Source organism: Siniperca chuatsi, linkage group LG21 (assembly GCF_020085105.1).
Source record: "Siniperca chuatsi isolate FFG_IHB_CAS linkage group LG21, ASM2008510v1, whole genome shotgun sequence".
NCBI lineage: Eukaryota > Metazoa > Chordata > Actinopteri > Centrarchiformes > Sinipercidae > Siniperca > Siniperca chuatsi.
The window spans coordinates 6,848,647-6,920,735 of NC_058062.1; the positions used below are offsets into that span (position 1 = coordinate 6,848,647).

The 72,089-nt window shown below is 40.6% G+C and overlaps 3 protein-coding genes across 5 annotated transcripts in view; 2 read left to right on the top strand and 1 right to left on the bottom strand.

The window, feature by feature from the left end:
• cdk12 (cyclin-dependent kinase 12) overlaps positions 1-12,041 on the bottom strand; it is a 16,178-nt gene extending 4,137 nt beyond the window's left edge. Inside the window, exons 1-13 of one of the 2 annotated variants that reach the window (XM_044180336.1) lie at positions 10,930-11,580; positions 9,598-10,813; positions 7,576-8,262; positions 6,647-6,826; positions 6,414-6,553; positions 6,127-6,297; positions 5,022-5,211; positions 2,725-2,781; positions 2,310-2,411; positions 918-995; positions 678-794; positions 466-597; positions 24-247 (exon numbers count right to left, since the gene is read on the bottom strand). In XM_044180336.1, the coding sequence (XP_044036271.1) occupies positions 24-247; positions 466-597; positions 678-794; positions 918-995; positions 2,310-2,411; positions 2,725-2,781; positions 5,022-5,211; positions 6,127-6,297; positions 6,414-6,553; positions 6,647-6,826; positions 7,576-8,262; positions 9,598-10,775 (3,256 nt within the window). In that variant the 5' untranslated portion in view covers positions 10,776-10,813; positions 10,930-11,580. Of the gene's footprint in view, positions 1-23; positions 248-465; positions 598-677; positions 795-917; positions 996-2,309; positions 2,412-2,724; positions 2,782-5,021; positions 5,212-6,126; positions 6,298-6,413; positions 6,554-6,646; positions 6,827-7,575; positions 8,263-9,597 lie in introns of both variants that reach the window. The other variant, XM_044180337.1, reaches the window with a different exon arrangement.
• A 1,810-nt stretch (positions 12,042-13,851) lies between these two features.
• Positions 13,852-27,930, top strand: fbxl20 (F-box and leucine-rich repeat protein 20). The gene is made up of 15 exons (XM_044180338.1): positions 13,852-14,136; positions 17,391-17,452; positions 18,309-18,363; positions 18,514-18,588; positions 18,737-18,831; positions 18,953-19,021; positions 19,102-19,197; positions 19,518-19,644; positions 20,311-20,385; positions 21,154-21,284; positions 21,903-21,963; positions 22,155-22,199; positions 22,289-22,345; positions 22,472-22,684; positions 24,497-27,930. The coding sequence occupies exons 1-15, from the start codon at positions 14,095-14,097 to the stop codon at positions 24,602-24,604; spliced, it is 1,311 nt and encodes a 436-aa protein (XP_044036273.1). The 5' UTR covers positions 13,852-14,094; the 3' UTR covers positions 24,605-27,930.
• Positions 27,931-30,854: 2,924 nt separating this feature from the next.
• Positions 30,855-57,070, top strand: LOC122869343 (SH3 and cysteine-rich domain-containing protein 2-like). 2 transcript variants are annotated; one of them, XM_044182257.1, is made up of 11 exons: positions 30,855-31,509; positions 40,282-40,630; positions 42,237-42,331; positions 44,787-44,871; positions 47,032-47,147; positions 48,172-48,241; positions 48,461-48,549; positions 48,660-48,748; positions 52,061-52,112; positions 53,696-53,833; positions 54,716-57,070. In XM_044182257.1, the coding sequence occupies exons 1-11, from the start codon at positions 31,423-31,425 to the stop codon at positions 54,812-54,814; spliced, it is 1,269 nt and encodes a 422-aa protein (XP_044038192.1). In that variant the 5' UTR covers positions 30,855-31,422; the 3' UTR covers positions 54,815-57,070. The 2 variants fall into 2 exon arrangements, with proteins under 2 accessions (XP_044038192.1, XP_044038193.1); XM_044182258.1 differs by lacking the exons at positions 47,032-47,147; positions 48,172-48,241 and having other exon boundaries at positions 30,856-31,509.
• Positions 57,071-72,089: the final 15,019 nt, after the last annotated feature.

Consider the following 72,089-nt stretch of genomic DNA (forward strand, 5'->3'; position numbering starts at 1 on the left):
TGCTTGTGAGAGGTAGCTGTTACCTGACAACTCACGCTCTAAGTTGGCTGTGGAGGGCGGTTTTCCTGGTGGAGGTGGTGGGGCTCCGGCCGGGCTGGTTTGGGGCCGGCTGTTCTCTCCGCTGGAGGTCCCTGTCGCATCCTTACGGGGCACTTTGGGCACAGGCACATCCTCGGGCAGCCCGCTCTGACGTGCACGCCGTCTCTTCTTACTCCACAGCTCGTGGCAGTCCTGATGGTGAGGAAGACTGGAGACATGCAAAAAAAAAAAATTTAATTATAGCACAACCAGTAATTACAAATCTGTAATCAAATCAAATAGAACTTGTCAAAAATTAGATATATAAGCAATAAAAAAGTATTCAGTGTGCATTTAAAATATCTCTCACAATGAGCAAAAAAAATCTAATACATATCTAATAATATATAGATGAAAGGTGAAAGTGAAGGGCATGGGGCTACTGACTCTGGCGGCGGCATTTTGCTGGGCTCAATGTCACACAGGAAGTCACTGTTGAGAGCTTGCTCCGATGTGCAGCGCCGCGCAGGGTCGAGGGTCAGCATTCGGTCCAGCAAGTCCAGGGCAGTAGAAGGTAAACTGCACAGAAGGGGAGAGATTTGTACTGTAGAAACAGATAAAAGTGATCACAGCTACTTTGGGCTAGCATGGCTACATACAAGGCAAACTCCTCCCGCAGTCGCCGTCTGTACTGCTTCTTGGGTTTCATGGTGTTGAAGAGGGGAAGTTTAATGACATCAGGCCAGACTGCAGGACAGGGACTCCCGCACAGACGACTGAAGGAAATGACAGAGGGAGGCAAAGATGGGGTCAGTGATGAAGAAATGGACAAATGGGGGTGTAAAGGTTGCAGCAGAGGTTATTACTTGAGGTGTTGTGTTCAGGAAAGGGCAGCCTACCTGATGAGCTCCAGCTGTAGAAGCTCCTGGTTAGCCTGGAAGATGGGCTTCTTGGTAAAGAGCTCTCCCAGAATACACCTGAACCATGACAGAGAATGGGTGGAAGTAGTAAGAAAATATACACTCCCACTTACCAAGCTTAAAGGAAGTTTAAAATCGTGTCAGACAGGATTGTGACTGTGACCAATAAATCCTACTATTTTTTAATAGGATAGGATTTCCAATACCACACATCCTACAAGAAAGATTTTCCCCTCTGATTCTGACATGAATAACCATAGATAAAGAAGTGCATATGAATACAAAAGGAGCCTCTTGGTGTCCAGGATTAAAAAGTAATGAACTCAGTGTGCTGCAAACATCCATTCTGCTCATAATGTTGGAAACACATTTGCTTACATGACAGAAAAAAGATACTTTTAATACATCTGTTATACATTTCTTCTGTAAAGTTTTCCTCCCATTCCATAAAAAATATCACAAAGCATATAAACTATGGTTAGGCCTGTCACAATAACTACTTTTGTTGGACGATATATTGACCCAGTAATAATTGGGTCAAATGATATTATTGTGATTTTAAGGGCATTTGCATGGCATTCATTTGCATAAAGCATAGGGGTTGAGTTGGTTGCAGCAAAGGAGAGATAAAGAAATCTTAAGCCAAATAATCACAAACTCACAACATGGACAAGTATTTAAATATTTTCAAGCTATAGGAACGAAAAGTCGCTAAATCTAGCAAGAAAGTCTGCAAGTTGGTAACACTGTGTGTGTGTGTGTGTGTGTGTGTGTGTGTGTGTGTGTGTGTGTGTGTGTGGAGAGGAGAGCTGCCTGAGCCCCACCAATGGTGTCACTCCACGCAGAGGGCAGACAACAAGAGGACAGAAGCAGCGTGACCATAAATGATAGCAAAACAGGTATCAACATAGTTTTTTGTTCATTCGGCTTAGGCGCTGTGAATAAAACGCTTAAGTGCTCCGCCCTAAGTCTTATAATGGTAGGGAAAACACTGCTGTTCATTCTGGCATCATGTTGGCAACATTCTTATGTAAACAGACACGTGTAAACACAACAGGCAATATCAAGGTCAGCAAAAATTAGCGAGGTCATGTCTATATATCATACAATATGTTGAATTTTTTCATTGCAATTTGTGAATCTTTTTTTTTTTTTAAATAGACAATGCAGCTTTGATGTTTTCTCATTTAACGTTTATGGATTTATTGAGACATATGGATCATATTTAATGCTTAGTTTCCAAAAATGTGATAGTGTTATAGCAACTAGACCCATCTGAATGAAAGATTGCTTTACCCAACAAAACATTAGTCCAAATCTACATGAGTTCATTAAGCTTACCATGTGCTACCATAACAATGTCATACTCACCCACAGCTCCATACGTCAATGGCTGGAGAGTATCTCTCCTCTCCCAGCAGGAGTTCAGGAGGGCGGTACCATAGTGTGATTACTTTATTAGTGTACGGTCGACTGGGGGAAAGGAAAGACAAACAACGGTGAGACTCAGTACACATTCAGAGCATGTATGCCCCCGAGTGCCCAAACACAAACATTTCAGCTTTCACCAACTGGGATCTCTCTGAAGGACAACAATGTGACAGACACCACCATCTAGTGGAGAGTCATTGTAAATGAAAAGGAAAATCCATGCTCATGGTGAGGTTTAATTACTGCTTCAATCATCATAAACACATTTAATCATACATTTAGATTACAGAAGCAAGCAGATGAGGTCCCCATATATTGCATACATTAAGAAGAAAATATGTAACACTCGTCTTACCTTTCCTCTGAATTGTAAAGCCGGGCCAAACCAAAGTCAGCCAGTTTGATCTGACCTCTGTATGAAGAAAAACAGATAACAAAAATCCAAGATCAGCAACACTACCAAGCATGAGAAAACATGCTCTGTCAACAACTACAAATAACTGAGAACTTCAGTATCTAACAGCAAGACACAAAATACAGCTCAACTCATCTGCCTGAGCCAGGCAGGCATTTTGAATAACTAGTTTACATTTACAGACAGAATTATGAAACGTGCTATTACTGGGGATATCCAAATCTAGTTTCTTTTTTGTCTAATTCAGGTTACTAAATACTGACACAAGTTCACTAACACTGTAACCGAATGAAAAATGTACTGCACTTTGAAAAGGTAAAAGCCAAATCAATCAAGTGATTAGTCAAACTCAGCAAATGTCAGGACAGATGGGGTAACAAATGTCCAAACTCCAAGTATCTATTTAGTCAGTTGTACAGTAGCAGAGCAGTGAGTGAGCGCAAACTACAGTATGGCTCTAAATGCTCTGTTCCACTTACAAAACCCACATTTTCAGCTATTTTTATTAGCGTCTTAGCTATTGCAGCTCATCTTTCCCTTGTATCATGTAGTATTTGTAGATTGGATGCAGAATTGTACTGAGAAACGATCTGTGACAAATTGCTGTACTCCTTTATCAGTTATTTGAAGCGCCCGATTAAATTTGTAGCAAAGTAATTAGCTTTGCTGCTGACGCACCTCAAAGCACTTGCATTCCGATCATTAAAGTTAGTTTTGGTCTTGAGTTTACAGTATTTACAGACAACAGCTGCATTTAAACCATCTGCAGTAATGTTGTTCCAAGTTGTTGATGTGGATAATGCTGCATTATAGCTCATGTTGTTAATGTCAATTTGTGTAAGGGGATCAGAGGTACTAAAGTAAACAAACAAACACATGAATAAAAAGTAGATCAAACCTGAAACAGCTCCTACTGCTAAACAACTGTGATTGGTAAAGGCCTAGCTGCTACTGCAAATGAACCGCATCGGTCTACATAAAGGACACTACAATATTTTACTCCTGGGACCTATACTACAAAGCAGGACTGGGGTTAGCGAGGTAACTTCAGGGTTAACCCTGGGTTTTCAGTCCCACAACGGTGGTTATGCTGCACACCTAACCTGCTCCGGAGCATAACAGAACAACGTGCATAATAGCACAGCCTATATAGGCTATTGACTAATCAATTCTCGTGGAAAATGGTATGACCATTCATAGAAGATCCTGTGGAGCTTGGTCCGTGGAATAAAAAAATCATTAAAAAATGAAAGCTTGGTGTGCAGATCGCAAGAGGGTCTCTTAGGAGGGCAAGTGTGTTCAGAGACTGACAAAACCCTTGTACTTTTGTATCCCGATATCATCCTACAGCAGAGGCTGATTGAAGCACTAAAGCCTTGTACTTGTTGTACTTATAAGATATGAAAGTAAGCCTACTTACAGCTTTGAATTGTTTCACACCACTCAGGTTGCAGCTCAAAGAATAGGGCTAAAATGATCATACATGCCATAAGAATTCATCTAAGCAACACATTAATTTAATGAATACACAAATCTTCCTACCTTCCTATATTTTTAGGTTTGTTTTAATTCTTAACTGAGTTACATTATTCTTGACACTGCACTTGCTCTATTTTAAGTTTTAATTCACACATTGTCGTTACATTTTATCCTTGGTGTTTTATTTATGGTTTTTAAATCATCCATTTTTTTAAATTTTATTCCTCTTTTATTCCGTGTATTATATTGTTGTGTTTTATGTGTAAAGCACTTTGTAACGCTGGTTTTGATAAGTGCTATACAAATAAACTTTATTATTATTATAAATGTAATTATAGTCAGATCTCGTGCCCTAATGACAGGGCAGTTATATTATAAGCCTATTAATTAATTTACGCATTCACACAGTCTGATTTTTTGCCAGCTGTCCTTCCTGCATTTGGCAGCTGCTGTTGCCTGCAGCCGGGATTATGTGTTAAACTTCTTCATATTTGTCTAATATTACAGTTTGCTCTTCATTTGTAAAATATGCCACTCTACTGCCAGTAGACTTGTCCATGTTTGCGATTGGTCATATGCTGCAAACACTGCGCTCATGGCTGGATTGGGAAAACCTGGGTTGACAGCCAGCGTTGTGGGACCACGTATCCTGATTGCAGTTGTTAGGGTTAGTGAAGCCAAATAACGAAGAGATCTGGGGTATGTTGAACTTGCTTTGTAGTATAGGCCCCCAGGTGCCCATGTTTTCTGTTCCTCACCTGTTGTTGAGAAGTATGTTGGAGCATTTGATGTCTCTGTGAAGGAAGTTGTTCTTATGGCAGTAGTCCAGACCCTCCATCAGCTGGCGCATGAAGCTGCGGACGTGCTCATGGGAGAACTGGACCAGGCCTGACTCCAGCAGGCCCATCAGGTCATGGTCCATGTACTCAAACACCAGGTAAAAAGCACCTAAAACAGAGGGAAGATGTATTCAGAAATCAGAACACACAATTACACACACATGAACAACATGTCTGGAGGTTCGAGAAGTGAGCATGTGACAAGAGGGTTGTTGTGTACTTAAAATGAGCTCAGAATATTTAACCTTGCTTCTCAGTAAGTTAAAATACTCTACAGTAAGTACTCTACTGAAACTGTGCAACTATTGTGCTTTATCACAACTGCACAGCCAGTACATGCACATATGTACGTGTGTACATATGTGATGTAAATATTTCAAACTTAACGCAACAAGTGTAAATCATCACTTAGTCAGATAAGGCAGAAAACTCCTGCTACACTGATCTCTGTTGAAAATTTAAAGAAGGGCTGCTAAAGTGAATCATCACTGTGACCACAGCGATTTCGTCTGCTGCCAAATAACCAAACCAACTGTAGTAATTAGTAATAGTCCTAGTTTTGGGGGGGTGGGTTTCTTGTCTTATATCATTAGACGTGTATTAACAGTGAGTTAAATAAGTGTAGTTATTAGCATTTTATGAAGGTGCCAAACATTTCTTTACATTTGTAATGGTTGTAAAAATTGGAGTACAACTATTATTTTCCATACATACATCTTCAGTTATACAAAGGGGTGTGTATTTATCACTCTCAGATAATTAAACACATATTTTGAAACAAGGTCTACAACCTGATACACAGTGATTTAAGTTTGATCTGATAGGATTCAATTTACCTCAAATTCCCTTCCATTCAGCTTAGATTGACTATGATTTGATATTTTTAACTGTAAATGAATTTAAATGTTTGAGTTTTCACTGTATATAAATTAAACAAAAAAAATATCTATGAATCCTTAGTACAAGCTAAGAACCAATTTTTCCATATTACCCAGCCCTGGCAGATCATTTCTAACCCTCTTACCTTTGTCCTTTTTAAAGTCAAGTGCATCCTGCTTGTCAGTGACAATCTCCTTCATGTTGACAACACTGCGGTGTTTGAGCTGCCGCAAGATCTTGATCTCTCTAATGGCTGTGATGGGAAAACCCTCCTTTTCATTGTCCAAACGCACTTTCTTCAGAGCCACCAGTTCACCTGGCATGATAGAAAGAGTATTTAGAGAACCAGTCATAATGAGAATTCAGTCTCTCATTGTTTTAACATAAAACACATGTGAGTACTACAGTGAAGTCCAAGTAATATTCCCTTACCAGTGTCTTTGTCCTTGGCCTTGTACACTTGGCCGTAGGTGCCTTCCCCTATGATGCCAATTATATCGAATTTGTCTACACAGCGTTTACCCCAGTCACTCTGGGTATGTTTGCGCTCACCATATCGCGGGCAGCAAATCCTGTAAAGCAGCAAAGAAAGAAAAACACATTAATTTTAATGTGAGATTTTAAAAAGAAAGATTGGAAGTGGGTAATTAATAAAAGAAACTGACTTTGGTCTCTTCTTAAGGGCTGGCTGGGGTAGCGGTGGAGCCTGGCGGATGGGGGACTGTGGGGGTGAGGAGCCACCTCCAGGCAGGGTGGGCGGTAAAGGGAGGTCAATGAGTGATGGCCGGCTGCGAACTTCCTTCTCCTTCCTAGATTGCCTTTGAGGAGGGGTGGACTTCTTTGGACTGACAGTGCAAAATACAAAGAGTTTTAGAGAAAAGTGCAATTGAATGAAGAGACAAAGGAGAAGCAGGTATCATATATACTTAGAAGACCAGAGAAGAGCGTGTGCCTTCTATCTTAAATTAAGAGAAGCTTTGCACATGTGACAAGCTATAATCAAAGCTATCAGGTGCCTCTTTTTAGTAATGTTGACCATAGGGACATACCATTCATGAGTTGATGTACAAAGGAGAATTTGTGCCAATTACAGAATACAAGTAAGCAGAACTGTAGCTACAGAGTGTGTAGTTGCAGGAAAGTGAATGTGACCTTGTGTACCAGGGTAATAAAGAGAAGCAGGTGGAGTGCCCCCAAAATTATGAGTTTATCCTGCAGGTTTTAATCACAGAGGGAAATGGAGTATGTCACTTTGATCCAGATGTGTGCTGTTGACTTTTTTGTAGTATGACAATGATCATAATTAACTAAGAGTTAAAGAAGGAAGAAATATAACATTTACTCATCACAAGTTACCATATTTAAAATGATGTCTTGAAATGTCTTACTCTTACTTGACATGAATGATGATGAATTGATAACAAAAGAAAAAGGTGATGACTTGAGTTGTGTATCAGGATGCATGTATATATTTTAAGAGCACAGATGAAAGTTTAATGTGACTTTCACTTCGTACAGGAGATGAGCATGCATTAAGACTAGCGTGCAGTGAGACATATACTGTATGTCTATATCCCTGTTGAGGGGTCCTCACCTGCCCTGAGTGTTTCCCAGCAGTGCAGGTGGTAAAGGTAGCGGAGGCAGAGTCGATGTCTTGTGGAGCGGGGTCTGGCGGACGGGGCTGCATGTAGGAACCGGAGCTGGCGATTTGGCCTGGGATGTGGCTGAAGGTATAGGAGGTTGAATACTTGTTTCTGCCTGAGGTGGCCGTGGTGGATCTTGGGTGGCTGGACCGGGTGGCACAGGAGGAGAGGGCTGAGGAGGCGGAGGTGCAGGAGAGGATGTGGAAGAGGAAGGCAGAGGTGCAGTAACCTGATCTTCACCACTGGGAGCATCCTGGGGTAACGGCGCAGGTGGTGGGGGCAGAGGTTCTGCTACTCCTGCAGAGTCTCTTTCTGGCTGTGGATCCTCGGCTTTAGGGGGCCGTAAGGAGGAGGAACCTGCAGATTTACGTGCTGTAGGAAGAGGGGAAGCACCACCACTGGCACGAGCTGCCGCTTCAGCAGCCTGGCGTTCCTTCTTCCTGCGGCTCAGCTCTGCTCCCAGGCTGGAGTTAAGCGGCAGGCGAGAGGAGGGAGGGGAACGGCTAGTTGGCCGGGTGCTGTGGGAGCTGCCACCTACACCACCAGAGGAAGTATGCCTCTTGCTACGGGAACGAGAGGATGAGCGACGAGAAGAAGAGTAGTGCAGAGGGGAGCGACTCCTAGAGCGGCCAGAGCGTCTAAATAAAAAACAAATACACAATAAAAATGTCGTAAACGATGCAATAAACATTTTAGATTTTACTGCATCTTCCTGAAGTCAGAGAGTAAAATAAAGCATGTTACATGCTTTTTGAAAATGTTTAAAAAGGGAACAGAGTGGGTACTAAGCTGAAACAACCTCTTCCATCACAAAATAAAATGGCCGTTGAGCACATCATAATGAAAACAAAACCATGTGGGCCTTTTCATTTGGAAAGTAACAGAAAGTAATACTGACATAAATAAGACAACTGTGAAACAACTGTTGCTTTTAAAACTGAAGGACAGATTAGATCTAAAACTTTGACAGACTTTGAAGTGATAGCTTGTTTCTTGTCTGTATTTCCTAGTTTACAATTGCTTTGACTCCATTCCAGCCACAGATGTACTCCACTATTTTCCTCAAAATAAATACAAGGAAAACTCTGAATAACCAGACATATGAATTAAGAACATTTCTGCAAGTTTTAAGACATTTCTCAACTTCTCAAGGATCTATTATTCTGCTGGTACAAATAATAATCTAAAATTTAAACTCACAAGGTGCAGCTCTATTCCTTCAACCAAACGTGGCAACTGGAAATGATGACTGGATTTGTATGATGTGGGGAAAATACGAACATGGTATTATACATGAAAATATAACTTATTTTTTTATTACCTATCAAACAATGTTAAGAGTTCTCACCACCAGGTGCGTGTTTTTTTAAAGTTGCCGTTAAATTTGTCTTTGAAGAGAACAGTGGCTTATATCTACTCAAATGTAATCATCACTGCAAAAGGCTCTGATGACTACATGAAAGGCATAAACCAGGATTGCTGTGCCCTAACCTCCTCTTGGTAGCCAAAGCTCATGGTTTACTGACATTTTGTACTGCAAAATAAGATGGCTGAAGGTAAACCATGCTGTCACCTGCCTGTCTTGACGCTACCTCCATCCTTTAATTTTCTCACCCTTCAACATGGAGAACATCTACATCATGACTCTTACAGCCAGCTTCCTTTTAACCTGAAATTTTTTGCTGGCGTGAGAAGTGCTCTGCAAGATCAATAGGTCTGCCCGCTTTACAATGCAGGTTGCTCATGTTTGTTTAAACGCTCAATATGTAGTAAATCAAGATGTGTGTCAGGACAATCCAAAAATTACTACCAAAGAGTCTTCTGTTCCATGAAACACTCATCATGGCCTCTTATATTTTACGCTTACCCTACCAACATGTGTGTCTGAGAGTGGGTGTAAGCGATTTGACTTCTCAGAACATATTCCCCAAAAGGGTTTATAAAATTTTAAGGGTGCAGGACAGTATACTCACCGAGACATGGGGCTGGTGCTGGAGGACCTGCGGTTACCATAGGGACTGATGGAGCGTCTCCTTGAGTAAGGGCTGCTGTCCCTCTCATAGCTGGAGGACCTGTGTCTGCTGCCATAGGGGCTGTCTGATCTTTGTCTGCTGCGGCGAGACATATCCCCATAGGGACTGGGGCTCTGCTGGGTTACCCTACGTCTGGAGTAGCTGTCATCCCCCTGCTGGCCATACCCACTGCCCTGTGGACTCTCGCTGCCAGCCCCTCTTCTAGGACTGGGCGAAAAAGCAGAGCTTGTGCCCTTCCTGCGAGGGCTCCCCCTACTTGAAGACTTGCCCTTAGGGCTTGACTTGTGGCTCTTGGTGGACTTGCGGTGGCTCCTGTCTGTTCGGCTCCTCTGGGAGGAGCTGTGGCTGCCCTCCCCTCGGCCTTCTCTCCGCTGTTGCTTGTCTTTGCGAGACTTCCCTGAGCGGCTGCTCTCCTTGCTGCGAGATGAGGATGTGGAGGAAGTAGTGCTACCTACACTGGCTGCGGGCTGTACCTGGGTGGAGAGCATCAGCTCCCCACGTTTAGAGTCAGCCTCTGGCTGGACCTGGCGTTTGGATGAGGGGCCTGATGAGGCAGCCTTCTCCTTGCCCTTTCCAGAACTCCCTTTCTCACCTTCTTTGCCGCTCTTTTTCTTGTACCCACGTTCCCCATTCCCAGGGTCTCTAACTTTGTTAGGGTCCTTGGACTTTTTTCGGGAGTGTCTGTGCCCCCTGTTCTCTCTACCGCCAGCTTCTCTGTCGATATCGTCCCTATCGTAGTCTGGTGAGGGCTCCAGTCGGCCCCCGCCCCCCCTCTCAGAAGGCCTGGAGGACGGTGGGTCCGAGAAAGTGTCCGAGTCGGAGCTGATATCATCGTACTCCACCAGAGGCTTCACCGTGTTGACACCAGGTGGCGCCGTATCGCCCAGGGTAAAATGTTCGGCTCCGGGTGCCGAGGATTCCCGATTATGTTTGGTTGATTTATGCCGTTTGCGTTTTGAAGAGGAAGAGGACATTGGAGATTTTAACTGCACCTTGCCGTCTTTGCTCGTCTTGTCTCCCGCAGAGGTATGAGTCGGGGCCTGGGTCTGGTGTGGCACACCGCTGACGTTAGATTCCGGCTTCCTCTTGGTCCCATGGTGTCGGTCCGACCCAGGCATCCCTCACGCCGGCGTCGGTACCTCTCCTGCGACTAGGCCTCGGTGGTCCAGGCAATTCATTCACAGGAGAACAGTAGCTAACGTTACTCCAAATGCCAAAACAGAAGTGTTACTAAGCAGAAACAGGGCAAGAAAATACACAAAATAAACACACCAGGCCGCTCACGTCCAGTCCTCCTTAACGCCAATTCATTCCACTGACATCGCCAACATAGTTCGTCAAAGCAGAAAAATGCCAAGGTGGTTTTCCAGTGCTGTAAAGTATGTACTTTGAATTAGTCAATGAATGAAAAAGATCCCAACCAAACATCGGAGCATTGTGGTGTCGTCTCCGTCTCAATTTAGCTAGCACCGCTAGCTAATGCTCGGCGGCTAGCGAGCAGACTCGTAAAAAAGAAAAAAGTCCCTTTGTGAAAGGTGTCCTTGTCCGGTGCCAAGTTAAGTAAAGGTGTTTTTATTCCACAGAATTACGGTCTTAGCATTCAGAAACAAGCAAATGCCTTCATTAAAAGACGCTCGTTTCTCGAACAAAATGAAAACTTGACCCGGTTGGTACTGTTTACATGTTCCCTTTAATGTAAGTTTTATCCCCTATAAATTCAATATTGATTAGAAATCATAGTATTTTCGTGTGCAGTAGATGTTCCAGTTTATTATCAATGGCTCTGGGAATCAACCAGGCCTATATTTAGGGCGATGCTAGTGGATTTCATATCATCCACAGCCCTATCAGAAGGAGACTACAAACGCCATTGTGGCTCCTGTGACTAGCAACTTCTGCGTACAACGGAATGAACCGGAAACCGGAACGCTGTCAATCTTGGGCGTATCTAAGCAACGACCTATCACAACACATAGCCCGCCTACTGTACTCGTGGTAGCGCGCCAGCGACGCAAAATATTCAGAGAGATGCATCCATCTGCCCCGGGAAAACATTGTTTTAACCAGTCAAGTATTACAGGATTTTCAGATGACACATTTGAAATGAATGAAGAACATACAGCATTGGGCTTACGGGTTCAGGGAGGGTTTTACATTTTAAACATGCAGGAAGCAATAAAGGCAAGGCTGGATTACCAAACGGGAAAAGTGGGCAACTGTCTCAGGGCCCTGAAAGCTCCAAGCTTTCTGTGTGTCATCTGGTTTGTGTTAATGTAATTGAAAATGTGTTTAGGAATATGCACTATTAAAGCACAACACTTCTTCTTCTTGGCAGTTGGCAAACACACAACATCAACCTAATGTTGAGGCTCTGTCTTGAGGAGGGCCCCTGTGTCAAAATCTAGTTTTAAGACCTGCTTTATCTCATTGCATATTCCTAAATTAATGTGTTTATTCAAAATACTCCACAGCAAATCTCAGGCCAGGTAATATTCTAGCAAATACAGCACAGAAAAACTGTATACATTGCACAGAGAGTGGGAGGAGTGTGGGGTTAATAGGGGCCTACCAATGCATTTGTACCCTGGGAACCCACGGCAGGTTAATCCAGGCATGTACTGTATGGAGGCTTTTTGATATTGCACAAAGGACTGCGTATTATGTGACAAAAACATCTCTCAAAGACTCAAAGACACAAGTTAGGTGTTAGGTCTAGTAGAAAACAGTTAAGTCAGATTTAGCATCAGTATTAGAAACACTAGTGAAGTTTTTAGTAAGTACTTCCATGTGTCAAGTTGATAACACTGGTAACTGGAGTCAAATTTGAGTCCTATGTGACTTGAGTTTCCACATGTCCCTCTGGTACTGGATTTTTGCTGTTCCAATCAGGCCTTATATTACAAGGACAAAGCCCAAGTATGACATCTCATTGTATGTACTGAACTTAACAACTAACTGCTCATGGGAAACTCATCTTATTGACTCTGAAAAAAGCACATTAATTTATTAATAGGGTGACAACATTTAAATTAGCTGTTGAATGGATTACAAAGTGTCTGCTATGGCAGCTGGACCTCATAAATACATGAAAATAAAATCTCAGTGTGATGAAACTTTAAGATTGCACCGAAAGTATACATTGTTATTCTCACATGTAGGCTACTTTCTAAAGACAGCATAGTAGTTTTACCTGCAGCAGCAATTATACAGTTACTGTAGGTGGTGTTTCCATCAAAAAGCATTTAAAAAAAAAACTCGAGTGCAGGAGGGGAAAGAAACATGGGGAACAAATAAAAAAGTCCCTCAGTTACATTATATTATGGCACTGCAGGCGACATTGAACTGTTGTCAAGCATGTGTTCCCCAGAATGATTACGCAGTATGACGAGCAGTCGCCCTGGAATTGCCAACCGCCGTTAAAAAAGAAGAAGAAGAAGAAGAAGAGTCGCCCTGGATGCTGATTGGATCCGTGTCTAACTGGGGCGTGGCCAGCGAGAAACGAGGAAGTGGCGTTTCCTACAGTACTAACAAAGTGATGTATAATGGAGAATAATAATTGCGATAGAATAGAGTTAATATGCATTTAAATGGTTAATGTGTAATAAGAGGCCAAACCCTCCGCTTTTGTGGTCGTTATAGTACACGAATCTTATTGTGACAAAAAAAAAAACGCTTTGGCCCACACCTCAATGGCCTTCAAGTGGAAATGATTAGAAATGCACTTAAGATAGGCTATTTCTTATTTTAGATATGCATCAACTATATCTACACTCACATACCCTAATTGGTCGCTCTTTGCCTTTAGTGGCGTCAATAAATTTTATAGGCCATCTAGCCCTGAATCCTGTTGCCTTTGTCCAGGTATTCGCGCTATGTGTGCTGTCAAAAGGTTGGCACCCCACTTTAATATTTATCTTTGCTCCTGAGCTTGTACTGGACCCGCACTGCGAGCTTTGGTTAAAGAACCAGCCAACAAGTAAGTAAGGCAGTCGTTTTTTTTTTTTTTTTTTTTTTTTTTTTGTTTGGGCAACATGCCTCAGCGCAATTTCATTATATTTATTATTTCTAAGTGCTGTAGGAGTGGTAGCCTATCAGCTCCATTTTAGGCTGCCAGATCCTATTCCTGTCGGGCTATTGTGTGGATGGATGGATGGAAAGCTGTGCAGGGGGAGGAGGAGGGAGGAGGAGGTGAGGGCCAACCGAGCAGATAAGAGAACTGGCTTGGCTGGCTGCTGCCTGTAACACATATTTTATCAGAAACAAGAGGTCTTGGGTTTGTGTTACAGGCCGAAAAACAACGACGTCGCACCCCAGGAGCTACCGAGAGGACGGTAGCATGATAGTTGTGGAGGGGAAACGGCAGGAAGAGGGCCCGTATCTGCATTTTACTTCGCCTAAACCGAATTCATTGAGTCGGTAGGCTAACCAGCGTCCGACATGGGGAAGGAGGTAAATGGTGTTTCACGGAGCCGGTTTGAGGTGAGTTGACCATCAATATTGACTGACAGTCATTGACACACATTCAACGTAGCTGTTAAAAACGTTTGGATAAAGGCCTACATTGTGACTGTCGTTGTGTTTATTGTAAAACTGCGGTTATGTTGAGGCTGTTGATGCAGCTTCCGCAGTCAATGTTTGGGATTAGGTCAAACGCTGTTGTTTTGTTCAAACAACATAGGCTACAGACTAGGCCTGGCATGCCATTCGTTGAGGACACAAAGTCGGCCGTACTGTTAATCAATAAATTGATGTTTTTTAAAGGTCCTAAAACGTCGTCCTCGTTTCCTTTTGCGCCGTCAAAACAAAGACACTGAGGCTACACGGAGCACGCCGAGGACAGCCCCGGCACACATTAACATATTTATAAGGAAAGGAATTTGTTGACTTCACTTTACTAAGAAGCTGTAACATTAGCTGTCTTATATTTGTCCTCATATCTGCTGGGGTGTGGTTTTTATACGACTTTTGTTTGGTTGTCTGACGAGCCGGATTGTTGTGCATATCCATGGCCGCTGCGGTGGTGGGGGGCCTCGGGTTGTGACTGCTACATGTACTCCGCATTAGCACATAACTATCAACAAATGGGCCCAAGCTGCCACAATGTAACACGCACCATAACCTATACTGATAGCAGAAGGGCCACATGTACACACTCATAAGCTACAGTGTCGTTGTTCTGCAGCATTTACCATAAAGTTTGTGTCGCAGCCGCAAGCGTAGCTGAATATTTTGGTGAAAACTTGTTCTCAAATGCTATGTATACGGCCCGTGACATTGGGTTGTGTAGCCTGAGCAATTGGTGTTGTTTAATCCCTAGCTAGTGTGGGATTTGTGTGTGGTTTTATTTATTTTTAACGGTGCAACAGCTGACGACTCAAAAGATTCAGGCCGTTACCTTCTGCCCAGACAGCTGCGGTAGAGCTGCTGTGTCAAGTTAACCGGATTTTGGACAGGAGAAAACCGGAAGTGGTGCGACATTGCCTTCAAAATAAAATGAAAATTGTTGTTATTGGTGCTCCTGTGGAGGGGATACTTACGCTATAGTTGTTAGTTTAAACGGGAATAATTACCAGTCATGTTAAGCCCCATTGTCTATTATGGTTTTTACGGTCATTGTGTGTATTTTTTACATTGTATATAAATTTACAAAGCCACCGCCCTCCTTTCTTTAAGACACGGAGACACTTGTACATTGTCTGCCAGTGAGAGTTTTACTTTGACAGGCATTGCAAGAAAATTTGACATTCTGTCTGACTTTACTGCTCTGCGGTAAATACGGATCTGTTGTATACCAGCCTTTAACAAAAGACTACAGCACCCTGAAAAGTAGACAGGCATTAATGAACCCTAATTCTGTTTCCCAATTAAAAGGAATATGTAAATAATAACCATACTGTGGTTAATTTTACCACTATGTCGTTTATAATTGGATGTAGTGATGTAAGAGTTGTTGAAGCAGTTTAAACTGTAGGTAGCAAAACAATTTGTTGATTTGCTGGCTTGTCTCTTGGGTATTTCATATATCAGTTGTCCATAACTACTTCCATGGATGTAGGGAAGGATAAACTAAATATCTGAACCCAATTTAGTTACTGATTTAACATCATAGTGTACATCACAGTTACAAGTGTCAGTGTCAGACTGATCTAAATTTAATATGAGGAACAACATAAGAAAAGTTTTTTCTAAAAATATTATCACTTTTTGTTTTGTTTTGCTTTACAATGATCTCTAGCTGGAGGATACAGCTCACCCAGCTTTTTACTTCCTGCCCAGCCTGCTTCACTGACTATAGCTGACCAGTGGAGAAAACATAATGCTCACATTCATGCAGCATCAGGTTCATTTTATGCTAAGTACAAAAGGGGACAGTGTATGTCCATTGACCATGCGCATCTGGTTCTTTGGAAATGGCCCTGGATTATTTGGCCAGAAAGTAGCGCTGTAGATGGCGAGCTGTCAGAGTCAATTTGCCCCAAATACAAATACGAAATGTCTGTCCCTTCTTACCCCCTCAAAATTTTACACGTCTGTGCTGGCAGGCAGCCCTTGCATAGACAGCTGTGTGTGTGTGTGGAGTTTGTATGTTTTTCGGAGAGACATAGAGAGGCTTTGACCCAGAGCTGACTGGATTTTTAAACAGGCAGACCTGACAGTTTGTTTTTGCGAGCTGATGAATAGGTTTGCTTAAGTGTGTAAGTCCCTCAAAATCTGAAGCTATTGTGAATGTGGTTTTAGGATGGGCACCCATAATCAAAATAGCACACAGCATACTCTGTTAGGACCCCTAAATTATTTATTTTGTAAACATTTAATTTATGTTTGGATCATAAATTTTTCAAATTTGTACCTGTAAGAAAGTGCAAGTAAGGACTTGTTGACCTTGTCACAGATGTTTGCGTCTTGTAAATATCATGTGCCTTCCTGCACTTTTTATTTATACACTAAAGCCCCCACTCCTCAATTACCCTGTCCCTGGTTTAGATTTATCTTTCTAAATCAACGGCGGAAAATGGATTGGACCAGATGTTACTTCATTCGCCTTGTTGTGACTGAGTGGATGCTCCCAAACGTCATCGTCTCAACATCTTGCATTTTACAGTCTAGCAGAGTATGATTTCCCTTAAATTATGGGAGCCCCGGAGTCCTCAATGTGTGTGTGTGTGTGTGTGTGTGTGTGTGTGTGTATCTATGTAGCTGGGTCTTATTAAATGCTAATTTATTATCTCTTTGTTTACTGAGGCCCTTTTTGTGGATTATAGGCTAGTAGTTGCGCTCACACAGGATGCAATTATTTGTGTGGAAATCCATTAGCTGTTTGCAGAAGCTGCAGCAATCCATCTGAGAGTCACAAAAGATATAGTTAAAGATATAACTAATTTCAGTGTATATTCTCAGTACATGCTGATGTGGATGCTGGTGTCAATTCAACAGTGTAAACATCACAGGAAGTAAAGAGAAAATATGCACGCAGAAAAGATAACATGAAAGCAGAGGCCATCACAGCTCTGTAGTTGACAGTACAAAATCCAGTCTCCTGTGCTGCTTTATCTTCTGTCACCTTCAGTGTTTTCCAGGACTTGACATTGAATCTATCTCAGCTGATGAGATTACGATAATCTATCCTTGTTTATATGCTGGAGCCGTCCTTGAGTGAAGTGAGTGGATCGAGGGGTCCCCAGTAATGTTAAAACAGGCTGCCAGGACTAATATTATCCTCTGCACCCTTTCAGATGTTCACAAACAGTGACGAGGCGGTCATCAATAAGAAGCTGCCTAAGGAGCTGTTGCTACGGTGAGTGACATTTCAAAACACTTCAGTCAGACTGTCTGCAGGGTTTTTTGCTAGCAGAAATGGCATGCTGCACACTCCACACTTACCTCCCTGCCTTCGCTCCTGAGCACATCCAATCATACACATAAGCGCAATTGGCCTTGCCCCACCCTCCTCCCTCTACAACCCTCAAACACACATACATTGTGCATCTCACGATCATATACTGTATGCTCACTTGCCCTTTAGCAAATATTTCAATTAAACTAACAACCAGGATGCAAATTTCCTGAGTTCCCCACCCTATTCTGCTCCCCCAATCCTAAAACTGTAATTAAAAACAGATGCTTGAGACTACAAAGCATTCAAATTGATTTCAGGAAAAAACAAAAACAAACAAAAAAAACCTCAAGAGCCCCTGAGCAAACAGAAAATGAAGGCCATAACTCAAGCCTCGGCATTGCCCGCCAAGCTGCCTGTGCTGCGGCTGCTGACTCTGTGCTGCTTGGCCAGGTTCAGCGCCCTGATTTGTGAGGCTGGCAGACTGTGCAAGGACTCACTGCATCCCTGCTTCAACCATAGTACAGTTTTTGCTGCACTGAGGGATCTTATAGTAAGTTTCCAGCTCTGTTTCTTAGAAGCAGATTGCGTGTCTTCCTCGCCAGGACCCCACTTTGAATAAACACATCTATCCTGCAAACAGGGTAAACAAAACTCTCCTGCTGACAGTCAAAGACAATATTAGCTGATTTACTTAGACCCCTGTGCTGTGAGTGGAAGCAGACGCAGGGCTGAGTTGAGGGCAGAGTCTAGTGTGAAGAGGAAGCTTCTGGCAGTGGGGATCAGGGTCTCTAAACCGTCCATGTCTGTCTTCCAGAATCTTCTCCTTTCTGGATGTGGTGACACTCTGTCGCTGTGCCCAGGTCTCTCGGGTGAGTCTGTGTTCATAAGGTGTGTGTACGCGTGACTGTGCGCGTTTGTCTGTGTATTTTAGTATGCATTCTGTGTGTGTATGTGGTATGTTTGAGAAACATCCTGACCTAAACATCCTGAAACGGCTGTTTCTCCCTCCCTGCTCTCAGTCCTGGAATGTTCTGGCCTTGGATGGCAGCAACTGGCAACGAATTGACCTCTTTGACTTTCAGAGGGACATTGAGGTGAGTGAATCCGATCTCCATCTACTTTACTCTGACCTGTAACTTCAAGCTTTGCTGTGCGCTTTTCCCTTCACCCTTAATCTGTCATTACTTTAAATCAAGGTATAGAAGCAAGTACAGCAGGCTGAGTGGATTGTTTTTGTTGCAGGGCCGGGTGGTGGAGAACATCTCAAAGCGATGTGGGGGGTTCCTTAGGAAGCTGAGTCTGCGAGGTTGCTTGGGTGTGGGTGACAGCGCCCTGAAGTGAGTTTGCCAAGGACTTGGCCTGACAGAAATTCTAATTCTAGTTAAGATCCTGGGGAGGGAAAGACGGGCATGTTCAGTTTGATTGCCATCACATAAATGTTTTGGTTTTTTTCTGAAGGACATTCTCGCAGAACTGCAGGAACATCGAGCTGCTTAGTCTGAATGGCTGCACCAAGATCACTGACAGGTGTGTGCATTGTTCTGGGATGCCAGTGTATCAGAATGTCACTTCTCCTTCAAAACGCTCATCGCCTTTCTCTTCTGCAGCACGTGTAATAGCCTCAGTAAGTTCTGTCCAAAGCTGAAGCACCTGGACCTCGCCTCCTGTACCTCAATCACCAACCTGTCACTCAAAGCTCTCAGGTGTGTAGGGTCAACGTTGGGGTGTATACTTCCACTGAATTTACAACATATTAAGGATCATTATTCAACACCATCAGATACCAGCTGTTTTCCCTCATTGATTTCCTCTATTAAACATTAAAAACATTTTTATACATTTGATAATGTATGTGGATTTTACAAGGTACTTTATCAGGAAGATTTCTCCAATACTGTGTACTTTCAGTGTATATTTTCTATATTCTCCCTCTCTCTCATTGCTGTGTTCTTCTTTTGCAATCTTTTGTGCTTTCTTTTTTTTTTCCACCTCTCACCTGTCTTTTCTAATTTCCTCTTGCCAGTGAGGGTTGTCCCCTGCTGGAGCAGCTCAACATCTCCTGGTGTGACCAGGTCACCAAGGATGGCATCCAGGCCCTGGTGCGGTCCTGCCCTGGACTCAAAGGCCTTTTCCTCAAGGGTTGCACACAGGTATGGTAAAAGGCTTAGTATGAGCTGGAGATGCAGACCAGACAGATGATGGTGTAGGTGCTCAGAGTACAATGTGTTGCCAATCATTTAATTCAATATAAAACTTAATTGGATAAATATGAAAGCAACTTGATTTGTAGAACGTGTTGTTTGGTTCAATTGGTGGCCTGTTAAACGCACAGTTCTTATTTCTCAACACTACACTTGTGTAGGTGGCACTGTTTTTAAATTTTTTTTTTTTTTGTTTTTTTATGTTTCGTCATAGTGGCCATCATTTATCACGATAAGTTCCTCTTATTGTCAGTCCAAGTAGAACACAACTGCTGATACCGCAAACATAAAATGTCACTTCCTTTGCAACAGAGGATGCTTCTGAGGAAAGACATGCCAGACACAGTTTACAGCAAACGTAAAAGCCTTTATATAGTGCCATCCTGGTATATCAACAGTACGGTGTGAAAAGACAACCACATATTTCTATGAAGATGTCACAGATCATTTAATTTAAAGGACAAAACAAATCACAACATGTACACTCGGTTGCCAGAGGTGTCGATTCAACTTTGTGGTCATTTTAGAGGCTGTAGTTTGCGGTGCTGTTGAATTGTATTGTGTTGTACCAAGAGGTGTTATAATATATTGAACAACTCTCAATCTCTTCCACAGTTAGAGGACGAGGCTCTGAAGCATATCGGGGCTCACTGTCCAGAGCTGGTCACACTCAACTTGCAGACATGCTCAGTAAGTACAGTTAACAAGGCTAGAAGACGAACCAGTTTAATCTGGAAAAACACAATTGTTTTACAATTTCAATGACACTTTGTAGTAACATTTAATTATGTTTAAAATGAATGCTTCCCTGTAAACATTGTTATAAAACCCCTGAATTTTGTCTTTTGGCATAAAATTAAAAAGTACACGAACACTGTTGGTTACTTTCCAGGGTGCCGGCTGATGGGCACCAAGTGCACGTTGTGCTCTTCAACCCAAAGCCCATTGTGGACGTCCAGTCCATATAGCCAATAGTCTGTGAAGCCTGCTCACACAATGCATATATTTTTCTCTGGCTGTACCTGTCTCCAAAATTCCCCTTATTCATCATCACCTGAATGCTCTTCTCATCCTCCTTCTCCAACTCCTTCTCATCTCACACCTCAGGAATTCATCATCTCACGTTGCCCCAGTTGTTCCTCCTCTTTGTTACACTGCTTTTCTCTCCTCTTCCTTTTCTCTTGCCCAGCTCTTCCTCAACTGTTCTTCCTCTGCCTGATCACCACTGAGTTTTCTTGAACAATACTTAAAACAGAAAATGCAGGGGAAAAGAAATGGCTCTCATTAGCTGAGTGTTAAGGTGGTACATGAATATACTGTATGTAAAGTCATACACTGATTGCTTTTGATGCATAGCTACAAGTGAGCAAAGGAAAAGTTGGCGTGTTTTCACATCTCACAATGGATGTGGATTTAAGTGACACCACACATACACAAACACACACTTTCTGTGAGCAGCAGATCACAGATGAGGGCCTCATCACAATTTGCCGGGGTTGCCACCGCCTGCAGTCTCTGTGTGTGTCGGGCTGTGCCAATATCACAGATGCTATCCTGCATGCCCTGGGACAGAACTGCCCTCGCCTCAGGTGAATTTACACACCTACACACACACACACCCTCTCTCTGAATTTAACTGTGCACCACTTCTTAGACTCTGCAAAAGCCCCTAAAAATGTTTCCATTTAGTCAGAAAATTAGTCTTAAGATCATACTGTTATTGTAAGTCATTGTCCACCTTATCCTGTGAAGCAATTTCACTTGAGTACAATGTATTAAACTTGATTTCAAAAATGTTCTCTAATCGATTGACAGTCTTGATCCTGGCAGGCTGATGCTGTACCTTGCTTTAAGAGACTTTTTTGAAATGGCTGAAACTTAGACTTAATTGGAAAGAAGTGTTATTCTCTCGCACATTTTTGATTTCTTGCAAAACCAGATTTTAAGACCCATTTTTAGATTAAATGGCTTGCAGGGATGGATTTATTTTCTTAGTGTAAAATAATTATCATAAAATCTTGATTAATTATTTAGTCCTGCAGTAAAAATGTAGTTAATAATGGAGATTGTGGAGAGGAATGAATAAATGGGCCTTTCTGCAGTAAAGTTATCTCAAACATTACTACTGTAGATCCAGTTAAAGTCCCAAAAAGTGACAGACTATAAGTAACGCTATTGTATAACTGCTCCTCTTTATCTCCTTTCAGAATATTAGAAGTGGCTCGTTGCTCTCAGCTTACAGACGTGGGCTTTACCACATTAGCAAGGGTGAGCATGGCATCTGCCTCTTGGTCGCATGCAAACACATAGACTAGACACATATTTAATATATTTATTTTTTTATATATCTAGACATATATAAAATATTTATAGATTTTTGGGACAAAAATCTAAATCTCCACAAAGCCTAATTAGTTCATATAGTTTCTGTCTGTTTATTGTATCTTTCTCTCCTGCAGAATTGTCATGAGCTTGAGAAAATGGATTTAGAAGAATGTGTGCAGGTAAATAAACAATCCGAGCTACACAAATACTGTTTCCACTGTATTGAGACTGAAGTTATGACATTTGTCTCTCTTTATTTTTGCGTCAGATCACAGATGGAACACTTATCCAGCTGTCTATACACTGCCCTCGTTTGCAAGTCCTGGTGAGTGTGTGCCTGCCGCTTAAACATATTTTGCTCCTGTAGCATTTACAAGCACCAAATCACAGCTTGTTCTAGCAGACAGGTGAGTAATGGAGCTCCTGTGTTGGTACAACTGTGTTCCTGTAGAGTCTGTCTCACTGTGAGCTGATCACTGATGATGGTATCAGACACCTCGGCAGCGGCCCCTGTGCTCACGACCGTCTGGAGGTGATTGAGCTGGACAACTGTCCCCTGATCACAGACGCCTCACTGGAGCACCTGAAGAGCTGCCATAGCTTGGATCGCATTGAGCTCTATGACTGCCAGCAGATCACCCGCGCCGGCATCAAGAGACTAAGGGTGAGTTGTGTGGGCTAACAGTGAGTAAGCACGGATTCATATGTAGAATGTAGTGTAAACACTCATTTTGTGAACTCGACATATGCCATTTCAGTGCAAAATTGTATTCATGGGTCAGTGTCACGAAATGTATACATTTTAGTTGCCTTTATGCTGAATGATGTTAAGATAGTTTGGAACTCCTAAATGTATATGCTCTCCATCCTAGGCACTGCCCACTGGCTGTGTTTGGGCTCAGTTTTGAATTGTGGAATGTTATTGATTAAGTTACAGAAGACCTTTAACACAAAACAGCTTCTCACTGCTTAGATGATTAGTAGAAGGCAACTCTTTACTTTTCTTTTATAAAATCACATCTGCTGTACAGTCACCATACCTTGTTAAAGGCATCTCACTGAGCTGCACCAACACTTTCCCTGATTAATCATACTACACATCAGTCTTGATCTAAATGAACCTACCCATTCCAGAAATTGGATCCTTATTAATTAATCAGTCAATCAATAAATCAATAAAATGTATTTGTCACATGTAATCATATGAGATACAATTACAGTGAAATGTAATCTCACCAGTTCCTTCAATTTGTGCATTAAAAAGAATTTAAACAGAATAGGAACAGTAATAAAGACCTCTTGTAGTGCTATGTAGCAATTTTTTTATGAGTGGGCCCCACTTTTGTTTCGCATGTGCATACTTATGACGCGATATACATCCTTGCCACTGGTTTCACACTATTCCACTGATCAGCAGGTGGCGGTAACACACCAAGAAACACTGTAATATGTGAACAACGCATTTTTCAAAATAAAAACAAAACCGGTTTTGCAAATGTTATGAGGAAGGAAATTCATTCAACACAATGGTTAGACCTCAAGGACACACACAATGTGTTTTGGTCACAGAATGTGAACAAAACTTTTATTTGTTTTAAAGAAAACTTCTCAAGGCAGTTTCTTAATGAAAGTCTGTTGAAAATACAAACTCACAGCAGGGATGGTGAACTTCTTAGTGAAGTATATTTGATGTCAGGTGGGTGTAAAGTAAGTTTCTGTGGAGTCTGGGTGATTTCAGTTGAACCCAATGTAAAATTTAAGATGGCGCACCAGTGCTGCAACTCATGGCTAAGCCAAAGGCTGTCTTACAACAATAATGTTGTACAAGCATAGACTGGTGACTACTTGTGGCCAAAAGCTGGCCACAGGTAGTAGCAGCACTACAGTCTCCAAGTGAGGAAAAAGGAGTTTACGGTTAGTTTGTAGAGCTTAAAGCTAGCTAAACAGAGATATTGTTTTTAAGAAAACATACATTTGTCCTATTAGCCTGATTAAGGAAGCAACAGAGGAGAATGTTCTAGATAGATGTCATAAATTAATATATTTTGTCCAAATTAAACTCTGGTGTTGGAGTCACCGCTTCACCCACAAGATTAATCAAAACTAAGGTGTGATATACAAACTGTCTGATCGACAACAGTGAGGGGACACTGTCTAGAGAGAACTGGTCTCATCAGCATTTTGATATTATTATTATTATCATTATTATTATTATTATTATTATTATTATTATTATTATTATTATCATCATCAATCACGGCCTGACTGGGTTGGAAAACATGAGTTTGTTGTCAATAACTTGCATTTATTGACATGTGACATGATTTCAGGGTATTGAAGTAAAACATTTTCAGTAACTTACATGTTGCAGCAAATTTCAGCCAGTGATGTATTAAGCTTCCTGGTGCAGCTTTCCAAGTATTTGTATGATCCATTTACACATTTCCATCTATTTTTCCTTTTTTTCTCTCCACAGACCCATCTGCCTAACATCAAAGTGCATGCATACTTTGCTCCTGTCACTCCGCCCCCCTCCGTCGGGGGTAGCCGTCAGAGGTTTTGCCGCTGCTGTGTCCTGCTATGATGTAAAGACAACACCCCCCCTTTCCTCTCCCCGTGTCCCTCGTACACAATCCTCGCAGCCCGTCACTTGACCCCCTGACCTGCTGTCCCCTACCAGCCCCCTGTCATAGAGTACATGCTGGTGTCCCCCCCCCCCTTTGGAGCTGCAGAGAGAGGGAGAGAGCCAAATAATGCTACAGGGTCTCGGGTAACTTTCCCAAAAAACATTTCCGAACCTCTCCACCACACACATACAGTACATACACAACAGGCTTTTACACAAGCTGATGTGCATACACACTTACATACACAAATTAACTCTTCGAAGAATGTCAGAACATTCCTGGTCTGTGTTCAATAGACAAACCAGTATTACAAAAGAGGGTTATGTAAAAATCAAATGTGATCACCACTGTTAAGGGATTTAATGCTTCATCAAAAGAAGTAGAAAATAATTCTTTAAAGAATTACATGACAAGATCTTCACATCAAAAACCATCGTTCTGTATTTGAGTGGAGTTATACTCTTTACTTAATTAGCACTTTGAGACCAATGACAGTTATAGCCTCTAAACAGAATATTGAAGCGGTCTAAAAATCCCTCTTAACCTCTCACACATACTTCCCTCTGTGTGGTCACTTAACAGCTACCTCTAGACGGGAACTGCACTTGAGTAAGACCTGTGTTAGCTTTGTTCTGCAGGCTGTTTATTTCAAAAAGGGGTAGCGATGCAGCCAGTAAACTGCAGACACCCCCAACTCACACATAGAAAGCAGCAGAAAGCCTATTTTGTGAATTTTTTTAATTTATTTTTTTTAAAACATACTTGCAGCTATTTGCACTTACAGTAAAGCAATGATGAAACACTTTACAAGGACTGCCATCTCAGAATTTAAGACATTTTAAGGCATTTTACTAACAACACAGATACAAATTTTCACTTACATGCATACACTGAGCTTGCTACACCTGTACCCCCACCTCTCTCTGTCTCTCTATTACAATCAGAAGCTTCAATATACTGATTTAAAAAAAAGACAGTTTAATATTTTTCTAAAAATGGACACCAATTAAGACTCATGAATGGGGACTCGAGAAGATGCCAAATGTTGCATGTAACACCTCTAGTTTTTTAAAATCTAAATGTAAATATATGAGAACTAAGGAGTCCGAGAGTCGAAGCCGAACAGAAGACGATATGCGATGGGGCAGAGATTGTTGTCTACGGGTCTTTCTGAGAGAACTATGGTGTAGCTCACACATGCTTGTTTAATTACAGATGTGTGTACATATGTGCTGGAGCTTTGGACAGTCAAAATGAGCCGGTACTTAACCTGGAGTTTGACGGAAGAACTGGCCTGTGAAAGCTCATGTCAGCAACAGGAAAGTTATAAAGACACTCATTTGACAGAAGGAAAAAAAAAAAGTCTGACATCGCTACATGAAGTCATGCTGTCAGCCAAGGACAATGGAAAGAAAAAGCCAACTGAAAACAATCAAAGTAAATTTTTCAGTTAGTTTGATTTCATTTAGTTGCTCTTGTTTTCGCATCGGTGACTGTTCTGATGATAAGGAACTGGTGAACCACACGAAGCGGTGAGAGGACGTGGCCGACATCGGATTGGCATCGCCGACTTCTCAACTCCTTTGCTTTGCAGGGGACAGAGTAACAGTGTGTTACACCCTGCCACCTGTGACCTCCTGCGTCTGTCTGGGACCTGTGATGCTGCCAGAGGTAAAGACAGGATCAGACCGGTGGAGTCACTGCAAGAGGAACTCAACTGAATCTTGAGTGCACAATTCTGGCCTGCTGACAGATATGATGGAATAATTTTTGTCACAACGGAGGGCTATAATGGACTCCAGCCCCCGCCCTATGAAGTATTGAAGCCTTTTTCTTATGGATTATTTTCTCCTGCACTTGCACCTGCTTTATTCTTTGTCTCTTTTTCTTCCCATTTCATTTTATAAATGTGTCTTTTACTGCTTTTCTTTCTAATTTCCTCTGGATCTCTACCTTTTCTCTCCTTTTGCATTTCTGTTTTGGTGTGGTTTGGATTGCGCCTGCTTTGTGTTTGAAGTCATGAGTTCAGTGTCTCCAAGCTGAGTTTGAGTCCTCTTCCAGTCCTCAGTTTTGATCTGATGGTGTTTTGTGTTTTTTTAAGAGTTTATTGTTACTAAATGTCCAGTGTAGCCTTTGTCCAGGGGAAGTGTTGGTGCCAGTGCAATTGTAATAAATGTTCAAATTTGAGTTGTTTTTTTTTTGTTTTTTTTAAATGTGAGTTGAGGAGGAGTTCATGATGACATGTATGTTGTAGGTTCTACTTATTGAATGTTTCCATCAAGGAGAAGTCCTCGGGATGGCTGTTCAGGCATTGTGTGCCACTTTAGCAGAATCAAATTTTTCTCCCATAAGAGTGCGTCTCTCTGCTTAAGTTTTATGCCTTGCTTTTCCAAATACCCCTCCCATAATGCACCTTTCCCAAATACATCAAACAAAACAGAAATTGCTATACCCAGTGTGGAATGTTGATCACCTTCAAAAGTCCCCCGTTCTGGTTTAAGATGTATGCCAACAGGCAAAATACAGAATGATGATTCTGTTCAGTTTGTGATTTGACAGCTATGGCAGGCAGGATAATACAAGATGAGATCAATCCAGTGTGATCCAGTCTGATCTGTTTTGTTTGAATGGGGCTTTACAGGGGATTAGGAAACAACTAAAAGTCAAAATGGTGGCGATATCTAATGTACTCTGTCACTGTGCTCCAGGATTAAGACAGTTCACTGGAGGAAAAAGGAAAAGTTGTTGGATTTAGACTGAATCTGGTTGTTACACCTGCTTGCCCTCTTCATGCACTGTATGTGGCATGGGCTGAGCCATCAGTGCAGCTAACATGTGCTTTTAAGGCAAACACTTTGAATGGATTACAGGTAATATTACTCAACCCGCTCCTGATGGTTTTATATGTACAAAAGAGATAAACTGTCAGCAGTCTTTTCATGGTACAACATACACTACAGGCTCTACAAAGCAAAACACCTTATTTTTCCTCACAGTATCAAACACCTCTGTCCTTCTGTCAGACCTTCCACCAGTTTACACTGAAGTTGAGCTACTACGCTCTGGATCAGTTTGTTTCATGCATGTTTGGCCCCTAACACTGGAGTGAGGTTGAGGATAAGGACAGAGGGAAAGAGGTGAATCAACAGTGTGTGTGTGTTCAAGGTAGATTGACACCTGAGAAATTTCAAAAACAATTTTGACAATGACTGTAGTTCATGTAATTACTGTAAATCTTTTCCTTTTTTTTTTTTTTTTTTTTTTTTTTTTTTTTTACAATTAACCGATTATAAATGAATATGTACGTATGAATAAATATATACCTATATTATTAAGACTTGTCTGGTTTTCTCCCTGATGTTGACCTTGTTCTCATTTTATGGGTAATGGCTGTTAAGCATTATTGGAGCAGCAGATGGCAGCAATGAGCCAGTTGTAATGATTCCTCCTTCAGCTTTCAACTGGTTTCTTTCCTTTTCCTTAATTTGACCAGGGTAAAGTTCCCATTGAGGTCCTTTTTTCAAGAGAGACCTGGTCAAGAAAGCAGCATCAAAACAAACAAATGGACATCCTTTGCTTTTACTGGAACCATGGAAAGAGGTTTCTTACAGTAATTTAGATGAAACAACTTATTTGCAGTGTTTCTGAGCTCTTGCAAGATTAAACCTGGCATGGAGTGAATAGAAAATTAATTTAAATTTTTAAAGTCTGTCTTAAAACAATAGTTTGTTGTAGGTTCTACTTATTGAATGTTTCCATCAAGGAGAAGTCCTCGGGGTGGCTGTTCAGGGATTGTGTGCCACTTTAGCAGAATCATATTTTTCTCCCATAAGCGTGCTTCTCTCTCCTTAAGTTTTATGCCTTGCTTTTCCAAATACCCCTCCCTTAATGCACCTTTCCCAAATACATCAAACAATAAACCAGTGTGGAATGTGTTCAAACTGGCCATAAAAAGATCCCTTCCTAATACACTTCCAAAGCAAGTGATAGGGAACAAAATCAACAGTCCTCTTTCCGCAGTGCAAAAATACATTCCAATGTTTATCTGAAGATATGAGGCTTCAGCAGTTAGTCAAGTCAAGTGGAGTCATTGTCTTTTTAGTATCAAATTCCCTTGACTTTTGTACTAAAGACTGTGACAGACTTTCAAAATTGTGAACCTTAAACTTGTGGGTGAATTATAGTTTAATATAATGTACTCACAAACACAGCTAATCATGGAGACACAAGTGTCATTTTACTTATCTATAGTCAAAAACCAAAAAAAAAAGAGCAAAGCATTTCTTCGATGGGTAAAATATGATTCTTTGGGGGTTTGAGACATGATATGCTTTTGGAGCTCATGGGACACTGTAAGCAGAGTGAAGTCTCTATATTTGTGTGTGCTACGTACACATGTGTGAGGTGAAAGCACCACAGAGCAATCAGTATCAGTTTATCCCAGTGGAAAGAGCAGCAGCTCTGGTCCTGTGACTGCACCATGACGACCGCTGTCATGGCTGGGATCTGTCTTCCACTGTATGGGACTCATTTTGTTCCTCTCATGCTCCTATTGTTTCCCCTGTCTCTAAATCACTAAGAGATCAATGTGTTTTCACTCCTGTTTTAATGTTCATTTTTAGCAGCCGTGTTCCGGCACCTGGGCTATCACATGGAGGATGAAAGTGGGTTGGAGAAAAGAGAGAAATTTAAATGTGTGTGTGTGTGTGTGTGTGTGTGTGTGTGTGTTTGTGTTTCCCTCCTTCAGCAAATCTCTCAACTGTTCTGTGTTTTCTGCGTTTGAACACAGACGGATCAGATCACAGCTCACTGCACACCGCCCCACCAAGACATTGTGTTTCTGTTTATTTTTGACAGCAAAGCCACTGCTATACACTAGAAAACTTTTGTTTTTTTCAGCAGTCACTGCTATCTGCTGTGCCCTGGCTCTGAGTGAAGGAATAATTAATGTGATAACAAAGGCTGTTTCCCTTTGTCTTCCACACACACCCATGCCCAAAGACTTTCTGGCAGCTTAGAGCAAACTTTGATGTCAGGTTTAGGTGAAATAATGCAATGCAGATTAAAAAAAACTTTAATCACATTTAGCAGTCTTTCCTCCCTGTATCACACTGTGAATTGTGCAGTATTTGCATAGAACTCACTTTAAAATACCATTTACTACCTTAACTCTCCCTGTCTTTTACCTCCATCGGGTTAATACAAAAATCAGTGGCTGTGACACAACCTTATTGCTTCATTCTCTTTCATCTCAAATGTATGTGTTCTAAAGGGGGCAATCAATAGAAACCCTCCCCAGGAGGCTGGTAAAACCAGGTAGGAATGAGACTGCATTTGCAATCAGAGGAGGTACTAATCCTCTGGCCTTATTGTAGCTGCTTTAAACAACTTATACCAGTCCTGATGTAGCTCTAACTCTGCAGGGCAGCACCTACATGGCAGCTACAGTTTCTGTACTTGGTGCTTCAGAGGGCAGGTGGCAAATGATAAGGAATGAATGATAGAGTAAAAATGTGGGTAAAAACTATTTTCTCCACAATTTGAAAAGCTAACTGTAAGTAGTCCAGTTCATCCCATATGGGTCATTTTCCCTCCCTTTTGACTCATAGCGTCATCAAATATGCTGCAGAAAGTTCTGCAACAACATCCTCCACCAACCTCTTCATTAATTTAACATTACTCTGGCATTGTTTCATAATAATGACATACCTGATTTTACTTTATGTTCTTAAATGGTATCAGTATTATTGCATTTTATGCATATAGTGTATATGGTGGCTTTATAGTGATCTAAACCACCTTTAGCCTATGCACTATAGACAGACACAAGTCTTTATAGGCTATATATGTACTTGTATCTGTGGTATGTGTGAATTTTTAATAAATTCCAGACGGTATCATTAATTGACCTGTTGGAACTAGTTGCAATTATGTAGTTACACTTACCGTTTAGAAGTATTTTGATTTGCACACACAATAGAATTAGACAGGTGCACTGTGCAGCTTTGACTCAAAGAAATGCAGGGACCAGGCGGCAAAATGAAGAGGGAACATCCTGCTTTTATTACAAACACTCGTCACCTCAAAGAGAAAATCAGCTCTCTGCTTGCGAATTGTGAGATATTCTATATGTGGGCTGAAAATAAGCCCCCGCCCACCACTGTCAATCCTGATTTCGTCTAAATGAATCCTGGTAGAGTTGTAAAAATTGCCCAAATCATGCGCCTCAGACGCACGGGAAGGCGTGCCTCAGATTGCGTTTACATTTAAGTCTGTGCAGTGGTGAAGGACACAGTTCGCTATGGATTTACACCTAGCTAGTGCCTTCCACAGCACACACTTTGTTTGGATCTAATCATATGAAGCTGAAATTTCCACATCGATGTTTTGCTGATTGGAACCTTTTTTGCAACTGTAGGACGGAATTTGGCCACATTGGAGCGCAACAAGGGACAATACAATAACCCATACGCGAGGCTCAACCTTTTCCTGAATGCTTGTCCTTGCATGGTATGAGCGAAATATAATCAGCTGGTGTGTGTGTATGTTTAGAAACTGTTTAATCAAACTATAAGCTTGCAATTGGTGTGGAGAACAAATGGCAATAAGGCGTCCACCTCGCAGTGCGCACAAATTCCTGTGATGTGGATCTGTCACACTTTGTCAAGCTTTTGTATGGCTAAAGCCAGAGGTTTTCTATCGACTGGACACAGTTTTAGGAGTTAAAAGTTTTTTATTGTTTGAGTCTTGAACGACTCTTTCCATCACTGTATCAATGATGACTGAGAACAATGAGATGGAGAGTGACCCGCAGCTCCAGCGCTCTCCAAGCACCTTGTCCATCCAACCGATGACATCCAAGGCAAGTACCCACAGTTTTGAGCTTTGTTCCGTAAACTAAGTACACTCATCTCTAATGACCTGGCCTACACTTCATAATCGAATCTCTGTAACGAGGAGAAATACACACGGATTCAAGCAATGAACTTCGCAGATCAGTTTCTTCCACATACTGAAAGCAAAATGATTGCAGGGGGAATAAGAATTTTTCTGTTTTGTATTCCTCTTCCTGTATTATTCCACCGCTTTATGTAATATTGATGACAATACTTCGCAACACAAATGCAGTTGTATTCGTCATGACTGCGTCACTATGTAACCTCACACGCAATGTCTGATGTCACTCTGTCTCCACCTTTCTCTGCCTATCCAAACGCACTTCCTGCACACACACACACACACACACACACACAAACACACACTCCAAGGGGATTTATGTTTGGTATTAATTCATAATATGTATTTTAAGTATAATGTACATAGAAGAATGGTTACAATCAATACTTTTCAGACATTATTTTTGGTAATTATAGCTTTTTGGTGATTACTGACAAAGTCATACTTTTTTCCCCACATTGCTGCACTCACTGTGTCAAATAACCTTTTCTTCTACACTGCAAGAAGTTTATATTGCAATAAGCATTAATGGCCACATTTATTTATTTGTGCATTTTGTGCCTAATATGCAGAACTAGATCCTTTTACTGTACAGTGTAGCCTGCCTGAGCCTCAAGTGTCCTTACAAAGTGTTCTTATGATTCCATCTAATTTGTTGACTTGATTCTGTAAACAAGGAATTTCAAGGGCTGGCCTTGAAGTGCAGGAGCTGTGAAAGCTTTTTCAATGCCTGCTTTGTAATGGAAGGCTTTTAGGACACTTGATTCATTAGGCCCAAACACTTGATACAACTTTCCCTCAGAGTCTTTGTCTCCACCTCATGCCTCTTCTCGCTGCCCACGCAAAAACACCAACATGCTGTGGACATGTTTGAAGCCAAGTGACACTCCTGCGCAGCACAGTCAGATACTTCACCAGCTGATTGCCTCTGTGCTTCATCAAAATATTTTATGTCCTCTGTGAGAAGCATGAAAGACGGCATTGTTGCGTATCATTTTATAACCACTCTCTCCAGTGTGGTCCACTCCAGTTCCCCACTCCTTACCAGCTGCTGCTATAGGAAGTTGGGCGATATTCTGTGCCAAGCAGGACTGATTGGTATTCACATGGTTCATTGGCTGCTCCAGCTTAACCACATTGCAACCATTTATACCACAAACTTCAATCACCAGCCTGGTTCCTCAACTCCATCTGCTCTCCCAATCGATCGAAGCTGCACTTGTTGAAGGTTAATTGTAACATATTTTGAACTTCCTTTAAATACTCACGATTCAATAGCTCCCTGCCACTGGAGGGTCAATGTGAATTTGCAACCAGATAGGAGTCTATTAAGGAATCTTTTAGGGGAATATTGAAGTTAATGTCATCTTGGCTCTGATATGCACAGGTGTGGTCCCAGGAGATGGAAAATCCTTCACATCAACTTTCCACCCATATCTATTTTAAACATTTAATCAAGACCATTCCTAAAATAAAATAACAAATCTGCCACAGGGTAAATTTTTTGAAGGAATCTAATCAGACACATAGCTATGTGTCCATGATGTTTTTAATTAGATAAGGATAACAGGGAGAGAGAGGGAGGGACAGATGCTCCTTGAAATCCACCAGCAGCAAATTTCCCACAAAGATGGATATTAGAAATCAGGAACAGAGGGAACAGTGCCAGAGAATTAAAAGGAAATGAAGCATGGACTTTCTCCCTGGCTTCCAACTATGTACTGTGGTCTATTGCCAAGGCTGGCAGAAATGTGAGTGGTGGAGCATGAGATGCCTGAGCAGCAATCATCAGCATAATAGTGGCCCTCTTTGTTGAGAGCTGTTTGATCTCTCAGGACTGTTGATGCTTTGGAAGCCTTTTCTGTGATGGAAGTGCACAGGTAACCCTCTTTTTCTCCAAGATGAGTGCACAGGACAATCTCTGACCACAGAGATAAGACTATAAGACTTAAAATAATACCCTACACCATGTTTTTGGGAGGTTGGCCCATTTGTCAGCTTGCCAATTGTGTGATGAGAATATCACAATTCATCCATGTGTCCCCTTTGGATTCTTCTTCAGCACTTAAGCACACACACAGCCAGTTGAGCGATAAAAGGTGACTGGCATTACCTACAGTGTGAAAATGAGAACTTGTCACAGCTCCAAAGCTGAATGACAAGTAATCGTGACCATACAGTCTGTGGCCAAGTCTAGCTGTTTTGTGAAGGAGACATTTCACTCTGGTGCTTCATACTAACACTTGAACACACAATATGTTAAGTGATGGTAGTTTAATCCAAAGTAAAACGGCTTAAGCAATTTAAAAAATGCTGGTGTTTTCTACTCTTTCTGGCATTTTCATTAGAGATCCAAGAGTAGATGGTGTAAGTGACATGGGGGAGATAGAGAGGGGTCCCTATCTGGCAGTTGCAATTATATGCTGTTAGAGCTGGGCAATAATTCAGTATCATCATTTATTTTCTTTTGGTGAAACATATTGTGAGGATCGTATCGTGTTATACTTTTACACAATTCTGCTGTGCAATTTTGAAATTCCATGCAATTTGTATCAAACAAAATTAACAAAATGAGTATTGAAGTTTTTACACATTGAACAGTTTTGTCTGATGTAGTGGCAAAACTGTTCATTGCAACACTGGATTGAATATCACTTTTGTATGTGATTTTACAAACATTTGCTATATAATAATACCAATATCAGAAAAACTAGACTAAATGTCCTCACAGAGCTGCTGGCATGGCTGTGAGGACATTTAGTCTAGTTTACTTAGGCACAGCGTTGCTTTGAGCTAAATGCTAATGTGAGCATGCTAATATGCTCAAAATGACAATGCTAACATGCTGATAGGTATAATGTTTACCATGTTAGCTATCTTAGTTTAGTTTGTTAAGTGGTACTCAACATAAAGTGCAAAACTGGCAGATGGGAATTAAATCAAAATTGAAGTTTTGATCCGTTAGAAGAAAAGTTAAGGGATCAGATCACATTACAAAATTTTGTGCCAATCCATCCATTAGATATTGAGATATTTCACAAAATAAGTGAAAAGTTTGACCTGCTGGTGGTGCTAGAGGAATAGCCAGGGGATCATCAAAGTCAGTAGGATTCATCGTCTGGGGACCATGAATGCCTGTGCAAAATGTCATGGCAATCCATCTAATAATGTTTGATATATTTCAGTCTGGACCAAAGTGGTGGACTGACCGACTGATCGACCAACCAGCCAACTGACAGATGGACAGATGGACATTGCCATCCCTACAGCCACGCTGCTAGCTTAGCTAAAACCAGACACCTCATGAAAGTCTCTTTTTATCCATTTAAAGATAAAAGGGCAGGAAAAATTGACAGAAGCATCAAATATGGCGACAGGGCGTCTGTCAGCACATTGGTAAAGAAGGTGTGTCTCTGACACTCATGATGCAGAGGCAGAGTCATCATTTATAATAAAAGTCGGTTGGTTTTTATCATGTACACCTGTTTACACAGGACAGCGTTAATTGTAGTCATCTGCAGTCACGCAGCATAGTGAATGCTCAAGTGTTGCTAATGATCTACAGGGTACACATGAATGATTTCTGGTGTCTATGCTGCCATTTCTAAACTACAAAGTTTACCACTGAGTTAATCTTCCATCATCTCTTTGAAACCACCCATACTTTTAAGTTCTCTTCATATCTCATTAACTATCACTTTAATTTCTCTTCAGATGAAAGGGGGTGACACAGATTTGAGTGATGGGAGCAGGAGAGTACATCGAAGAGGGAGACTGAAGTGGGCCAAGGTCTTCATTAATTAATGTAACACCTTCACTGCTGTGATGTTTATTGATGTGACACAACAGTGAAAGGTGTGAGCTGTGAGACTAGAAGGTTACAAGTAGCTAAAAAGATACTTGGCTGTATCTATTTGTTTATGGCTGACAAGCGAAGAAATGTATCTGTTAGGGACATTTGTTTGTCGATACTCATTCAGAAATGGCAGACCCCAACCCCCCATCTCAAACTGATAGCCATTGTGTTTTGCTTGGGGTGTTGGGTGAGTGAAAACTGGTGGATGATGAGTTGCCAGGGCAAAGCTTCACGACAGGGTTAGCTGAAAGTGGTTGTAATCCACGCTACTATTTCACACAGAGCTTCTGGTCCATTAAACAATCATAGATAGAGGGGGAAAGAAGTGTGTATGAGCAAGCACATGATTGACTGTGTGTGCTGTGTGTGTACATGCATGTGTGATAGGACCAGAACGATGGAAGCAGCCTGTGATTATGCCTCTCTTATCTCATATTCAAAGCGGGAATCTGCCAGGCGGCATCTGCATGCATAACAAACTTTAACCAAGCTGGGGAATATTCCGATGTAAAACTGGTTCACATACCCTCCTTGTAATGATAAAGACCAAAGCTGTTTGCAAGCTTTGCTCAGACATTTTTTGATTCAGTATGTGCTATTTTTGTGGTCTCTGCCTGTGATTTTTGGCATGTTTTGTCATTCCAGAATGAACTACCTTTTATCTCTTTTTAGTTACGACTATTTTTTGTCTCCTTATTTCAGTTTTACATCACCTACCCAAAACAATTGAGGCCACACAGCAAAGATGTAAATAATTATATCCCTAAATACATCATGTGCCTGGTACTTCAGGGGGATAATTTCCTCTGAAACTACATATTCCACTGATGACCTAGAATTGGATTGAGCCAGGAAAATGTGTCTTTCACAACATGGTTACACAGGTGTTATCCTTTTTAAGGCTGAAATATCCTCACTTAGAACAAGGTCGGACACTGTGACGTCCAACATGGCAAAAAAAAACAAATTGTTTTTTATACAGTGACTAGCCGTAAAGCTGAGGCATGAAGCTGGGGAGAATTTTAAAGTGGAAATTACAGTCTACAGAAAGTAAATTATTGCATTTAAAGGTCACGTACATGCACGTGGTTGTTTTTTCCCCAATTTCTGCTGCACTTCTTCCTCTCTTCTGCTGCTGTCAACACAGAGGTGACTGGCACAGTTCAGGAGTGAACAGGGCTAGTGGTGGAGGTAGGAATAAGAGGAAATTGGAGAAAAGAATTAGCACAAATCTATCTGTTGTATACACCTGGCCAGTCTCTATATAAATTGATATGACTGTTTGATCGTTGGTTTTAGGAAAATAAAAAAATTGGGTAACGCAGACTCCACCAACAAGACCTTTTCACGAAATTCCACGCTGTTAAAACTTGAGAGTGTATATTTTGACCTTTACAGCCTTTAAACAAAGACACAGCTGGAGTTAAATTTTTCCATTTGAAATGTTCTCTACTGGGTGAATCAGAAACAGTCCACACTAAAACACATTATAGCAACAAGCTATATTTATAGTCACATTCTCAGTGGGACCAAGCCTTTGTTGTTCAGTCTTGACCTCTGGACAGGCTGGAGCGTCCCATATATATCTCAGTCTGGCCCCTGGCTCCATTAAATTCTGATGGAGTGAGGAAGAGCCACATATTCGGATGAAATAAAAGCTTTAAAATTGAATTATGACTGCTCAGAATTATGGGCTTTTACAGGTTCGCTCAGGCAACGCGTCAAAATCTGGTCTGCAGAAGTGTAATTGGTGCTGTTGAAGAACATTGACTGTGCAAGTGCGTGTAAATCAGGGCAATGTTATGCATTTTGCTTGGCATTGTGAGTCATTTGTGAATTATATGAATCATTTGTTGAGAGAGAAACATCAGCAAGCTAAACCAAACCCAGTGTCTCTTTGGCAATTGAAAGGCTTTACTAAGTACTTACTTTCATTGTCATGAAATTGCAGGGAATCAATAATACATATGGAACTAAATCATACATCACAACCTGGGTATCATCTGAGGAGAAGCTCCGTTCACGCTGACTCATCTTCATCGACATCGGCATCTCACCTGTCACAGAAATTCATGTGACATAATGCACATGAATGGAGACTGTGTGGAGACTGATGACCCAAATCAAACGCGGTATCACACTGGCTTTGACTCATAAGTATGACGCTCACAGCTACTGTTCAAATAGAAGCTAACGGGAATGCTTTTTAGGCTCACAACCTGACAGATGATTAGATTAGCTGTAATTGAGACATGTGCTCTAGCTGGAGCTGTTATGCCAGCACTCATCTGCTCTGATTGAGAGATCAGAGACCGATGCTGCACAGAAAACGTGCATACCACCTTCCAAGAGTTTATAGGTTGCAATGGTTAATAGATTGTTTGTTAATGTTTTATAAATCAGTAATAAGAACAACATTTGTGATGCAAGAATTTGTGAAAAATTATTTTGGCTGGTGTATATCCTCTTCCAGCCTAACATGCTGTAGCTCTTCAATTCATCTTGATGATTTACTAGAGAGTGAGAAATCTCTGACTCTTCATTAATGACTTACTAACATTTATAACTGCAGAAATGAGTAAGTCATAAAGGGTCATTAGATCATTATTATTATCACTCTATAAAGTATCAATGAATGTTGACAAAACAATCTCACCACAACGTCCGTTTTTAGCTTTCTGGAGCTCACACACAATCTTCATCAGCTTTATCAGCAGATGGAGTTTGCCCAATAAAATTGTAGATTTCAAATTTCCATTTTTCTCAGCACCTTAAAGTTGAGTCCGCGTCAGTTGGGTCTGAAGACTAGAAGTTTGAAAATGAAAATAATCTGGGAGTGTGGAGTTAGAAATAAGTGAGGTTACTAGATTGCGGTCTCCCGCTCCTCATTTCCTACATTAGCCGCTACAAGCATAACACACTGCAACTGAACTGTCGGTGGTCGAGTTGCATTGTGGGTAAAGTAGGCATCAGGTTTTGACAAGGAAGAAGAATGCGTGCAATAAAGAAGATGATATCTCTGGTTGTATCTCTGGTTGTATCTCTATCGATTTTGATACTTTTTGTGTCTGTTGTGAGTCCGACAATGTTATAGAAGTGCAATGCTAGATCGGTGGAGTATTATTTTAAGTGAACTCCAGAACAGCTACAAATGGACCTTGTGGTGAGATTGTTTTATCAACTGCAGTTTCCAAGGTTAAGAATGAACTTAGTCTCAACTAGTAATGACAAGGCAATGACATACTTGGACATCATTGTGTTGTAAATCAGCCCTAATTACAGAAAGAAATCTAATACATATACAGCACAAACAAATTCAAGAACCTTAAATATGTGCAATGTATTGAAACCACACACACATCCACATAACATACTAAACAATCTCATCCAGTCCACTTATCCCAAGCATCTACAAGCATAGATATAAATGAATGCTGGCAGTGCTTTAGATTACACTGAGGAATTCTGAATCTTCTACCAGAGAGTAAAAACTGGAACTCAAAGTCAAGGACATGAGTCAGGCTGACAATATTTTCTTGCACCCACAGCTTTAATAGCAATATAATGTAGTGTATTAGTCTACCCAAGCTTGAGATTTACAGGAAGCATATGGACTGTGAAAACTTGCACTAAGTAACACATACACTTTTGTTTCTTGTGCTCTACCTCCATGTGTCCCCCACAAACACAAAATCAAATAGACAAACTGTTTTCATATCTTATTCCCAGACGCGTGGTGCTGTAAACAGCATGTCCCTGTAAAGTGATTATGTTTGGCGCTGAGCAGAGCAAGTGCAGAAAGGCTGACAGACAGAGCATGTGCACACAGAGTGTCTGTGGCCTACTGATTATCTGTCTGCTTGTCTGTCTGTGTTGATCCATTCTTCCCCAGCGACATGACCACGCCCTCACACTGCTTTCCCGCTGCCATTGCATGTCAGGGTAACAAATGGCCGCCTATCCCCTGGGAAACTGGCATCATCATCAGTACACAGAGCCGGATGAAAATGTCAGGAAATTGTGCATTTATCTAGCTAATCAATGGTAGATGGCTGCAGAGAGCAGAGCTTACAGACCTGACAGTTGCTGAAGTGAGGTTTTTGTCATCTGTTCGGCTTTTGAAATGCAGCAACTGTTTGGTCAGTCCAGCTTGTAAGATAAAAGCACAGCTCATTATGTCAATATACATGAGAGAGGGCACATACAATTTGATATTGTTACATGTTCTAGGCATGTGAGTTTGGCCCTGTGAGGAGGGATCCATCGGCCCTGTATGCTTAGTTCAAACCTGTGGTAGGGTCAAACGGTCCAATTAGCAGACTCCATCAGATTAAGAGCCCTGAAGATAGGCTATTGATAAATGACAAGGCTGTGTAAACTGTCTTGTTTCAGTTCATTGCAATTACCCCCTGCCACCACTACCAAGGAAATGCCATTTACACATGGCAGTCCTCAATGTATGGCTGTGGGTGTTCTCAAAGAGAAAAGGCTTATCTTGTTTAACCATGGGCCAAATGCACAAGCTGCCCTGTTAAATGTGACTGTCCGAAGGATATAATTGGTCTCACTGAAGGGAACATACAGATTGCTTTGCTATTAATGTGTTGTTTCCTTATGAGGTGATATTGCATTTCATGAGTCACCCTCTTTCCCCATGGTGTACAGATCAGAGCAGAGTGTGGTGTTTATGGATGCTGGGATATTGCCTGTGCTGTCCTGAGGGTGTATTGGACATTTGTTATTTGTGGCACAGCATTTTTGCTTATCTTGTCTGTATTCTTAGTGAATCCTCTGTGTCTCTGTCAATGTGTGTGTGTGCAGCTCCAGAGACTAAAACGCTCGCTGTCCTTCAAGACCATCATGCGCAGCAAAAGCGTAGAGAACTTCTTCCAAAGGTCCTACAGTGACGCTCGCCTGCCCCCGGATTTCATCACTGACCCGCCACCTCCTTCTCCTCCACTGCTGCCTGGCTCTCCTCTTGTCAGCGACCGCTCACCATCCATTTCACCATCTCTCAGCCCCAACCCTTCCATCTCCTCCCACTCCCCTTCTCTCAGCCTCTCCCCATCACTGCCCACCAAGCCTCCCCGACCTCAGATTACCCACTGTTTCCAGGACCATGTCTTTCGCAAGCCCACCAACTGCCAGCACTGCAAGCACATGATAGTGGGTAAGGTGCTCAATGTACTCTCTTTGCTTTTTTCAAGCCTGCAGCTGCAGTTTTCACAGGATTTCTGCTCTCCCTATCTTTGTTTATGTGGCATCCCATCTAGTGCAAACTGGAGAATATTTTATGGAGAAAACATCACCTATTGTGCTAAAGACATTTAACATTATTATGTAGGACCAATGTTTTATCACTACAGCAGGATTTAGGAGTATACAACTCCTTCAAGCAAATGTTCGACATTTTGGGAAATACGCTTATTGGCTTTCTGGTGGAGAGTTAGATGAGAAGATCAATACCACTCTCACATTTGTGAGTTAAATATAAGGCTACAGCCAGCAGATGGTTAATGTAGCTTAGCACAAGGACTGAAAAGAGGGGGAAACAGCTAGCATGCTCTGTTCAACCATAATAAAATCCACCTACCAGCACCTCTTTATAGAGGCACATTATATCTTGTGTGTTTAATCCCCTGCTAACTCTCTGCCAGAAAGTGAATATGCGTATTTCCCAAAATGTCAAACTATTCCTTTAAAGGTATGGTAACATAATAGAGTCACTTGTTTCGAGGAAAAACTCCCTGAAACAGATGAAGAAACTTTTAAAATGATCTCTCCTCACTGGCTGATTTTGTTCTACTTCATTTAAGGAAAATTAGATTCAAATCTGGACTTTATGTCTTTCTCAGTGTCTAGCTGTGAAGAAACCATTAGATTAACAAGGATTGCTGTGGTGCAGATGTGTGAGTGCTTTTATCCCTAATTTGCCGCTTGCATGAACTACTAGCCGCTGCTAGTATTTCTGCTAAATCTACTTCCTGTCACTATGATTGATTACGCACTCCAACCTGCTCCTCTGCTTTTGCACCTGAGCTGGGGGTTTTTTGGTGTTTTTTTTTTGCATGCATTGAGTTTATTTATGCAATGCATCACCTCATTCTAGCTGTACTCCTCAAAACACCCCCAAACACAGTCCAGCCTCTATCTCTTTGTTAAGCTGATGAAGTAGAATCCATTTTTTTCTCTTCAAAGTAAAAGCAGTGTTTTCATCAAGCCATCCAATTTGTTTGATTGTTGTTTCTGCTTCATACCAGACCTGTCGATTTGTTCCTCATCTACAACAAATCCAGAAATCTATTTATCTTTAATTTGAAGAATAGAAAGAGACTAAACTCCTTAACTGTTAAAATCATTCAACAATCAACAGAGGATTTCTCATTAAACAAATAAGGAGAAAACATCTTAATACTCAGAGGCTTTTATCACTGAAGCACTTGAAAACAAAGATGAAAAAGCAAGATGACTCAAATTGATTATGATTGAAATATCTCCAGCTGGTTTCCAATCTCTCCAGGTTGTTTTAGAAGAGCAACTGTTGATTATGAAGTTGTTAGTGTCAGCTCCGCGAGCAGCTTGATAAAACTGCGACAGATCTTGATTACACTCTACCTGGGCAGAGAGAAACCTGCTCATATGATCTGAAGGCCACTTTGGTTTGTTTGCACTTTCTGCCTGTTGCAGATCTGCAGTCTGCTGTGTATTTCTTTTTGTGGCTGCCTCCATGTCTGCATCATCTGTTCTCATTCTTTCATCTCTGTCCCTCTCTGCAGGAAACTCCAAACAGGCTCTGCGGTGTAAAACGTGCAAGATGGCTGCTCACCTGTGGTGCACCTCAGAACTATCACAGCAGCCATGTCATGGGAAGGTGCGAATACACTCACAGAATTTGATGTTGCCATTGTGTATAACATTGGTAGTTGTTCTCAACATAGACACGGACTGAATGTCTTGATTTGCTCAGCTTTTTATTTGTAATCTGTGAAATGACTATCTTTTTTTAAAATTTGGCAAGTTTTTGGTGCTGTTGTTTTTCCTGTTCAAGAAGTTTGTGTATGTGGTTATCCGGTCTTTCAGCCATGGTGGCTGTAACTAACCAGTTCTTCCTCTGTTAATTTCAAACAATCTAGAAATATAAAAAATCGCTTCCAGTTTCTGGTAAAGAATTTCTATCTGAGACCAGTATCCAGTTACATAAAGCATCTCAGCCAGCAGCCAGTTACTTCCTGCAGTCTTTGCTGATTGTCTGGCAACTACTCCTTAGCCAAGAAGTTGTATGGCACATAATCCCCTTACAAATTTACAGTGCAACGTGTTTATTGAGCTTTAGAGTTGCTATGCGGATGTTACCTTCAAACAGAAGGTTAGCAGGTGAGCTGTTTCCCTCTGTTTCCATTCTGTGTGCTGAGCTAAGCTAACCTGCTGCTGGTTGTAGCTTCATATTTAACGGACAGATATGAGAGTGGTTTCGATCTCAAGTACATTTTGAGGCTACAAAGAATATCTTAAATTTTGTTGCAAAAAAAGTCCTTAGCAATTAAAATTGGGACACCACATAAGATATATTCAACAACAACTTATCTTGATTAAAGAGGAAGCCAAATCGTTTTTAAATTGATGAAGAGAATAAAAATGTGAGAAAACTAAGAACACAAGTTTCTCTTCCTCAAACCAGTCTGACCTCCTATTTTTCAGTTTTTCCCCAGAGAGCTTTAATAGCCACATTATAAAAACACCAGCAACAATAACAGTTTGAATTGCAATCATGATTTGAATAACCTGAGCAGAAACACTGTTACCATGGTAACTTAACCATAAATCTGGACTGGTTGGACTCCTGGATCACTCAAAATTTTACCTGCACATCAAAATTAATTTGATATGTTTTGTGGAATAGTCATAAGTACAGTTTAAATTAAACTTCTTCTTATTTTTGAGAAGAACAAAAATGGGAGTTTCATGCAGTTGAGTACAGGTTTTCAGTAAATGCAAAAATATGTTAATAGTCTCATATCACTCAGGGACAGCAGCATGTCATGCAGTTGTATGAACACATTTACATTTTTTTAACATTACATCACTGCACACAACCATCCAGTGCAACACACAGACATACAAACACTGGAACATTCTTGACCTGAGGGCAGACTCAGTCTTAATATACCAACCATATGTGCAGTTTAAGATAAAATGTTGACAGAACACAGGTGCATATGGTAAAGGACAGGATACTCTTTTCAGTATATGTGTATTAAGAGATGTGAAGTGCTGATGCAGCTGAAACAAAGCCATAAATCACAGCACTTTCCCTTTGGGGCCAAAAAGACTAGAATATCCATATTTATAAGCCAACTTGATCTTTAGCTGTGTCTAAAATCGCTAAATCACTAAAAACACTCAATAGTGATCAGAAAATTGAAATTTCAGATACCTTAGGACCAATGATAAAACATTTGCATCGTGGATTTTTTGACAAACAGTGATGCATTTTTTATTCCATTGTAGGAATGTGTGCCTTTTGAATTTAGACACTGAGTGAAAGACAATGGCAGAAGGTGAGAAAAGTGCACCAGGCAGAAAATTGGGGGTGATTTCAGACAGAGCTTTTGTGTTTATCCTCTTGTGCAGGGCGGGGGACATTAGCATGCAGTAAGACGCAGGACCTTCTGAGAGCCACACAAAATTTTAAGAGCACTTTGTTCACGATGGCTCAGTGCAGTTTGATAGAGGTGCACAAAGACAGAGAGGGAGCGGTAGGAGAATTATGAGGGCAGCAAAAGGTAAAATAAGGTCAGACCAGAACCTGGGCATCTTTACAGGAACAAAGATGTCACTTATTGCCTTTGGTACACAGAGTTTCTCTCTTCAACATAATGTGACAAAGTGAGTGCTTCATTTGCAAGGCAAAGACTGATATCTCAGCTGAAACACTGTGCTTAATTCAGTGTGAAATTGCAGTTGTGTGGACACACAGACACGCAGAATCACATATCCATGCCTGTGTGTAAGCCATGTGCACATAAGCAAGTAAGTGGCTGAGTGAATTCATTGTTCATAATTAGCAGCAAAGAGAGCTAACATTTTGCTTTAGTTTGTGACTCGATGGCAGACATAAGCTCTTTTACTGTAGCATGTGCACCACTGTGTGTGGGCTCGCATGTCTGTCAGTGTGTCTTGATATGTTTCTGATTCAGTGATTTTCAAATGACTACATTAACATCATAAAATCACTACATGGAGCCAGTTTCCCATCAGCTCAGCCTATAAACAAGAAGTAATGGAAACTGAAAAGAATCATTCTGCTTTCTGCTGTCCTCCATTAGTCTGGAGCGTTCAAGCGAAACTTCAGCTCGCCGATGCTCATCAATGACCAATTGTCTGTTGTCAAGGAAGTTCAACCAAGCCAAGGTGAGCATACCTGACTGTCTGTGTGTGTGTGTGTTTGAGTGAGTGCACGTGTGCATTGTTATCTATGTGTCTCATGTGCTTTTGTTTTGTAATGTTGCTCTTGTCTAGCCTTTTGGTTTAATTTTAGATTTTTGTGTGCTTGTGCGTGTACTGTAATAAAACCAGAACTGTCTCCATCTCACCTGACAACCGAGGAGCATGAAGTGGAAAAATATAAAGAGGAAGAACAAATTCAGCCTCTCTTGGAGGCTGATGGACGGTCTGCACCTTGAAAGTATGTGAATAAATATTTATAAGTTCTAATGTTTATGTTTTTATATCTCTGTTTATGATTTGTACTGTATATTCTTGGATTGATGCAGGGTATTAATTTATTAATTTTATTGGCACTATAGCTTGCATGTTTAAAGCTTGATAAACATTTAAATGCTTCCCTATTTTATGATTAGTCTAAGTCCTAACTAGCTCTCTGTATCATAACGTCCACCTATATTTCACATAGAAAACCACTAAAATTAAATTTTGAATGCAAGTCACATTTTTACTTACTGCTATACATTTATGTAAGTGAACAAATCGGACATTTCCTTGGCACTTTATTGTCTCTTTGTCAAGTAAACCTGCTCAAAGCTAAAACACAGTGGTACAAGCACAGACTGTTTTAGACTCACTTGCCTAAAAGTACCTGAATTTGTTCTTCCTTTCATCATCATCTCTGAATGCCATACCTTTAGATATACATCTGTGTAGGTACACAGTAGATACAGTCCTTCATCTCACAGACTGTATGCCTCCCTGAATCAGGGTTAGCACCTCAAGCTGTCACTTCCTTGTACTATCCAGGAATCAGGGTACAATTAACCTACAGCGCTGTTATCATCTCAAGCTCCGCACCATGACGCCTGGGACTCTGCCAGGGCCAGCTGAGACTGCAACCTGCCAAACTCACAATCACACATTTCAAAGTGTCTTCATAATTATTGCTAACAAAAGTCTTGGTAAAATACTGAGCTCATGTTTATGTGCATTAATATTAGATGGCAATTTTTATGATGGATTTACTGACAGACCCTGTAATTTCCTGTCAACTGCCTTTTGGCAAATCAGATTATTGTCTCATATTAAACCTCATTTATGAGGGTGAAAGTCTATAACTGCAAGAGTGAAGTACATAACAGTAAATGCTGATAAAACGATAAAATCTGATTAAATACCAATTGAAATGATGTATACTATGATTTGTTTCTCTATTTAGACAAGAACAACAGTTGTGTTAGGTTAAAGTTAAGGTTAAAGAAGGATTTCATTTTCATTTTGATTAAGGCAGAAGGACTAGTTTAGGAAAGAAGCCTTTGCTCTTTGCAGAAATACCTTCTTCACTGAAACTGCTACAATCATTTTAAAACACAAATGAGCTTTATCACCTTTAAATACTTATCACACTGAAGATATTCTTGCTGCAGAAATTCTGTTTTTAGTATTCCTGTTTAATTTTTCATCTATCTGACGAGAGCATGGAGGCACTGACTTCAATATGAAACTGCAAATCATCACGACCTCATCCTGCACAGACACAGGCACACACACACACACACACATAGAACATCTGGCCCTGCAGAAAAATCATTCTGCCCTTCATGCGACTCGTGTTGAGCTGGATGGAGAAAGGAGCAGAAAATCTAATTCCTAACTTTAGAAATACTCTGCCATCTACATGAAATGTAGCAATGAAGGCTTTCTGAGGAATTCCATATTTTAAATCTCATCTTTTATTCCCTCTCTACACAACTACAGCTCCAGATACATTAACAGGCACTAAAACTAAGACACATCTCTTGCCAATAAGTAAATGTATAAATAAATCAAAGCATGTAGATTTATTGGAATGTCTTGATGTCTCCTTAACTTTTGGCTGCTGTCCCCTCTCAGATATAAAGTGGGTCACTTTGGTCCAGGACTGACTGTGTTACTACAGTTATATTTAGAACCTCTGGTTCCTCCAGATTGGCACAATAATAATGATGTACAGTGTAATCTCAGTGTGCAGTCCAGCGTGTGTGGAGTTGTGTCTTTGCGTGGATAATTTACGTGTATTTGTAAATGAAGTGAACATAAGTGTGTGTGCTTGCATGAGTTTCATGAATGTGTGTGTGGTTTCAGAGGCTGCGCGGATGCGTGTAGACCCCGTGTATGCCGCCTTGCGCTACGGGACGTCCTTGGCACAGATGAGCCGCTCCAGTTTTGGCAGTTTGTCAGAGTCACCAACACGCAGCCTGGTATGGCATCATCACCCTGTGGTCAGGGGTGTGGTCACAAAGTGACGACATTGGTCCATTGGTTATCTTACTTGTGAAGCATTAAGACCATAGATACTGTAGTGCAGTGATCTGTAGCACTACATGCTCTCTAGTTCATAGTTCTGACATATTTTATAAAACATTTACAAATCATCTGCAATTATATTAAAATTGGCTGGATAACATTAAAGATTACTAAGGATGAAGAATTAAGCTCTAAAGGAATAGTGACATTGACATTTTAGGGAATACGTGTATTCACTTATCAGGTGGAGAGTGAGATGAGAAGAGTGATATCACTCTTATATCTGTACAGTGATTATGAAGCTACTTCCAAGAGACGGTTAGCTTAGCTTAGGACAAAGACTGGAAACAAGGGAAACATCTAGCCCGGGTCTGTCGGAAGGTAACACAATCTGCCTACCAGCACCTCTAAAGCTAACTAATTAACATATTATATCTTGTTTGCTTAATCTGTACAAAAAGTGTAAAAAAGTCAATTTGCCTTTTTTGTGCGGGACTATTTCTTGGTTTTCCAGCTAAGCTAAGATTCTCATCTAACTCTCCGCCAGAAAGCGAATGAGTGTATTTCCCAAAATGTCAAACTTTTGCTTGAAAATTCAGTTTAAAGCTTTTTAAAAGTTTCCTCTCTTTTGAGGTCATGCTAGTCCCCTACTTACAGTAAATCCAACTTGGCATATGGTAAAGTGTTATAATTGAGCACCAGGGTAACATCTATGAGGAGAATAATGGATGACATGGTCTCTTTGTTCTTCTTTAAACATGTAGGTGAACCAGTGTGCAAACTCCCCAAAACATTTTTCATACATGACCTAACAGTACATAGGTCATGTATGCAGGTCCTTTTACAACACTGACAACAAATGATCTGTGTGGTGTACATTCAGAATAATTCAGAGCAGAAAAAGTTTTATTCCCACTTTGAAATGACATCCTGGTGCTAACATTTTATTTTTTCCTCTGTATTTTTTTCTTTGATAAGGGGGAGGGAGGTGAGGAGAGTCAACAGAGACAGTACAGCATGGAGGAAGAGATAACTCAGGAGACAGGGGGTAAACACTGCTGTGTGTCTGTGTTTCCATGTGGATATGCATATGTGCTGTATATCCATGCCTATGTGTGTCTATGCATATGTTGTGTTTACCTGTGCATGTCTGTCTGTGTGTGTGAGAGATTTACTGTGTCTGGTTGTGAAAAATGACATGCTTGATTGCATATGTGTGGGTGCGTGCGTGTCTGGCACCTTCTAAAAAAATTCCCACCACTTCCAGACGACCCTGTCCCCGACACTGAGATCGAGAAGGAGGAAGACGAGAGCAGCGGCCAAGTTCCGACTCCTGCAGAGGATAGCAGTGTGAAGGTACCGCTCTTTTCAATCCCCCTGTGCAGACTGTCACCCCTTATTGTTTTCTTCCTCAAGCATGTATTTCTGTCTCACTACCTCCCCTCCCTGTGTCTCCCTGTGTCCAGGTGCCCAAGCGCATTGAAGTTCACTCCATCCACACCTATGTAGCGCTCTACAAGTTTCTGCCTCAGGAACAGAATGACCTGGAACTACAGTGAGTAAAAGCCAAACAGACTGCCTACATGCAGGCATTTTTACAACCATGTGTGTGCACATGCAGGAGTGCTTGTATGGTATTGTGTTTTTGCTCTTGTGTGTGTGTGAGTGCATTTGCTTTGTCTGTGTTTTTGTCCCTCCCTGTGTTTTGCCCCGGCTGTTGTTCCTGCAGGATGAAAATGTCCCCACCATCTGCAGAGGACGGTTCTGGGGCGCCCTTAAGGACGACTAATTATAAACTTGGAGCCCATCACTGTCCCCTTGTAGAGCTAGCGCATGAGCTGTGTTCCCAGCAGGGGAGAGGATAAAGACACTGAACAACTGAAAGATGAAAGGGCGGACAGACATAAGGGGAGATGACAGAGAGCTGAAGATTATCATAGGCAGAGAGAGAGAGAGAGAGAGAGAGAGAGAGAGAGAGAGAGAGAGGGAGAAACAGGAGGAGGAAGCAAAGTCCATATAGAAGTTAAAGCTCTATAAGATGAAGGAAAACGAGGAAAGAGAAGAAAGGAAGGACAGAGCAGTAAAATGAGGGCAGGATGTGTGTGTAGGTGTGTCTGGATGGTTAGGGGACAGCTTTCACAAAGGTGGAAGAGCCATGGGACTGTTAACAGCCATCTGTGCTGTGGCTCTGTGTGTGTGACTGCACAGTATGTGTGAACTAATGGAAGCACTATGTGTCTCTGTGCTTCTGTCATGCTTTGACCAGTATGGACTGCAGAAGACAAAAACTATACAATATTATGGACAGAAGTCAAGAACAGACAGCAGTTTGTGCTGATACAGAGTATCTTAATCTTAAATTAATGATTTTCATTTGAAAAAGTAAAAAATATAATTTGTTATGTCGCACTGGATGCATTAATTCTACAAATGCAGAATTAACAGATTTACAGAAAATATGAGCACTTACGTTGTTTAAATTTAAAACCTCTGCACAGCCACACAGGTGTGTTCAGTTATTCTGGCAGATTAAATGGAGCTATGTTGGTAATTAAGGTCACCAAATCTCTGGCTGTGTCTGGAATCGCTCTTCATTTGCTCTACAGTACACTACTTTTACCCTCTGCCATATATTTGAGTATCAGAACTCTTGTGAAATCTATGCACCATATAGTGCCCTGAAAACAATGGAACACAATGGAACAAAAAAGTAGTGTCCATGGCATGAACACTGCTTTCTGCTAACAATCCCACAATGCAATGCTTCACATTTTATAGATGCGAAAATTAATAGGTAACACTACACCTGATGTCGCAAAATAATGATTATTTATAAGTGTCCGGATCTCAGTTTATAACTCACTATAGAGTAAAGTTTGTGTCTATACATGGAGTAGTGAACTAGGGAGTGATTTCAGACACAGACCTTGTACTAATAAGAGTGATAAAGGTGTAAGTTGCCCCACCCTAACAGGTGCAACCCAACTAACAGGAGAGTGATGAAGATGTCAATCAAGCACAGACTATATACTACCACAGTTCTGAGGAGAGGCCAGACATTATGGCTTGTCATAGCAGGAAAAGCACAGATGTAATTGATAACATTAAAAATCACTGCACTACATTTAGGTGACCTAGTTCCAGGGTCCTGGTACTGTGCATGCTGGCTCACTGTGGCTTACTGGGACACTCGATGGAACTGAGCCACACATGGGAGAAGTTTGCCTTGAAGCCTTTCTGCCAGAAAGCCTAACCAAGTAGTTTTGGTGCCGGAACCTAACAAAACTGCGACCGTTTAGGCATCAAAAGTACTTGGTTAGGTTTAGGAAAAGATCATAGTTTGGGTTAAAATAATAAGTCAACGTTGACTTTTTGTTTCACACGGGACACAAACAGCGTGGTCTCCTAGGTGAAAGTCCTGTGTTTGACCTATCCATCCACCCTGACCTGCTCCCTACATGGACTTTGTCGTTCTTTATACTATGTCACCTGACTTCCTAAAGCCTTTCACTTTCTGGCAGAAAGCCTTGAAGACTAACTTCTCCCATGTGCAACTGAGATATCGTTAACAAAATTTGTTTCTCCTGTGCTTTTCCTGCTATGATAAGTCAATAATGTTTGCTGTGAAAAAGGTCTGTAGGTTTGTGGGACTTTTAAATTTGGGAGGGTTAGGGTTTGATTTGGGGGGGGTATTTTGCTATTTTAAGTTTGTAGTTTGAAGGTGGAGTAAGATTAGCTTAGTTTAGCTTTTGTCCTACATTTTGATAGGATCAAGTAGCAGCTCCTCTCAAAAGTAGTGCTGAAGGTTTAATACTTTCTACTCTCTCGACCAGTTAACAGTTTTCATTTTCACTCAAAGAAAACACAAAATCCAAAACCATCATACTGTCATCTGTTTCTGCCTCCGTGGATGTGGGTGCACAGAAACAGAAAGATGTAACATTTGATATGTGTCAAAATGGGAAGATAGTGACATTAAAAATATGTAAATTACAACATGTTAGTTACACTTTGCTAATTACACTCTTCAACATATACCTTCAAACTGTATGCAGACCAGGCATCAATGAGTTTGTTTCACTCTGGCAAACAACTAGAATTAGTTTTTTGATATATCCAAAAACCAAACTATACTGTACATTTAGGTTTTAAGTAGCTGTGCTCCTAGGAGAAAACTCAGTGAGCAGAATAATTGTTTCATATTTAATAAATGGCCAATATAAGTTGAGATATATGGGTCTCACCCTAGTTGGTAAGTTTATGTAACTGTGTGCAAACTTATGTGTGTGTGTATGTGTTTGTGAGCGATGATCATATAGGGCAGTAGTGAGAGCAGACACCCAGGAGACGCAACGTACAGAAGTGCAATTGGGACAGCAGTTTCTCCCTCTGTATCTAGGACAGTGGGTACACTGTGTATGAGTGTGTGTGTGTGTGTGTGTGTGTAGAAAAGTCTCATCAAAAACTGGTAACATCATTAGCATGCAGGCCAGGTTAGCTGCAGATCACGTCCAGTCTTCACCACTGCAGTAGGTGCTACAGAATCGTCTTTCATGTAGACCTCATGACTTTAGTGTCAGCTGCTCTGACACCTCTGCAGAGGGACACAAAGACTCTACATATAAACCTCCACAGCTTTGTAACCATGGGTACAACAGCTTTCTGTGGCAGTTTGATAATGTTATCTTTTGTGCTCGCACTCAACTCTTTTTTCTTTTCTTGCCTGCCGCTCTCACTCTCTCACCCCCTTCATCTCCCAATCATGTATCCCACTCCCATCTCACCATCCCCTTTTCCTCTCCACCTCAGTCACCTCCCCTTTTATGCCTCCTTTTTTTCATCTTCTCTCTTGTCTTATCTCCTCTAGTCCCGGTGATCGGGTGCAGGTCACTGATGACTCTAATGAAGAGTGGTGGAAGGTGGGTAATAAATCATTTGCAAGTGTGTGTGTGATTGTGTGCATAAGGTGTATTTGAGTGTACAGAAATGTGTGTGCATGCATTTATTGTGCGCATGTGTTAATTCAAGTCTTTAAAATAAAGTCTTAATGCATAGCACCTGCTCCATTTTGTCATAAACATGCAGGCAGCCACAGACAGAAATAGAACATAATTTCCTCTGAAAATTACCAATGGTTTAACAAAATGAACTTGACTAGTGTTGCAACCTCAAAGTGGTCTTTATTGAGTCTGTAATGAGCTTCACTCATTCCCAATGGAAATAAATGTGACAGAAGTCACGGAAAAAGGAAGATGCACCCAAACTTAACTGAAGTGCAGAGTCTGTCTATCTTATATCAGTGGACCAATATTTACTAGCACTTATGTAGCCTAAAGTGAATCAGTCATTAAACACCAACAATCAACACTGCAGCTCCGAGGAACCGTTAAATTATGTATAATTTGTGAATCATCTGTTCATTACTAATGTATGGCTTTTGAATCACATATCAACACCTGAGGCAGAGGGTGATAAACAGTGAAATATTGCTGCATAATGAGGTTCAATCAAACATCATCTGTTTTCACCAGCAAACAAGGGGCCATACTGCTGCTACTGTTCTTTAAATACATGGAAAACAAATTTGGCATTAAGGTGAAGAAATTTCTTGTTTCCATTTCAAATCAATTATTATCTTAATTTGTGTAATTGTAGTGTTCTGTCTTCTCAAGTTGCTTCTACACTTGTCTCTGCAGCCACAATAATTCATCACTGCACAGACAGAAATGTGAGGAAGTGTGTTGCTGTTTGTCTCACTTTGTTTTTAATTTCCCATTACTATTCAGAATGGAGAAACTGATGGCTACGAAAATGTCTCTTTCTTTCTATTGACTTAAAGGTCCAGTGTGTAACATTTAGGAGGAGCTATTGGCAAAAATGGAATATAATATTTAGTATGTTTTCATTAGTGTATAATCACCTAAAAATAATAATTGTTGTGATTTCATTACCTTAGAATAAGCCACTTATATCTACATAGGGAGCGGGTCCCCTTCCACGGAGGTTGCCATGTTGCACCGCCATGTTTCTACAGTAGCCCAGAACAGACAAATCAAACACTGGCTCTAGATAGGGTCATTTGCATTTTTCGCAGCCACCGTAGTTTCTCCTACACACTTGAAAGGGGATGGTGATGCGAGCGGTATTCAAATGGTCGCAAACTGCAATTTCACCGCTAGATGCCACAAAATCCTATACACTGGATCTTTAATAGAGGATGACAACGCTGAAAGCCAGCCTGAACTTCTGTGTTAAAAACAGGCATTCATCTGGCTCATCATCAGCTCTGTACAACACATGGCCAGGCCTAAAAAACTAATATATAGGGACACACACGATGAATCAGTGGCCACATAATAAAACTAGCTGTAACACTAATTCAGTACTTTATTAACATTAAATATGTTACTAAATTACTTGAAGTTGATATTATATTGCAATAGTCGTCATGACACCCAGATATATTTCAAATGGTGACTGACTGTTCTCCTGTGATTTTTAGGGCAAGAGTGGTGACAGAGTAGGCTTCTTCCCTGCCAACTTTGTGCAGAGGGTCCGGCCAGGAGAGAGAGTGTGGCGGGTTGTCCAGGGCCTTCCCGGCAACCGAGAGAGAGGACACATGGCCGTGAGGGAATCACAGGTACACCAATATCATCAGTTTAATGACTTATTCCGCTCTTTTTCTTTTCATTTTGCTCTATTTCTTTCTTAACTCTAAGTTATGTTTATACTCCTAAAAGAACTACACTGAAATTTTGGGGCCCTGAATCCTTTGTCACCTTATTTAGTTTGTGATGATGAGGTTCCATCTACTAGCAGAGTTGCAGGGGGCTGGAGCTTATCCCAGCACACATGAGAGGCAGGGTACATCCTGGTCAGGGTGTGATTGGAAGGATTGGCACCAAAATGATCTCTGTGTCTGTGTGTCAACTCTATAAGGCCATCATATCCAGTTTTTACAGACTTTCAGCAATAAGATGCACTGACTGATGAGACCATATCACTTTAAAACTATTTTCACCCATGATTTATGTTCCCACACATCCAACGCTTGTTGTGTTTCCTGCTGCAAGAAGAAGCTGTGCACTGACACTATAGCTTACATTAAAATTTTCTTGTAATTACAGAATAAGAAGAAAAATGTCATTAGTATTTTTTAATTATATAGTATAGTATTTTTAAATTCCAATTGTTTGCCCAGATGCCTTACTAAGCTATGCTACACATAAATGATGGTGAATAACTGTAGTCAACTGGCATTTACTGCCAGCATGTTCATTCATTCTGTTGGCAATGTTCTTTCACACACACATATTAAGAGAAAAATTATAATACTTAGTCACATAATTTTCTGCCAAAATGGATATACCTGTTGGCAATTCCCCCAACTGTGTTCTTGAAGATATAGTAATGTGTCAGATTCCTTAAATTTAGAAAGAAGTTTTGAAAGGTAAATCCTATATTCTAGTATCTGTTACTTTACAGACATTAGAGAAACTCAGTTTCTGTCTCCTCATTTTAGATCTGTGTGGGGAAGCTAGAAGACGGCGAGGTGTTTCTGAAGCTGAGCAGTGGGAAGAAGAGAGGGCTGGTCCCAGCTGACTCCATAGAGGAGATCTGAGCCTCTGTGCGCACATCACCATCATTCCTCTTCTACTTCCCTGGGATGCACCCATCTTCAAACTATCAGCATCATCCCTCCCCCAACCTTCGCTTGGCACAAAATCAGCCGCAGCCTCTCCAACCAGTCCTGAGTGACTTCAACCAAACAGATAAACTGGACAATCAAACAGATGGACGAAAAACACACACTTCTACAAAGAGCTGGAACCACAGCCCCCCGATGAACACGTGGTTTCCAGTTGATTGGGTTTACTGTGTTTAATAGAGTGTTTAATAGGGTGTACAGTTATGCGGTAGTCCTGCTCTTAGAAAGGAACTGTTTCTCAGCAGTCTAGTGTTGCTGTAGGTTTATCTTTCCAATACAAAAATCAATGTTTAGTTAGACAAAGGGTGCACAAAAATGCTTTAAATATGCTTGCAGGATGCCGGTTCACATTTTGTTTTTCCTCATCAAAAAGACGTCTACCAACGTGGGAGGAGGCTGAGTCCTGTCATGGGAACATGATGCTTCTGTCAGTGCCCTTTTCTTGTTCCTACCCACTCTGTATGTCTCATCCCTATCTGCTCATGTCAGGGTCTCTGGCCTGGGGACTGATATCAGCTTCATGTAGACTGGTACACAACATGAGGCACTCGCCAAGGACAACCACTGCCAGCCAGAGAAGGTTAATTCCATTCAGACAGACCGGAGAATCAGATGAAAGGAGTACACACAATCCCAAAATCCTCAGGAGTTTCAGGCTGAGTTATAACTTCCAACTTTAGAGTGCAGAAATTAGAAGATTTTCAAAGGAAAATTGGAGGCTCTGAGGATCTTTTCATAGGAAACTCAAAAACATTTTTCCCGACTTTTTCTGTATAAAATAATGAAAATATCACACAAAAAATGCATCAGCATCTTTTAATTTCCGGCAAAAGAGCATAAGTCAATCATGGTTGACCCCATGGTCCACAGAAAGATCAACTCAACAAATTTTGCTAGACTAAATCTATAAGACAGGAACTTAAACTTCCAGGAATTTCTTCTTTGGTGTAACGTATGTTGTTGATAACTCAGAAACATCAATGGTCTATATTTTGTTGTCTTACTGTTTTAAGCAAATGTGATGCAGGAGAAATCAAAAGGGTTGGTCTCTGCATAGACCCGCTGAAGAGCAGCAGCGGGTATTGCAAGTATTGCACAGCATTTTAACATGCAATACACAATGCAATACACACAATGGGGATCTTTCTGACCATGACAAGGAGTCTAAGTTTCACTGACAGCTTGGAGGAAGACACAGGAAAACAGAGGGAGGAAGAGGTGCAGTGAGAAGAATGACATCAGTGTTGAACCGTTATGAGTCAGTGTGTGCATGCAGGTAGTGTTGTACCCATGGGCGCACGACTCATCATTGATCAAATGTCAGCCTGTCATCTCCATCTTTCACTCCCTGTTTGGCCTCTCTTGTCCTCTCTTTATTGATGTGACTGGTCAGTTATGAAATAAAGTGAAGGCATTTTCTTTTCGTATGTAGGTACACTTTTGATGGTTTAGACTTCCATCGATTCATTCATCCATTACTCATTTAACAAATTTGATGCATTTCTTTAAAAGAACACCTTGTTCCAGAGAGAGGGGAGACACACTCCACTTGTGAGAGATCACGAACATGAGGAAAATGTATGATTGAAGCAAATAATGCAACAGTACAATGATGGCACTAAAATTATGAAATAATTTAACTCATATGTCTTCTTTCAGAGCGCAGAGAACTAGCTAATATGATTCTTCTCTAGTCTACATTTCAATATATGTGAAAGCCTTTAGAGACTGTGAGAAATATCTTCTTGTAATAACAAGAATAGCACTTTATTTTGTGTCATCTTAATAAGTTGTCCTTTTTATTGAGGTATCTCCTCCATAGTGATAGCTGTTGTATTGAACAATCATATACCTGCAACTTCACTTCACTTCAGCATGGAGTTCTTCGGGCTGATGGCTTATCTTTGTATGTCAGATATTTCTAAAGTCAAAAAATATCAGAGATGGAGAAAACTGAGAATAACATAGCAGCAACCATCCTAGAGAAAATTGGTGGATTTATGATTTTACCCATGTAAACAATTTGTTATCGTGCATTGCGTCTAGTTTTATGTAGCATCACATGTTCACACCTTTGAGACTTCAAAATGTAAAGTATGTGTTTGGATGTATCCAGAGTCCAGAGTCATTGGTTGGCCACATACCTCAATAAAAGATCTTTACAAAACAGTCTCTGCCCTTTTCACATGATATACTCCTGCATGTGTGAATGTTGTTGATCATGTAGGTCTGTATGACAGAAGCACATAGCTTTTGGTGTTTTACTATATTTGTAATCATATTCACAGCCTATTTAGCCCAAAGATAGCAGGCAACTCCTAAATAAGGCTGCTTTAATGGCACGTTTCAGTGACATCCATGCATAATGCATCATCCTCCATCCACAAACACTGCTGTGCACAGAGGAAGGCCAAAATGATACACTAAACACAGCCACAATATAAATATCACATAATGGCACTGCTGGAGGGAGAGTAATTCAGACCTTTTTATTTAATCACACACAGCTACATAAACCAGAGAAAAAATAATTACATTTTTAGCAAACAACAGTCAAACCAAGGAATCCAACACCAACTGGTTTTACTGATTTGGTCTTATTCACTTACTCAACGATGAAATTTGTTTGTCAGCAAGTTACTTAGAGCAGTCTTGGTGTTAGCTGAACACTTCTTTCAGTTCTCAAGAGTGCATGTTATGTAGTATAAGCCAAACAGTTCAAAAGAATTTACATTTACACCAAAATTTGCAGGAAGCTGTTTTTGAAACATACATGCACCTGTTCATTCTTGATGTAAATTATGACTCAGCCTGTTCTAGCTTATTCAGCAGAGGTGTACATCACACAAACTAAAAGAACTCAAACATCAAAGCGTCTCAATTAAAACTAATTTTACCTTTTTGTCTTTTTTTTAGCTCCATAATGCTGTCATTATTGCACCTATCAATGACAGTTTCAAAATATTTCCTGGACAGGTTGTGCTTTTCCTGGAAGATACAACAGACTGAAGCTTTTATGTTTGTTGGTCTCTACTTTTAAACATTTTAAAGCTGTGTTCATACAGAAAGCAAAGCAAATTTTCATCTTGCATCATTCGCAAGTGTAATCATACACTTTTCCAAAGACATTGCTTTTAGATTCTGAACAATCATATATGGCTTCAGAATACTTGGATTATGCTGCTGCTGAATATTGAAATCAGTGATTGTTTTTTGGGCCTTTTTTTGGTTTTCTGAAAAATTAGTCCACATTCTGACATCGAGCTGCACTTTCTAATGTTTTGACATTACAGTAGATAAACAATGACAACCGTTTTCATTTTTGGCTGAACTTTTTACTTTTAAGGCCAACTCTACTGGTGCATATGTTTGATTTTTGTACATTTGGCTTTGTTTGACACCAGCTGACAGAAGCGATCTTTGGTTGGTTGATGAAGCGGCTGAGTTTCGCCACCAATAGTGGCTGCTATACCTCTATTAACACTTGACCGTGCTGCCCATCTGCTGTGACTCAGAGCATGGCGAGTCATCTCAAGCTGATGAAACTTTGCCAGTGTGGGAGAGCGTTGTTGAACAGTCTCCTCTAATCTTCTCATTTCATTTTTCTGGCTTGATCTACCTTTCTCAATCACTCCATGCCTCCTTTCTTACTCTCACTTTACAGATATTGATGCAGACCCTCACACTCTCCCCTGTCTTTCACTGTCTCACTTTATCATCTAGCTCAGTCTCTCTTTCTGTCCCTCTCTTCCCATCAGTTTCTGTTACTGCCTTTATGCCGATGTCTCTCTGTCTTGCATCAGTCTGGCTGAGTTACACTTGAGAGAGGCAAACAAGGGATTGACTGTCTATTTCCTTTCCTCTTTTTCCAGCTCCTGTTTTGACATTTCTTATGATTAAAGTTATTGTAAGGAGGCTCTATCTGCACTCGCCTCTCCTGATTTGATTATGGAGAAACATCTGAGGAGGTGGGGAAGCTGCTGAAAGTAAAATTGCATATTAATAATGCTTCATTTCTGCTGGCTGTTCCAGCTCAGCTTGGCCATAATGTCAACTTTCTAAAGTAGTAAAGCAACAGGAGGGAGACAATTAAGGCCTGGTGTAAATGTGGTTATTTCTGAAATCTGGCCCAGCGTCATATTTGGTCGACCATGCACATACCCTGCAGGGGTTTGCTTGCGCTCCTGTATAATAAATGTCCACTATCATTATTCAGGATGTCCCCCTGCTGTTATTATTACGTCTCATGACCTTTCGAGGTGCCTCCAAGCTAGTGTCAGGACTAACTATGCCTATGCACCTTCTGTCCCAGTCCAGGTGAACAGAGAGCCATAACATCAATAGAGACAGACAAAGAGAGAGAGAGAGAGACATAGAGATAGCATCAGCTGCTGTTCTGAACATTGTGTTCCTCCTGTTTTGTCTCTCATCCATGTGGTTCTTTTTAGTTAACATCAAACTGTTTGTGCTGTGTTTTGCTGTAGGTTCCAGTGTGGTTTGGGTGTGGACTAGAATCACAGTATGAGGAACAAGAACAAACTAAACCTAGTTTAGCTTGACAGCTGTGATCCAGTAGCAGCTGAACATCTTCACACTGTAAGCGGCTTGGTCAACAGTTCAGGCTCTAACTGATTTTAGGTGGAAATCTAATTGTAGCTATAGTAACAGTCAGGTTTTCTTCTTGCACATTACAATAGATATAATGTTGTGTTGTAGACAGCTGGCAAAGAATCATCTAGCATTCATTGAAAGTAAACAAAAAATAAATCTCAGTAAACCTGTCTCATATCTACTGATCATCAAGATCACACAGCCATTTTCTAACCATCACTTTAGAGATGCCTATGTTGGACTTGGAGAACTGGATGAACTATGGCTAACTATGGAAGGACTATGGCACTGACCCAGACAGATACAGCCAAGCCCAACTTTTCTCAGTTGAATATCCAACGTAGCTGAGTTTCTCTGACTGTATGATCCCCTCCATTGGAAATTAATGACTCACTGATCACGCTGCTTAGAGGCTGAATGCCTGGTCACTAACATACATTTTGCAACATCCACTATGATTAGTAACAGCCAAAGGATTAAATCTACATTTCCAGTATTATTTTAAATAGACACCACTAAGTGTTCTTAGTTGGAAATCAGGGAAATTCCTTCCTAGCGAAGTAATTTTGCAAGCAATCATAATGACATAATGTGATTTTACACATTCAAAGTTACAGAAAAAGTTTCACTCTTATTTGCTTTCTTACAGAGAGTTAGATGAGAATATTGATACCACTCTCATGTCTATACAGTTGGGAAACACCTAGCTGGCTCAGTCCAAAGGTAACAAAATCCACCTATTAGCACCTCTAAAGCTCATTAATTAACACATTATATCTCGTTTGTTTAATTCGTACAAAAAACAAAGTGTAAAAACGTCAATTCGCCAATTTCCAGGGGGCTATGTGCCAGATTATTTCTTAGCTAGGACCCTTGACTCCCAGCCAACAAATAGTACAGGCGGTCTTTTCATCTAAATCTCCGTAAGAAAGCAAATAAGCATATTTCTCAAAATGTCAAACTTTGTGTGCAGATGCAAAGTGGACCTTTTTGCAAAGCTCAACTGTAGAGCGGTTTAATATCTCTCTCACCAGTTAGGCATTCATCGAAATAATTTCTTACATAGAGTACATTTAAGATTACAAAGCATATAGTCATATGGCCCCAGAAGCAGTACATTTTTATATTTTTCCTTCCTTTATCTTTTTTTACAAAAAACCACAAGGAAATACCTTCTATGAAAAAATGACTGTTCATGGCAGCCTTAATCTGTTTTTTGTTTTGTTTCTTTTCTTACTCAAATAATGACAAAAATCAGAACCAGGGTTCGATAAGAACCATAATGATAATCAGTATCAGATGCAGAACTGACAAAACCTAAATGATACTCAAACTTAATCTCTCATTTACACAAATGTCAGCAATGCAACTACAATACAATAAATTACAGTTACAATGAGTGGTGTCTCATGTAGAAAAGTCACACATGTTTAGCATTTCCTTCTTCAAATCCTGAGCAAAACAGATTTCAATCCACCCCTCTCAGCCACCACCCCAAACCCACCAATACACACACACACACACACACAGAGAGAGAGAGGCTCTCCCCACCTTGGTGTTTCTTTTTATAAGTATGCAATTTTCACACTTTCTGTTTGTAGAGGGAGGAAGCGAGCGATTTTGGAAGCAAAGAAAATAATGACAAAAGAAGCTGTCAGGGGAATCCAATTGTAAAAATAGAGCTGATTAAATGAATAGTCATTCCAAGAATAGCAGGTAATCACAGGTTGCTAAAACACACACACACACACACACACACACACACACACACACACACACAGACTTGTTACTGACACTGGCTGACAGAAGCATAAAGAATTTTTTCTTCAGCTGCGAGTACAACATACCATTACCCTTTCTACTTCACCCACACAGAAACAAATGCAGTGCAATAATCTGTCTTCGACATCAAGCTACCACACACACAAAAGTAAATATGGGTAGAAAGAGAGGAATAGAGACAAAAAGCTATTTATAATGCTGTCACATGTATGTAGTTTTACAGATGGCACATTCTTGTTTTACATCCCTATTATTCCAGTTACACTCCCATTTCCTCGCCCTCTACTACACATAACAGAAGGGAAGAGAAAAATGTCATAAAGGGGAGACAAATACCAACACTCGACAGTCTTGTTTAATAAAACAAACCTCAAAGACAGACACAACGACAAGCTCAAGGCTGAGACGCATCGAGTGCACACAGTCCAAAAAATCTGAAGAAGAAACAAAATCCAGGCTGCCTTAACTGGGACCAGTGACCAGTGTCTTTTTCTCACCACTACAAAACAATTTGTGAAAGACATGATACCTCTGTCTTTCTGCGGGACTGTGGGGCAAAGCAGAAGAGAGCCATCAGAAGGATTAACTAAGTTTTGGGGGAGATTGGACCACTGGTCAAGTTTGCTTTTAAGAGAAGAAGAATATAAACATCATCATTCATGTGTTCAGTACATTGTTTGCTCTTGTGCTCTCAATGCTTACACTTGAGAATACCTCATGATGAGGGACTGCTGGTAACTATCTAAAAAATGAGAAAATGAGATTTGAAATTTTGTAGTTCTAAAGCTAAAGGAAAACACCAAGTTCCAGGTCTGTTATTTTATTCTGCTTTATTCTTTTATTTCTATTTCTGCCAGATGCATGCACACTGAGTTGGAGTGCAGTGTTAGACATTTAATTATTTGTTTCCTGACATTTCAGGATCCTGCACCCAGCGAGATCGAAGATTTATAGACTGACAAAAGTTTGGTTCAGTGTTCAGTTCAGTTACATAATTTTAAGCACAACCTGCAATAACTGTTTTTTACCACTTGAGGGCAGTGGAAACAAGTTGTGAACACAACATCAACATACGACCTTTTAAATTGATATGGAGAACTGCAAACAGTTACGGAGCAACATCATCATTCCTTTGGAGTCGTGTTTCCAGGTGAATTTAAGTCCAAGTCCAAAGTTCACTCTCTTTTAGCTCTGTTTTTGGTCTCAACCAACTCCTGAGGGAAATATCTGGCTAAATACTCCACTGTGTTCACCAGCTAGTCGCTAACTGTGTCTGTCTGCCATTTGGTGCTGAGCAGGCAGTGTACAGTGGGTTGTGGGACAGCTAAACAATGAGCTGAAAGTCGCTATAAAGCTCATAAAGCCGAGGGGCAGATTTGGGTGATAATTCTCTGTAGGTTCACATTGTTTTCACACATTTCATACATTGTTGTTTTAAACATATAGATTATAGCCAAGATATTTTAAATACAATGCAAAAGACTAATGAAAGGAATTCAGAAAATATGACAATCACCAGCTGCCTTGAAACTGAGAGATTGTATATGGACATACAGTAGATGAATAGACTGTTGTTTGCCAGATATTGATCAAAAAATTAAGTACACTACAGTTTATTTCAAATAATGTATAAACATTCGTCTGATAAGACTCTACAGCTTTGCTAGCGGCTCTGTGAGGTTGTACTAAGTCACAGCGGTGCTTTGAGGTAAATGCTAACATCAGCATGCTAACATATAATGACATTGCTAAATGCTGATGTGGAGCAGGTATAATGTTTACCATGTTCACTATCTTAGTTTAGCATGCTAACATTTGCTAATTTGCACTAAACACAAAGTACTGCTGAGGCTGATGGAAATGTCATTAGTTTTGCAAGTATTTAGACACAAACTAAAACAGAAATTTTGCCATGATGGTGGCACACGATGAAAAGTTCAAAAAAATTTCATGATATCTGAACCAAATTCCATGATAGTCCCTCCAACAGTTATTGAAATATTTCAATAAAAAATGGAAATTCTCGACCTCATGGTGGCGCTAGAGGAAAAGCCAGGAGATCACCAAAGTCATGCAAATGTATCTTCAAGGGACCTTGAATGGAAAAATTTCATGGTAATCAATCCAATAATTGTCAAGACATTTCAGTCTAGACCAAAGTGGTGGACTGACTGACAGACTGACATTGCCATCCCGAGTGCCTTGGCTAAAAAATAAGCTTTCTTACTTTGGAAAATGCAAGCTACATTCTGCATGTTCTCTTGCCAAGGTGCATGCTAAAATGTAAGTATGTGGCACTAATCAAGAGTAATCCAACCACAATACATGCATGATTTTGGTGTCTTTATTAATCAACAGGTAAGCACAGTATTGATAGACCATTTTCCTAAAAACTTGATTTATTCTTGTAATAAGACTCTTGTTGTTTCCTGTCATCTATGAGGAGACTGGCTGTGAATGTTTCATAGCAGCAGAGCAAAGCCTGCAGCTGTCAACAGTAAATCCTGCAAGTAGAGAGACAGGATGGACAGGCAGACAGACAGGTGGCTGGGGAGGTCAGTCACTCCATGACCAGACAGGAGTCAGAGGTTATTACAGATATGATGATTGGAAGTGACTGACAGGCGAGGAGGGAGATAGGCAGGGCGGCTGATAGCTTCACCGTCGCTCTGTGGAAAATAATACCAGGAGACGTTGGTCTGACTGTGATTCAGCACTCAGTCAGTAATGATGACTGATGCTTCAAACTGGCTACTGACTCATCAGTCTTCTTCAGTGTCTCATGCCATTAGCGGGGCTCAGCTCACCCAGTGTGCTCTGCCCCTGATCAGCGCTGATTAGAGGTAGACTAACATGGACGCCACGCTCCTGTGAGTCAGTGATTGCCCTACATTTGTTTAAAACATTCTCCCTCTAATTAAAGTCAACTGTGACCCTGCATCCCCCCATGCACATGCACACACACGGCATGATATGCTCTATTAATGAAACATGAGCTTCACCAGTCCCACTGAGCCTTCTCCCTCTCTTTCTTGTTGCTCCGCTCTCTCCCCAAGAGTTTGCAGCCAGAGGCATCACTAGTGGTGAAGTGCAGGTCTATGAGCTGGAGCTGCTGCAGCACACACACCCAGACAGACACACACAGAGGAGCTGTTATAGTGAACAACTCACGTCATCCTTCTCTCCACACAGCTGACCTTTACTTTAGTCAACAGATAGATGGAATGAAACTGTGAGCGCCTGGTGATGAAGAACCTCAGTGCTTAAATCTCAGTCTTAAGACCATTTTCTTTCTCACATATACCCACATATAATTAAAATGCCTATGTGTCATTTAATTAAAGCTATCAGGACTGTCAGTAACATCAGTTAAAATGTTAGTAGGCCATTTCACCTCCATACTTTCCACTTTCACAATTATTTAAGAGAAATGGGGAAACAGTTAGTCTGACTCCAAAGATAACAAAATCTACCTTATATAAAACCACATCATGTTGCATTTATATTTCGGTTTTTGTACAGATTAAACAAAAGAGATACAACATGTTGATTAGTGAGCTTTAGTTTAGATGTGCTGGTAAGATTTTGTTACCTTTAAACAGAGCCAGGCTAGCTGTTTCCCCCTCTTTCAAGTCTTTGTGCAAAGCTAAGCTAACTGTCTCCTGACTGTAGCTTCATATTTAGCAAACAGACATGAGAGTGGCATCGATCTTCTCATCTAACATTCCTTTGAATTGTTGAGCTTGACAGTTTATGACATTGGTGTTGTTTTGTTAGTTATTTATTTGGTTTGAAATATATAACCATTTGTGTATAATATTCCCATCTGAGCTACCATATTTCTCAAAAAAGGAATTACTGACATCATACTGACATAACAATATAGAAATTCCATTTGCTCCATAAGAACTTGGGAACTAAAATAGATTTATCAGCCCCAAAAGTACAATCTGAGATAAGTTCTTTGTATTCTTTCTAACAGTTACTATCTTCTATTTCGTGCTTTTGTATTTATGTTCTGTGCTTAACTTCCACTTCATTTGATCCCTGCTGAATTACTTTTGCTACTATGATGACTCATTTTCCACAAAGGGATCAATAACATTTCCTTCATGCAAAACTGCATATTAAACAGATTTCACTCAGACTGCTGATTCATGTCATTGTAACCTTTTCCTCCTCTCATGCTGTTGAGCTCATGTAAACTAATCATTCTGGATTACATAGCTGTTAATTGAACACTGACTCACCCGCTGCTCTGTGTGCATTTTCCTTTACAATGATTAAACAGCAGGTGAAAATCAATCAGTGACTCTTGTGGCAGTTTCTCACACAGATTAAAGTGGCCAGAAATTTAGGCCGGTCATTTTACAATATTGTAAAATAAGGTAGCTGTCACATTTCCTGATTGCTCGCTTGCAGCACTTTAAATTACTGGTGGAACTTGACTGGAACACAAGGCACTTATAGGAAGCCAGGCTTTGATTGACTAAGCAGAAAAAATGGTGAATATGACGAAATAAGGACAACGTTGGATTTTGTGACGTGGATGTCAACAAAATTAAGTATAATCAACCCTAAATAGCTAAATAGCTAAGAAAATCACATCTAATCACATCAAAATTACTCTGATAGTCAAGATAAATCATGTCAGTGTCTCATTTTGAGAGACTTGCATTCATGACTGTATTATGTAAATCCTTGTCACAGTGAAGGAACAATATGGGGTTTCTTAACCTGCAAAATCAATCCATTGTCAGCCTGTGGACATGTGACTGACTGCAATTCAGTTTCACTTTAATCTGGTGCTGCAGAGCTATGCGGAGAACACTATGTAATCTGCATACCAAGACATAAAGCGATTTGTTATGCAAAAAAGATAAATAACCATTGTCACTGTCTTTGTCTGAGACAGAGAAATATGCTCACCTCATTGCGCCCTCTTCATGGATTCATGTTTGCACAATTTTTCATGAGGACAGGAAGGGAAACTGCAAGGATTACAAATTGCAGGCGCAGACAAAGGAAGCACTAGAAAATTTGCAAATGAATGTTTTGCCATTAAAGTTATCCCAACAGAAGACAAAGAGAGACCATGAAGACAAACAGCACATAAGCAAAAGAGAGCTTTGATGTATGATGTGACATTATTTAATGATCGAGAAAAGATGATAAACAGCCTACGGCTGATGGTAGGTCACAGAGGGGCGTTTACAATAAGAGGATGAGAGGAAAAACAAGATCTCCTCTGTCATGCCAACAGACCAAATGTACCAGACAAAATAGTCAATTAAGTAGTGGTCCAGCTGAGGGAAAAGCTTGTCCTTTGAAAACACAGCTCCCGACACAACGTCAAAGGAGTCTTAAAACAAACACTATCAATCTACGCCTTTTTGGATGACTTTCAGCGTCCTGGTGACTGCTGTGCCTGCTCCAGTTTCCTAGGAACTGGGACCTCCTACTTGGATAGCCAATTTTGTGAACCAGATGAATTTGTGTAGTCAAATTTTGCCAGCAAAAATAAAGATACGCTGTACCACTATTTGTATTTGTCTGAAGTCTCTGCTTTTTGTTCAATAGCTAATTTATGTGTGTGTCATGGATTTATAGCATCATTAACTTTGACTGAAGGCAGGCAAGCAACAAGACCGGGGGCAAAACTGTCCATTTCAGACTGATCAAACATTCATGAAGGAATATACAATTATCTAAAGTAAAAGCTAAGTGAGATAAGAGGAAGTGACATGATTTCTTAAGCACACTCATGTGTTAAGTTTGCTTAAAGGTCAGTGTTGAGGACTGTGGAAAGTATAGGGTTAATTCGAAGGACTATAAGGTCATGTTGGTCTCTTGCCAGATAGGAGCAGATGTCCTTCTAGAATAATGCAACAGGTAGTGTCACCAGATTCATTTCACTGTTCAATTAAAGCTGGACCTCAGCTGTCTCATGTGTGTAAGTAAAGCTTCAGAGGTTAAAAACTGAAATTTCAACCCTAAAGTCCCAATTTATTTTCTTAACCGTGGTCGCAGCATGGCTCTAGGGATGGTGATGTCAATCAGTCAGTTAGTCGGTCAGTCCACCACTTTAGTCCAGACTAAAATATCTCAACAACTATTGGATGGATTGCCATGAAATTTTATACAGACATTCATGTCCCCCTCAGGATGAGGTGTAATATCCTCTGACTTTTATCAGGTCAAAATTTCAATTTGTCCAATACTTTGCTTTATGACCAAATACCTTCGAAACTAATGCCATCCCCATCAGCCTCAGCTGGACTTTGTATTTTGTGCTAATAAGCAAATGTTAGCATGTTAACATGCTAAAAGATGGTGAACATGGTAAACGTTATACGTGCTTATCGGCATGTTTGCATTGTCATAGTGAGCATGTTAGCATGCCGATGTTAGCATTTAGCTCAAAACACTACAGTGCCTAAGCCTCACAGAGTTGCTAGCATGGCTGTAGACTCTTAGTCTTGTTAATTCTTCCTTGACGCAACATAAACACATTTTTAAAAATCTATAATAATTTCTTCTTTTAATAATCCACTCACAAAGTAACATATAGTCTTATGCCAGATCTGACCATGTCATTTTAGAGTATTTTGTGCCCACTAGTTGGTGACACTTGGTTTATTTTTGGCACAACAGTTGTTTAAGCTTCCTTACGTGGCATAATTTGCCAAAGAGCTGCAGTGCCTCACACTCTGATGCAGGCAGAAGAGCTGAGCATGTTTACACCTGTGCAGAAGGCTCCCTATCTTATACTTATTTTGTTAATCCTGTCAGTTTAGCAGGCATGCGGTTGTGTTACAGCTATGAAAAGCAGTCTTCAAACAGGGCCTTGGGAAAAGGGAGGGGAGAAGAGGTTTTGGGTCATCTATTCTGGAGGAAGCAGGCTAAATCAGGGCATGACAGCTGTATAGTTAACCTACTTTCATTTATCTCCTTGTTTCAGGATTTTCTGAAGCAACATTTTTCTCCTTCTGTGACTGCCTGGTTTTTTCCCTCTATGTTCTGTGAATGAGACGGGAAAAGACAAATGTGGGTTACCACTCAAATTAGAAAATTGTCTCCTGTGTGGAATAAAGGCTAAGACTTAATTGGTAAAAGGATGATAAAACTGGACGACCAACGCTGCAAATGATCCCAGATATAACTAGAGTTGTATTGGTATCTAAAAGCTTCAGAGATGTAGTATTTACTATAGCGCTACTATAATAAATCATGTTATTCCAGCGATTAGTCAAACATGTTCTCTTAGTTGTTTGTCAAATGAATGTAATGCAATGGTTTTTAATATATAGTTGTTGGACCATTTCAAGGCACTGACCATCTACATTGTTTCCTGGCAGATCGGTAAAAGTATTCCAGAGATAGAGCTCCTGTGTTACTATTTGTTGTGTTAGTGGTAAAAACAAAAAGTGCTGTTATTTATTGTAGTTGAGACATTAGTTGAATCATTTTGTTGCCTGTCAAGCCACTCAGTGAGTACTTGTTCCTGCAGGTCGAGGCAATTTCATCAAGAAGCTATCGTCATTCAGATAAAAATGATTCACAACAGAATCAAGGTGATTCAAATGTTTTACTGGTGCATTTTTGCCCTTGAGTGGGAAAAATAACCAGGGAAATGTATAAGACCCGCAATTAAAGCTGCAAAGGTAAGATTTATGTAGGCTTGATGTATTTTTTCAGCCTGAGTCACAATGTGGGTGAAGCAGTTTATTTTAGAAACGAACAATCCATTCCTATAGATAAACTGTCATCATCAGCAAGCCCACTGCAGCTTTGGCATCACAGATGTCAACTGTTGATTTGCAGGACATGTTTAGATTTAGATTAGTTTTGCATGGCAGGTTGAGATTTGGATTAGCATCACTTTGGCTCTGTCAAACTTTAGTTCCAGTCATTAGGACAGTCTATAACACAGGAGCCAACTAAACATCTCACATCTCTCTTAACTTTTTCCACATACATGAGAGTGTTATAAGTTGGTATTAAGGTACAGTGCAGTATAATAAAAAAATAAAAAACTACAGTGATTACAAACGTGTTTCTGTACCTCCAGGAAATAAAAACTTTTTTCCCTGTGACTATCAACTGATTGAAGACTTCCTGTTTCCATAGGGCCTGAAAAACTACCCTCCATGCCTTTTACAGGGCACGTATTAACACAACGATTGAAAATCCATCCTTTACCTATTAACTGTTTCCTTAGAGCTAATCGGGCAACCATGAATGTGGAATGAGTGTCACAGTCTACCTTGCTGTGATGGTATTGTGATTTTTCCTTTGTGCTGCTCTGTGATGCACATGTTGCAAAAATCAAGCTCAGCATGTTACACCAAAGGTCATGCTCACTATGTGGATAATTGGCACAGCCTTTCCAGAGAGCCAGAAGGTGATGGTGAGGTTGTGGTTAAACATATGTGAGTCAGTTTGATAGTGTTGCTGCTATGAGCCCAGGCAGCGTCATCACTCTTATGGGACTTCGTGGCACCAGTGGAAAACAATTATCAACTCTGCAGTCAACATGGAACATCTAATCCATGTACTTTCCACACCTGCTGAACACCTGCAAACACACAACTCATTTGTTCTAAAAACCCCGCTGACAAGACAAGGAATAGAACAAAGAATTAAGAAAACCTTGTTTCCTGTGTTGCATAGAAACAAGACTATCCTTTCAAGTGCTGACTTTGAAAGCTTTGCCACACATACAAAGCAACATCGCGATCTTAAGAGGCACTAAATGTCTGATTGATGCTTTTATCTGCGCTTTATGAATGACATTTTTACAAAGGAATGAGAAATACATTAACTACAGGCAAGATAATTATGGATGTAACAGACACTGTCAGCTGCTGAGGCATGCGTTTCTGTTGTGTGAAGCCATGCGCAGCCCCTCCAGTTTGACAGAGCTTGCAGGTCAGCTGTTGTAGGATAGGCTAATGTATGGGACCTAAAGAGGCAGAGCAGCAGCTAGTGAAAGAAGTTAGCCTGAGGCTGCAAAGCCAAGAGAATGACCTTCGGCAGAGCAAAGAAAAACACAGCAGTGAAGACATTGTCCGAACTCAAACTGACAAGCTGTTACAGAGCTTAGCTGAAGCTTTGAAATGGATGGCCTTGCTCCACTGGACCAGGGGAAAACATTTATTGTTCAACGCAAAAAGGAGCCGTTTAACAGAAGTCTTGAAACAAAAAGGAATCTTTTACATTCTGAAACCCTTTGATTTTAAAATGTATATTTGATTTTCTACAGGGTAATTTCTGACGGTGAACACCAGAACATGATAAAAATCAGCTACCAGTAATACAAAGGCTTACATTAATACTTTTTTTTCATCCCTAATCTAAATGGCAGCAAAATGTGGCACATCTAGCCTTACTCTACAAGTTTTTTTAATGTTCGGTCCTGGCAGCAAACTAAAGCTGCAACAATTAATCGATTAATCAATTAAGTCAATTGACAGAAATTGAATTATTAACTACTGTACTTGGATAGTTGATTAATTATTTAAGACATTTTTAAGCAAAAACTCTGGTTCCAGCTTCTCTAAATTGATGACTGTTTTTCTCTGTTCTATACCATTGTAAAGAGATTATCTGAGTTTTAGTTGTTGTTGTTCAGACAAAAACATTTGAAGGTGTCACCCTGGACTTTACTTTCTGGCATTTTGTGTGTAACCAGGTCATATATACGGCAACCTCTTGTTTCTATAATTACATAAAATCTGTCTGAATATAGTTATTACTTGTCTAGGAAGGCCTCCAGGCTTAGGTACAGCGTTCAAAGCTATAGACTATACAGAAGCAATTTCTTCTTCTACGATGCCCATTATGAATTCTGTTGACCCCGTCACCTCTCGTGGACGTCAGTAAACCGGAAAGAGTTCGGTGTCGTTTTTAACCATTTACTATCGCAATCCATCCTTGTGTTCCCGATTGTGTACATTTTGTTCCCTGCAATATCAGGTCTGTCTTCATCCGCCAAAAGACTAAAAAAGGAGGTCTGTCTTCACCTGTAGAAATTTAGACTTTAGCAGTTAAAAACTGTTATGCTTAACGCTGCTAGCTTAGAGTTCTGGTAAACTAAGCTAGCTTTAACTCCTGTTTTGCCTTTTTGTTTCACTTTTGTATTAACTGCTGCGGCCAGTTTTATTTACATCGAGATTCTGCTTCATTATCTGTCACAGGTATGTTTTACTGTAGCCTTTTTCGAGTTTGTAATATTTCATAACAAGCCCCTTTTGTAAATTTCTCCTGTGGGAGAACAGAATAAACTGATCCCGGTGTTATGGCATCTTCATTGCCAGCCAACAAAACGCAGAAACCAATCATTAGACTAAACTATTAAATGGAGAAAATATAGTTGATAATGAAAATCTATAACGCCTATTGGACTGTGGTGGTCAAATTTACTCAAATTACACATTAGCGCCACCATTCCCTTTAGTGGAAGTGTTAGAGACCAACATTTGAACTACAACAGCTTAACTTCAAGTTGAACAGATTTGACAGCTGATACTAGTCTGTTCAAAGTCTCATCCACCCCCAGCGTGACATGCTTTCTGTGACTCAGCTCTTACTCATGTGCAGTCTTTTGTTCATATTAAATGAGCGCCAACATACTTGGCAAATGTCAAACCAATATGTGAAGCCAAAAGCAAGCAAAAGATTGATGCTAGAGGAGAGCAGCTGTTTTGAGTGTGCCAACAATGACATTCTCTGTCCATCGCAATTAAATGACTGAACAATCAATTAGTTTGAGATGCTTCTCTAGCAGCTGCTA

Bases quoted from the DNA above. Each gene is read 5' to 3' on its own strand.
- fbxl20 (XM_044180338.1), top strand. From the start codon at position 14,095: ATGGGGAAGGAGGTAAATGGTGTTTCACGGAGCCGGTTTGAG. The intron at 19,645-20,310 runs GTATGGTAAAAG...TCTCTTCCACAG, and splicing joins TCCTCAAGGGTTGCACACAG to TTAGAGGACGAGGCTCTGAA. The intron at 22,200-22,288 runs GTAAATAAACAA...TTTTTGCGTCAG, and splicing joins ATTTAGAAGAATGTGTGCAG to ATCACAGATGGAACACTTAT.
- LOC122869343 (XM_044182257.1), top strand. From the start codon at position 31,423: ATGATGACTGAGAACAATGAGATGGAGAGTGACCCGCAGCTCCAGCGC. The intron at 40,631-42,236 runs GTAAGGTGCTCA...CCCTCTCTGCAG, and splicing joins CTGCAAGCACATGATAGTGG to GAAACTCCAAACAGGCTCTG. The intron at 44,872-47,031 runs GTGAGCATACCT...GTGTGGTTTCAG, and splicing joins GGAAGTTCAACCAAGCCAAG to AGGCTGCGCGGATGCGTGTA.